A 72,089-nucleotide genomic window follows, 5' to 3' on the forward strand; every position below is an offset into this window, starting at 1 on the left:
ATAGCAACACGGGCATGTAACCCAAATCCATGCATTTTGTGAAATGGACCCGAGCGGACATGTAACATGCTTCAATCACAGAGCACACTCTAGAGAGCTGTATTTACTCTGTATGTTGGGAGGTGCGTGTCCATTTGTATGCGGGAATCACTTTTTGTATTTATTTTTCCAACAGACGGGAGAGGCTCCGGAAGAGACGACGGGAAGACCTGGATGCCTGCGGCCGTGATATGTGGCAGAACTTGAGGGATCGGGAGGTGTGGAGGCCTACTTATGAGTTGGCAGTTCCGGATAAAAAAAAAACCTAAAATTGTATAAGTAGGTGACTCGATTTCAGCTTCTTCTTATCGATTGAGCTAGATTTAGTTGCATATTCCAACGAAGCTGAGGAGACGCCGGCTTTACAAACCCTTCCATTATTGTCTTCTTCCAGACTGTAATATTACCTGGAAGTGTAATATTTCCTTCTTCCAGACTGCGGGCGGCTTAGTAAAAGTTTCTACAATCCCCAAAAGCAAGTTGACCTTACTCACGAATCGAGCCCGGGAAACATTGCAATACAAAGCAAGCATTACTGCCGGCGTTATGCGATATTGCATTAGTTTATGGAGCTCCACAGATAACGCATCGAATACACGAGTTTAGTTGAAAAAATGCTGCCTTATCCATATATAAAACCGAATAATTACTCTTAAACATTTCCTGCCGTATACAACGAAAACGCACCACTTCCCGTGCAGTGCCGAGTCAACATAATGGATGAGCATTGCATTTGGCGAACGCCCAAATTTACTGCTAGATACAGTATGTAGGTACTACTATATGTACCTGTCTAATGTTCCGAACTGTTCTCTCTATGTTTTGATATCAATACCTCGCATTATATACCCGAGAAGCAAATTAGGAGTATCATTTGAAAGCACATAGTCTTAGTGAAATGAGATAATTAGAAGCCAACTGTATTACGTAATATGATCAACCCTATTTTGTGTCAAGGGTTTGGCAGAGGTTTAATCAATTAGATATTCGGATTGGGCCTACGTTTAAATAGAATATAGCTTAGTGAGTCAAGAGGAGTACTAATAAAACTAAATTCTCAAGAGTTTTATTTGCTATCATTTGATAATTATCATCATCCTCTTGCCAAGGGCAAGAGGATGATGATGATCCTAATTTTATTTGCATATTTGCTTGTCTGACGTCACCTCACAAGTGACATTCTTTCTAGCCATATCGTCTTTCACACAGTCCTGCCATCAGTCCCTTGGTCGCCCTCTTACTATTTAATCAATTATCAGTTTCATGATGAAGTCATGATTCTCATTCCTTGCACATTTTATTATTTCCATCTGGTTTCGGCCTGCAATACATTCATCTTACCTATTTACTTAAGGCACATAGACAAACTCTTGCAATAAAAGTACTGAAACCCCCAAAGCCAGAACACCCCATAACTACAAAAACCAAGCCAGCGCATCCCAGAGCACAGATTAATTAGAACAGTATGTCCATGCATCATTATTAATATACGGTTGCGTTATGCCAAACCGATAATGTTGGATAAACTACTTAATTATTGTGCATGTTGCAATTCAAGCGGTTTGCACACTGAATGTTTTGTAGCCTATGTAGGATACTGATTTTGTGATATCGGCTTAAATGTTTTAGGAGACTTTCAACATGCATTTCGGGGTGTATGTTTGTGTGACTTTCGTGTTTCGTAGAAGTTTTTTTAATCAGTGGTCCTGTCATAATTTTGTGTGCAAAGGCCATAGACATAATATTAGTAAACAGGACTGCGTATATAAACCCAAAAAACGAGCCGAGTGAAACAGTTAGTACGGAGGCTGTCTGTCCCTTTCTAATAGGGTGACTATGAGATTAAGCTATGTGAGACAAATCCGAATTTGCTAAGATTATTAAACACAGATTAGTATTGAAGTTTTAACTTACGCAGTTTGTGACCTTAAGATACTAATAAAGACTTTTAATAATTAGCGGAAATAAGCAGTATAAAAGCAGGAAGATTCGAAGTGAAGACTGTTTTTTTTTGTATTTCTACTTCATATATAGACTGCTGAGCCATTTATGTCGCCTTTCTTCATTTTTTGGGAAGCTATAACAATAGTACAACAGTTTTAAAATCCATCACCCATATTTTGACTCGTTACAAGAATTCATGGGCACCCTAGTTGTTTGGTTTACGAAAATGTTATTATTAGCTAACCTGTGGAACGATATATTGCAACCACCATAGGATTCACTTTTGCAAGTAGAAACGCAACACTTTTTCACCATTTTAATAGTTTAAATTGATTTAATACAAAAAAATATAAACAAAATTTTAAATGCTGATTACGCGCCAAGAATGTTCAGGGTTACCGCTAGAAAATAAAAAAAAGCAAAATAAAAATTTATGTTGTTTATGTTTTAATAATAAATACGAATAAATTAATGCTATTGTTATTAATTTGTTGACTTACAATTGTTAAAATAAGATAAAAATATAAGTGATTCAATTGTTTTTGGGAAGACAAAACTTTTGATCACAACATTTTTTTATGCTGGCAAGGTGTTAGAAAGAGACAAACAGCCTCCGTTCGAACTATCCCTCTCGGCTCGGATTTGCGTCTGTGTATTATGCAACCAATTTAGTACCTTATTGCGTTAGAATTGAGTTCATTTTCGTAAATATATATTTTGAGCGTGCGCAATCTTGTTTAGTAATATTATATCTATGGCAAAGGCCCAAAAATGGTTTAACTGACATAATGTGTCAAAAATCGTCGTCATCATTATCAGTCATCATAGAAAATGTTCTTTAAGTAATGTAAAGTTACTTCACCAAAAATCGTATCACCTATTAAAATTAACTCAAGGAAAAACAAAGCAATAACAGCCAAAATAATCCCCGTGAGGCAATTAGACACAATAATCCTGACTCAAAACAAACAAAACGTTTATTTTGAGTTCATACTGTTGTGAATCCCCTTATCACTGGGTATGGCCTTATTTGACCTCACAATTACTACAAATATTACGTTGAACTTTTAAGTTAAATATTATGTCTATTTCAGCATGCAAAATATTTTTCTTATCAATGTTACTAATATTGGTTTAGCTTATAACTATGTAAGTTAAAGAATCTTGCTTTGGTTTGATTCCAATGTGATCCTTAAAAGTATTAATGAGAAAGCAGCTCCTTAGCCCAATGGTCATAACGCTGGACTGCTGAACCCTGGTCCCAGTTTCTTCTCCCGGTATGGTCAACATTTGAGTGATAAGCATGTTTGTGTCTAGGTGTTCATAGCATGTAACTATTTTAAAATATAAAATATGTCACTAGGTATATACATGTAGTTTTAGCACCCATAACACAAGCTAATAAGCTTTCCTTGGGGCTAACCGAACGTGTATAAAAGGTGTCATGGTATTATTGAAAAAAAAAAGAATACGTCTGTTTTATTACCCCAAATATACTGAACCAAACTAGATACTACTAGAGCTCCAATAGCTTTCATTAGTAGATAGCCGGTGTGATAACGAACTTAGGCTAATGTTTCATGCGGGTGCGAGACATAGTTCTATCACTCTAAGGACGTGGAAGAAACCGCCGAATAGGCTAGTTTAAACTAATTGTAGTCACATGGTTTGCGCTTTAGATTCATAGCAGCAGGTTTAAAATCTCAGTACCAATAAACGGTTATAGACATACTTTCTTACTAACTGGTAACTCGTTTGTAGGGTTCTGTCTAACAAAGAATAAAAGCATCTCGACGAACATTAAACTTACTAACTCGAAATATCAATAAATGATATTTTTTTTATCACGTTAGACAGTAAATACCTACATCAAAGATTATTTGTACATCGACTCACTAATCTTTCTTTGAAATAACATCACTTTCATCCTGTTACAGAATTTTAATAGCTTCGTTAAGAAAAAGTATCACCTCTGAGTCACCGCCTATTTTTCAAATGAATCCCCTAAGCCTTCGGTGTAGGGAGTTTCCCGGAGACACAGAAGTGGGTATATATGATCGCTCCGGGACTGAGATGCTACAGAATCTTACAAATCCTTGTGGAGTTGAGAAGTAAACTTGCAAGAGGTATGTGCATAGCATAAGTTAAAGGATCACATTTTATTTTTAGAATACTAATTAAATACCTTTATTTCGAAGTTCAGTTATTTTTTACCTACACGCCTAAAGGATCACAAAAACGGCACTCAAAATCTCGACTCAAAATGACGATAACGTTCTTTTTTTAAGAATATTTTGCGCACAGCGTCTGTCAATCCCTAAACTAAACAAAAATTAAAGCGATTAAAAAGTCCTTACTGAAAAAAGCGATATAACTAAAAACACGTTGCAAAGGACACGATATTCTTTAACATTACTAAGGGATTTCCTCTTTACTATTGCATCTCAAGGACTGTCATTTTTAATCTACTTGTAACTAACTAATGTATGTAAGAAAATCTTGGAATCTTAATTTGACCCACTTCCCGGTCTTCGATTAGGATGAAATTTTGCACACGCTCAGTTCTGATTACAATACTTGACTAGCTAAAAACGTCATTATAAAATGAGTGTTTTTAAGTTTAAACTATTTGATTTTTTACATTTACTTAATACTAATTCTTTTGTTTCAGATCAACATGCAGTCTACCTTTATGTTATGTTTCGCTGTTCTACTTGCATGCGTGTGTGCTCGAATGACCACTCCCGATGCGTATAAAGGAAGGTAAGATCATCTTCGTTATTAGAAACTTTTTCTAATACTTAGTTACAGACTTTTTTATCGTTCCACTGCTGGGCACAAGCCTCCTCTCACAAGGAGAAAAATTGAGGGTTAATTTCTAATACCTGTTTGAGAAATATAAAAGATACAATTAAAAGTATCATTGGATTATTGTCTATAAATCACTGCTTTCTTTATTATGGTCCCGATTACGCATGTTACTCCGTTAGCAATTATTAAGCAATTATTGACTGCCAAATACCATTACATACAATACAATACAAATACATTTTTTTTATGGTGATTTCGATCTTTTATTTGTCCTATATAGATCCTAAATTATATTGTTTCTTTTCCAGGCCTCTTCGCGAGCAGTTATCACGCTCTGTTAAACGTCACGCTCGAGATGTGAGTTGGTCGACTAACGCTGGCAGAGGACAGGTCTTCGGAACTCTGGGCAGCACTGATGACTCATTATTCGTAAGTATCTAAGAATATTTTGTTGCATTTAACAGACTGAAGATACAAGAACTGATAACCAACTTGCAGGTAACGGTCAATCCATATATGTTGAGTAAGATGAGCAAGCATCACAGAATTGTTAAGTAGGTTTGGGTTAAAAAATATGCATACATATGTGACATTATATACAAAGAAGCATAAAACAAGGAGACATTCTGATATTATGTAATTGTCATTATATCTATAAATCCTTCCATACTGACTAACCTCTGACTAATCTCTTCCATACTGACTGGAAGCCGACCCCTACATAGTTGGGAAAAAGGCTCGGAGGATGACTGACTAACCTCTTTTTCAGGGTCGTGGAGGCTACAAGCAAGACATCTTTAACGACCACCGTGGCCACCTACAAGGTCAGGCATATGGCTCCAGGGTGCTCGGGGCTTATGGCGACAGCACTTCCTTGGGGGGCAAGCTGGACTGGTCCAATGACAACGCGAAGGCTAGTCTTGATGTCTACAAGGATATTGGACGTGGTAGTGGCGTAAGTGTCGTTGAAAACATACATCACCAGCCTTTTGAGTGTATCACTGGAGAGCACAGTCTCCTCTCATGCAGAAAAGGAATGAGCGTCGACCCTCACGGTGGTTGTTTAAGGCGGAATAACGGTTTCAGACTTTAAAGTCCAGGTTTCCTCAAGATTTTTTCCTTTACTCAGTCATTGGTGTCCAAGTAATCCCTAGTCAAACACAGTTAACGTTACGAAAAGATTGGTACTTGCCTGACCTACAATTGAACCCTAACATTCGTATTTGAGAGGCCGGTGCTTTAACCACTAGCTTCTAGTTAATACCTACAAAATGTACCCACATTGATTTCATAACATTCATCATCAGAAGCCATACTATTGCTAAAGTCCTAATAAAATATTTCTCCATTATTTCAGATGAAGCTATCAGGTGATGGTGTATGGAAACTGGACCATAACACCAGATTGTCAGCCGGTGGTAATCTGCAGAAGAACTTCGGCCATGACAGACCAGAGATCGGCATCCAAGGAAAGATTGAACACGATTTTTAAACAGACATTGCAAAAGTCTTCATGCACATGACATTGTAAATATGTATTCATTTTCATAATAATGACATTTTTTTAAGTCTGTTAAAGTCAAATTGTATTGTGTTTTGATATTGAGACTTCTTTGTAAATATATATTTTTTTGTAAATAAATTCTTTGAAATGAATTACTACTCTCCTTATTTTTGCCACCCATTACCCATTATGTACACTCCTTATGTATTCCCTTTACCTATGTACTTCCTTATGTACTCCTATATTGTAATCCCTTATCTTCTCTAAGCTATGAACTTCCTTATGTACTCCCGTTATGTACTTCGTTATATACTTTCTTATATACTCACTTTATTTACTTCCTTTTATCTTCCTCATGTACTATCCTTATGTGCTCCCCTTATAAACTTTATTATGTTAAGTGTTCCCTTTATGTGCTTCCTTTTATACTTTATTATGTACTCCTATATTGTAATCCCTTATCTTCTCTAATATACAAACTTCCATAAGATGATACAACTAAGTACAAAGACTTAGATTCTTATTCACATTTCCATAAAATTTTACACCATCAAATAAACCACTTATTTATCCTGTTACATTATTTAATAGCCTCGCCAATAGTTGACCTCTCGATGAGTCAGAGCATCTCAAATGAATCCCCTTTTCTATCGGCACAGGGAGTTACCCTGAGATATAGTATACAGTAAGTATATATGATCGCTCCGGGAGAAATCTGGTACAGTTTCTACCGGTTCCTTGTGGAGTTCAGAAGTTGTTTTAAAAGGTATGTGTTAAGAAATAGGCTAAAATTTAAGGTTGAAAAAGTCAGGTTCAACAAAATGAATAAACTGTGCTGTGAGACTGTGGAATTCCCTTCCACACTCAATACGCGAAAGCCCATCGTTGGGTGCATTCAAGAGACGAGTAAAGGATTACTATTTATCATCATGAATGACATTTATATTTGTATGTATATATATATATTTTTTTTTTTATGTGTATTATGTTTATGTATTGTGTAGTTTTACTACATATATATGTTTAGTATATTGTTATTTTATATATATATATATATATATATATTTCTTTAATTATTAATGTTTGTTGTGCACTTTTTTGAATCTACCCTACCACTATCGAATCTCTCTATGGCTTTAAGGTTGGCTGTAAGAGAACCCAATTCTGGGTTAAGCTCGCCATTGTACATAAACTGTCTGTATTATTTTTATATATTTGTTGTTAAGTGTGCAATAAAGAATAAATTAAATTAAATTAAATTAAATTAAACCGCTACTTATGATTAGTCCTAATTCTCACTCACTTCTATTGATTTGATTGATTTTTTTCCTACGATTTAACGGTTTCAAAAAATATTCAGAACACAGTCCGAAACATTACTTACCGAAGACAAGATTACTAATATTTCTTTATTTAATTTTACAGATCAGAAAGCTTACAGACACAATTACAAAATATTTGTAAACAGTAGATACAAATTGCTAATTACAAGCTTCCATATTAATACGCCCACTTGAAACGATGAGTATGGGACTAACGGCCATTCCCAATAACTTATCTATCTGTTGTTTTGCTAACTAGAGATAGGAATTTCACATCTACGGGGTGTAATATGGGGCTAATGTCAAAATTCCTATCTCTAGTAATCAAACCCACAGATAGATAACTTATTGAAATCCACACGTTTTCATTAATTTCAGTTCATCATGCAGCCTACCTTCATTTGTTTGTTTGCGTTGATTGCCTACGTAAGCGCCCAAGTATATTTATTACCAGGATACGAGAAGAAAGATGAGGAATTCTACCGAAGGATGAATATGGCACTAGCTAGAGGATCTATGGGGCGTACTTGGGAAACTAATGCGGGAAGAGGGAAAGTGTTTGGAACTTTGGGGAGCACTGATACTTCGGTATTTGTAAGTACTTTTTTTTTCTTTATTAATTATTTCTTGCGGACCCCGGAAGAGATGGCGTGACGAACTAGACTCCTATCGTCCGGACTGGTGGACACGGTCGAAAGATCGGGAAGGGTGGACGCGAGATGGGGAGGCCTTTGCCCAGCAGTGGGACACTACAGGCTAGACATAGATATAATAATATATATTTCTTGAATATTTATAAATGTACCGTTGGTTATCTCCGTCTTCATCAAAATGCATATTATTATCAATAATCAAAGCACTTTACAGCTATCACTTACGTAGTAACTATTATATAATCTGTGCTATCACTTTCATCTGCCGATCTTAGTCCAATGATGAATATAATCCTTGCCTATACAGAGTGTGTCGTTCACAATCACATTAAATTCTATCGCATATACTTTAAGATATTCTATGGCGAATTGTAAAAAAAATAACCTAATCCATTCAGTGGTTTAGCCACAGGAGTCATTTTTCGTTTTTATAATTTACAACATCATGTGTAAAGCAGAGATAAAATTAGGAGTATCGAATGTTTTGATCGGTTGACAGCTGTCAGTTTTCAAGGGAGAATTTCAGTTGTTTGTAATGACTGACTTTTATATGGTGTTCTAATTTTCGCACATTTTTATTCTATTTACTTTGTTTGAAAAAAACATTTTTTTATTTTTACGTATTTTTCTTTTTTCGACAAATATTAACCAGTAAATTAACACATTTCATTTAATGTGATTGTGAACGACACACCCGATATAATACTAGAAAGTTTTCAGTTTCATCAATGAAACTTCTACCTGCATCGTTCTACAAAAATAATAGGTTTCATCTATAGGTCAAAATCTATATCGATAGCTCGGAATCTTTTCCATAAACCGTCAATAAAATCATAGTCATTTCTACAGGGTCGTGCCGGCTACAAGCAAGATATCTTCAACGACCACAGAGGTCATCTCGAAGGTCAGGGTTACGGGTCCAGGGTGTTAGGAGCTACTGGTGACAGCAGTGTGTTTGGTGGCAAACTGAACTGGTCCAATGATAATGCTAGAGCAACTGTTGATGTTCATAAAGAAGTTCGGGGTACCAGTGGTGTAAGTATTGGAAGGTTCATTGTTGAGTTCAGGCTATTGTTTCCGCCTTATTTTAAGAAGTCTCTTTTGGAGGTTTTTGCTCGGACACCCATATGTATGTTAAACTTAAACATTGCACTAAGGGGTCGTCTTTAAATGTAATATAAAAGGTAAAGAGTCAGAATATAATGCTTATTAAGAAAAAAACAACGCAGCTATGTATATGGAGGGTGAAAAAAATATTCAATTTTAGGCTTAGATCAGGCCTGCAAAAACATGACCTTTTATTGGCTATTTTACATAAGTAGGAACAGTTACTCAATAGAAATGCAGTTGCTTTGTTATCTTGGTCCTCCAGCCCACTTATAGACTTACACGGACACTGACTATAAAATCCCTATATTTCAGATGACTGTCACTGGTGACGGAGTATGGAAACTTGACAAGAACACCAGGCTGGTTGCTGGAGGCAACTTGGAAAAGAACTTTGGTCATGATAAGCCTGTGGTTGGATTAGAAGCTAAAATTGAACACGACTTTTAAAGACTATTTTGTTGTATTGATTGATAAATAGTCATTAAGATTGCTAAATAGTCATTCAGTTTAAGTTTTTTTTTTGTTACTTATGTAACTTTTACCACTTCTGGGTCTTACTAAAAGTACACAAGTTTTTGATAACTGATTTTAGTTGTATAATTTACCTAAAATCAATTTGGAAAATAAGAAAAACGTTCTACATACTATTTATCAAGTCGTATTACAAGATGACTTTTCAGGTTGGTTTGCACCACTTCTCATTAAATATGATTGGGTACAGATAAAAATATTAAAATCTTTATTACATTTCTTTCAATTTCAAATTGACAGATATAGTAAAGTATTTTGAATATTTTTAACAGTACTTAATTGTATTTAGTGAGCAGTGGTAGAAAACATTCTTAGAATGAAATGTCTTTTAATTAAATTAAAGTGTGGTTAGGTACCTACCTATTTTATTTAGTTCAGTACCTACCATTGTAGCGTAAGCTTTCATTGTTACCTGTAGTTTACATATTGTTTGTAAATATTTGTACATAAGTAAGTATATACAATTCTTTGTAAAAAAAAATCTTGACCTTTAGGGCCTATGTTTTTTTATCTATGTTTAAGGCCGGCAGCACACATCCGGTTTCCGGATACGGTTTCCTGATCAGGAATTAAGATTCGGGATTCCGTGTCACTAGCGCACACATTCGGTTTTTTTCATTCGGAATTTACATGGCCAGTACGTAAAGAGGAACCATATTGAAGGCACGACATCATGGATATAACGAATTGATTGCTGTTGCACTTTTACTGGCGCTAAACAAGAAAAAGAGGAAACGACGTTACTGGGTACACCCGTCGAATGCTCAAAGATTATCCGAAAATCAATTCTATGTTAAAACAGCTAAATTACGAGCATACCCAGAAGAATTATTTATTAAGTATTATAGAAAGTCCATTAAATCCTTTGATGAACTTCATAAATGTCTTTACTAACTATAATGGATTGTATTATCTGAATAAAAACTGATTATTATTATTATAAAGGCATAGATATGAGAGAAATAAAAAAAAAACTCATTATTTTTGGGTGTTTATTTATGTAAATATGTGTACGTTTGTTAATTGTTCAATAAACAGGATTTTTTTATAATATTTAATACAAAAATAAAAACATATATAAAAAGCCAGTCACAGGCGGGCTCTGAATGCTCTGATACACGTCCATTCGGAACAGGGCTACCTTGATTCAGAATGAAAATTTCCGTATGTGTGCGGCGGTCGAACCAAATTGTTCGCGAGCACTGCGTTCGGAATGACGTCATCAGGTTTTATTCCGTTCTGAGTACCCGAACGCACGGAGAAAATTTTAAACCGAATGTCAGGTTTTTTTCCGTCCGGAAAAAGTAAGAACGTGTGCGCTCTTGTGAACATTTTGTATGAAAAAAGAGCATTACGGTTTCCGAATCAGGATTCCTGATCAGGAAACCGGATCAGGAAACCGGATGTGTGCTGCCGGCCTAAGAACGGGTTTTTTTCTTTAAGAAAACGACATCCCGATTATTGAATACAACAATTTTGTTTAACATCTTAAAAACTGCATCGTTAAGAGTTTTTCGAAGTACGGACTTACACCATAAATACCATATCCTAGTAACTAAACCAATTCCTCTAATCTTGATTTCTAAAGCTTTAATCCCTTGAGCGTCCCACTTATCAACACATGCCCACACTTCTTAACTTATTTAATAATTCAACGGCCATCGCTCGGCCACGTTCGGGAGCGCTCGGCGATGCTCGGCAAACGGCAAAACTTTGATATAATAATTACTGGCATTCCTGTACTAGAGAATTGCTTGTTTTTGTTGCAACACTGTTTGCAAGTATGCCGGTTATAACCTTAAGCTATTAAAAGGAATGTGAATTATTTTGTTTGGGTTTTGTTTCCTGGTCAGTTTGGTTCCTCTCAAATACTTAGGTAATAGAAAAGTTTAACTTAATGAGAATGACAGTACCTAACACTGAGAAGAGGCAGAAAAATTGTGAGACCAACACAATAATAATAATTGCAGATTAAGCAATAATAATAAAGTAATTAGCTAGTTACCTTCAGTTCCCGCCCGCCACATAACTTTGGAATTCTGAGGAGGTATTATCTAGGTCAGCGGTTCCCGAATTCTTTTGGCTTCGGAACCCTTTTCGTTTCACCATTTTTCGGCGGAACCTTAGCTTAAGTAAGTAAGAAGTAAACTAAAAACGTAAATACACTTAGGTACGGCTCGTGGCGTGTGGTAGCGCACCAAATGGTTATATGGTTAGAGACATATTCATTATACTCAGGCGTAGCATGGCTACCTATCTGCCACAAGGGCCAGAAAACAATTTAGCCGCCCTTGACTTTGTGTATTATGTGAATAGTTTTCAGTTTGAAGACTGACAAAGTAAACGCAAAAAGAAATAGATTGGGTTTGTACAGGTGCGAGGCGAGCGAGCGCGATTTTTATTAACTAAAAGAAGAAGTTCCAAGCACCCGCTAGCATTGAAAGACAGTCAGTGGTAGCCGGTATCGCGAGCGAAGCGAGCGCGAATTTTTTTTAGTTTAAGTACCTACACAAAATAAACAAAACCACTGTAAATTAATAAGGTCTCAAAAATACAATCCACAAAAAAAGCAAATGCAAATGAATAAGCAGCTAGCGAAGAAAGCGCTATTGCTTTTTCTGAACCAGAGGAATAATAAATAAACATCAACGGAAAACTCGACGCAAGAACGCGAAATTTTTTCGGTGTTCGATACTTGAGAAATGAAACGAACCTAAAAGTATCACACGTAACATGGAGTCGCGAGCGAAGCGAGCGCGAAATTTTCGGATTCGCGGAGGTGCAAAAATTGGAAATAATGTCACACTTTGATTCATGGTAAAAATAGCCACTGGAAATACTCGTATGCCGTTTCATTTCACGTCCTGTCAAATGTATGAAAACGTATAATCCTGGCGATGAAATAAGCCTCGCTACCTACTTTTGCCGATTGCCGAAGACCTGGAGGTATTAAGTTAATCTACAATTTGTAAAAAACGGAATTTAATTATCTGCTGCCGTGGCCTTCCCCCGCTACTTGTCGCGAAAGTACGAGACACTCCCGAGTGGTACCAACCTACATGGTGCCAAAATGGAATTTTGGAATGCAATATTTAAAACAATTTAATTAAAAAGAATAATAATATAATATTGTCAAAAGTGAAACGATTTACCATATGGAAATCTTGAATTTTCCACGGAACCCCTGAGGGCCTGTCACGGAACCTCAGGGTTCCGCGGAACCCCATTTGGGAACGGCTGATCTAGGTACCTACTTGTGATTAGATACTCGCATAACTATAATTTTTATATGAGCAGGTATAAAGCAAGCAATGACCTAAAGATAAAGACCAAATTTAGGGACTTAACTTACCTATGCGGTTTTTATACAATTGGTTATAATTAAAAAAAAAAAACAAACAAGAAAAACTTGTTTTTTCAACTACGAACGCCATCTAGGTATTGCGATTTGAAGCGCTAAGAACAGCAGTGGTTGTAGAAGTAGGTACTTTGTATTATATGAGGCCCTCATGATAGTTTATTCATTTAAAAATGAGTACAGCAAAAGCAGTAACAAAAAAGGATGGATGGAATAAAGGAATGAATTTGTTCATTAAATTTTCAATTTACTAAGATTTTTCCGATGGGGAAGTTTCTGATGTTAAAGTTTTCTTATTTCATACTACAGCGCCATCTATGATAAATAGTGATAACTTCATGCGTGAGTAAGCCCGCTACGCGGTACGTGGTGAATTAATGTTATATGATTTTACTAGATGGCGCTGCGTTAAAAAATATAATAAATATTTTGTAAAGCATTGTCATTGTCAGTTATTTTTATTTATTTGTTTTTTCTTTTTTATTCTTCGCCATTAACGAATGGCGAAGAATAAAAAACGACGACGGTTATTTTTATCTATAAAATAATATATGTCGGAGAAGCCATCAGGATGGCTGGCACTATCGTCCGACATCAGTTAGGGTAATCAAGCAAAGAGATAAATTTGGATCTACAACGCTAGGCAATAACACTAGGTACACTAGACGTGACGTAGGGTAGTAACGCCACGAACACTCAATGAAGACTCGACCAAGACTGAACTAAGACTGAGCTCCGCGGACGCCGCGCTGACCGCCACGACTCCGCCAAGCGCGCCAAATTGTTGTTTCACCGAAAACGCCACCAGAGGGCGCGCTTGCGGCTCGTTCAGTGACCGTACTATTGACTATCTCCGACATGGCCATAACTGACATACACACGTCCTCGTGTGGCTACACATGGTACCTGGTGACAGAAGAAAACAAAACTGGAGTAACTTTTCAGCTCGGCCTACCTGACTACACAATTAGGAATGACAAAATAATTTTAAACAAAACAGAAACGAAATGTTTAGAAAGAATGCCACAATCTTAAAATAATCGAAATCAGATCATACAATCTCGAATTAATGCACCATGTAAATGATCCAGACAGACCTAAGTCAATCAGGAATCGATAGGCTCCAGTCCTTCTCACTGGGCGTGTCAAAGATGAAAAATGATCAGTCCTTCTCACTGATATGATTTAGAATGATCAGTCCTTCTGACTGATATGATTTAGAATGATCAGTCCTTCTGACTGATATGATTTAGAATGATCAGTCCTTCTGACTGATAAGTTGTCACAATGACGATATCTTTGACACAAGCATTCCAGTCCTTCTCACTGGAACACTCCTAGGGTCTACCCAAGGGATATCAGTCCTTCTCACTGATATGGTAAGGTAGGAATTGCATCTGAACAATGAACTTTGCAATGGAATTAGTAGCATTAACTTGAAATAAAATCAGCGAAATCAATTCGCACAAAATCAGTCACAATTATCAGTCAGATACAATTATCATGCGTGCACTAATTAGAGTTCGATGAAGTACCTTCGCATGGGTCATCGACCTCCAAATCAACAGCAACTAAATCTAATTCAGTTGGAATCTCAGCTTGGGGCATCCTTCTAATGCGATCATGGGCATACTCGTAGGTTCTATTAAGAGTTAAAGATTTCAAAACATAGCGATCGCCTTCAAGTCACTGAAGAACTTTAAATGGCCCTTTAAACTTAGGGTCAAATTTAACTGGATTGCGCTCTTAATTTTTTTTTTAAATTAGGTCACCAACTTATCAACGAGACAGATTGCCTCTCAAGGTTATTAGTGTCTTACGACAATTAATCACGAAAATAAACCAAAAATGGATCGGTCTCACCGGGTTTCCACTCAACGTGCGTGACGATGCACACATCGCTATAGCGCGCAGTACAGCGACTTTCGCGAACGTGAAGCCACGGAGATGCACGAGCACCAACACTCCGAACTCAAGATAACACACGACACGTTGGGCTCCTGGTAGGCAGCTGGGATGCTCCATTCAACGTCGTAATTTTCTCGCCATATTGCTCAATAACCACCGTCATTGTTGAAACATGAAAAAAAAGACAAATTCGGTTAATTTTCTAACATACCTTCAATAACTAGCTTGACATTTAACAATGGAAACCGATACCATTACCATAACCGTGGTTACCATACTTGTACCTTCGCTGAAATTCTTAATTCAAATTATCGACGTTCCATTTTTTTTTGTTAGTGGGTCGAAATTTATTTTCACGTGGCGAATTCTTAACACATGTGGGCATTCGGATTGCAATCCCACTTCTGATGTCGGAGAAGCCATCAGGATGGCTGGCACTATCGTCCGACATCATTTAGGGTAATAAAGCAAAGAGATAAATTTGGATCTACAACGCTAGGCAATAACACTAGGTACACTAGACGTGACGTAGGGTAGTAACGCCACGAACACTCAATGAAGACTCGACCAAGACTGAACTAAGACTGAGCTCCGCGGACGCCGCGCTGACCGCCACGACTCCGCCAAGCGCGCCAAATTGTTGTTTCACCGAAAACGCCACCAGAGGGCGCGCTTGCGGCTCGTTCAGTGACCGTACTATTGACTATCTCCGACATATATTATAATCTACTGCTAATGATACTTCGTACAAACAAAAAGCATAATACATGCCACATTAATTTAATTATCGAAGAAATCTTAGAGAAATCATCGTACCTATCTCACTAGGTATAAAAAGTAGATAACAAAAAATCCGACATACATACCTAACTTCCACTTTTTTATCGTCTCGATAAAAAATCGGTAATACCTAATCGATTAATCGGTGTCAGCATGACTTATCGTTACACTAATAACGAAATCGATTATCCACGTTTTTTTTTGTTTACATTTTGTTTGGGACTTGAAGATGGCCGCCCATTGTGGTCATTTTAGGTAGGTTAAATTAACTATTCTTTATTAAAGAAACAATGGATGTATGTAGGTATGTATTGTGTGAAACTCAAGAGATGACGGCAGACAGAAGAGTAGGTATGGAAGAAGAATAGGATAGGGGCAGGAGGATGATGATTTAAGAAAGTTACCTAAGTAAATTGCTTTGCATTATTTAATAGCCGTTGAAGAATATTGGTAGGTATATAGATGACACTACTTTGCATAATCCGATGTAATAAAGCTTATACTAATCTGGGACAATGTAACATCCTTCTTGTAAAATAATTAAATTGGTTATCAATTTGATTAAAATTGGTTCAGTGGATTTTCATTTTATTCGTGACATACGTGTACATTAAAATATTTTTGTATAATTTATTTAATCCAGGAAATACGTGCACTGCCGGTGAAATACCAAAGAAGATAAGTAGGTATACTTACCTAAAACTCGTCAAATTATATTCAAAATATTCAAAAATTCAGACGTCCGCCAGACGTCCACTGATTTTGACCGATAAACGCCATCTAATATAATCAATGCATAATCATTTTTACAGTTGAAAGTCACACCAGTCACCTTTTAATATGAATAACGACTTGCATCAAAAATATTTTATGTATGAATTAATATTTATTAAGAACCAGTTGCTGTTATGTAAGTGAATGTAAGGAATTAAGGGGGCATTGACATCAATATAATTATTTTTTGCCAATGCATTTTTGATGGTTGAAAATGTTCCTAAGAATTAAAAACGCATACTTATTTGAGTTTGTGTGTAATGTGCCAACGTAATTATCTGGAACGACTGAACCTTCTCATCATCTCCCGAGCCTTTCCAACTATGTTGGGGTTGGCTTCCAGTCTAACCGGATTCAGCTGAGTACGTACCAGTGCTTTACAAGGAGCGACCTCGTCAACCCAGTTACCCGGGCAACCCGATACCCTTTGGTTGGACTGGCGTCAGACTTTCTAGCTTCTGACTACCTGTAACGACTGCCAAGGATGTTCAATAGCAGCCGGGACCTATAGTTTAACGTGCCATCCGGAACACAGTCATTGGTGTCTAAGATATAGGTACTTAGAACGAACTATCGACTGAACCTACTGATTTCGGAAAATTTCATGACCATCATAGATCATCTTCCTTCAGAAAAGTATTTTGCAAGAAATGGTTCATTATTTCTAAAGAGTGTTAAAATAGACACAATCCCGGGGGTAGGTATAAGCTGGTCATAGTAGTAAATATGAAGAGAGTCACCAACTTTTCAATTGGAGAAGGTTAATATTTTTATGCATTCGTTTCTGTCTGATGAATCAACGTACGAATTCATTATAGAAACAAGCTGCGAAACTAGTTTGAATCTATCTATTGTTGCAACTAAGAAATGTAGACTGACAAACAGGTTTAGTCTTTGGAATCTACTTCCTATAGTATTTTTTTAGATTTACGTGCTAAACTGCTCCAAGCAGTTATATTTCATTTCCAAAAGTATTCGCTTGTTAACTTGCTCCTTACTTAACATTTCATCATCATCATCATCTCACCATAGGACGTCCACTGCTGAACATAGGCCTCCCCCTTAGATCTCCACAGATACCGGTTGGAAGCGACCTGCATCCAGCGTCTTCCGGCAACCTTTATAAGGTCGTCTGTCCACCTTGTTGGTCCACTTAACATTTAAAGTACATAATTAATTTTAACAATTCATACTTACATAATATTAATTTACATGGTGCAATCAACATTCACAAAATACAGAAAAAAAAACATCAAAAGCATTGCCGCTCAGCCATTCGTTGAATTCAAATTAAATATTCAGATTAGATGAGGTAGTTACTGCTAACGGTAACTGGGCCAGTTAGTGTAGTAGCTAGCATTAGTTAAAATTGAACCATGATTTTAACATTTATGCATATATGCGAAAGACGTTCTGTCTAGGGGCTGCGGGATTGTTCGAAAGAGTTACCGCGGCCCTGGTACGTACATGAAAGGCCTAAGATGGAACACGACGGTTTTTAGTTAGTAAAAGTCTGACACTCCCTCACCGCTGCCAACCCACAGCGGGAAGGGTCATTTGATGATTTTTGACGTTGGTAAAAAATAGGTTCTTACGGCAACACTACCGAACTGATTTAAATTAAATTTGGTTTACAGGTACTAGAAGCTCACAAAGGACATAAGCTACTGTTTATCCGGGCGCAGGAAAATGTCCTCCCGGGACACGTATAGCACTGTTTCTTTCGATTACTGAACTATCTAACACTGAAAGATTTTTCTAATTGGACTAGTAGCTCCTGAGATAAGCGCGCTCAAGCAAATAAACAACAGCTGTGTACACTAAATGTCTAGAAAAATCTGATAGTAATCAAGCATGAATACCATCAAAATCTGAGTAAAAGCAATTCAGCCAAATTGTCGGGTTTTTTCACAGATAACATAAGTGTATCTAATTCGCAAGCCTCGTTATACGTAATCGCTTGTAAACAAAAGGAGAATGTTTAAATATATAGACACACTATTAAGCGATCGATACATCATTTATATACTTCTATATTATACTTAATGTAATAAAAAGGATTTTTTTTATTTGTCTGTTTGTTTGTACCCAAAAGGCTTGGAAACTACTGAACTGATTTGAAAAATACTTTCACTGTTGGAAAGCTACAGTCGGGTAGTCAGAAGCCAGCAAGTCTGACACCAGTCTAACCAAGGGTATCGGGTTGCCCGGGTAACGGGGTTGAGGGGGTCAGATAGGGCAGTCGCTCCTTGTAAAGCACTGGTACTCAGCTGAATCCGGTTAGACTGGAAGCCGACCCCAACATAGTTGGGAAAAAGGCTCGGAGGATGATGATGTTGGAAAGCTACACTCTTCCCGAGTTTTATTCAACAAATGGTAGTAGTTTTCACGGGTTACGGGTGAAACCGCGGGAAATCGGCCAGTTTGAAATATGCGATTATATCGTGATTGATGTGCAAAATCGATTGTGTCCGATTATGTAGATACAGCTGGTAAAAGATGGAGTATTAGCGTATTAGCATATCGACTTAGTCATAAAATTCCAGTGTGAGTTGTGCTTGTTCAGTATTTACTACAACGGCTGAACCAAGTTAGATTATAATGCCGATTCAGGTGTGACGTTTTTAAATCGAATATTTTAAACCTTTAGAAGTCGTGGTGGCCTAGTGGGTAAAAGACCAACCTCTCAAGTATGAGGGCGCGGGTTCGATCCCAGGTCAGGCAAGTACCAATGCAACGTTTCTAAGTTTGTATGTACTTTCTAAGTATATCTTAGACACCATTGACTGTGTTTCGGATGGCACGTTAAACTGTAGTTCCCGGCTGTCATTAAACATCCTTGGCGACTTTCGACCTTCCTTAACGACTTACGGGTAGTCAGAAGCCAGTAAGTCTGAGACCAGTCTAACCAAGGGGTATCGGGTTGCCCGGTTAACTGGGTTGAGGAGGTCAGATAGGCAGTCGCTTCTTGTAAAGCACTGGTACTCAGCTGAATCCGGTTAGACTGGAAGCCGACCCCAACATGATTGGGAAAAGGCTCGGAGGATGGATGGATTTTAAACCTTTAGAAAGACTGTCACTTTCGAAACATACATGTAGCTAGCTGTTTGCCACAATTTTCTCCGTGTCCCGTGGAAAATTTTTCTCGTAACAAGTTTGTAGTATTAATTGCAAAGAAATGCCAATAGTTACTTCTACATGTTATGTACATACAGGCATGATTACATTTTAACCTTCGTTAAAACAGAAAATCAACAGTTCTCAGTCATCCGATATTTGGACAGGCTCTCGATAAGTACAAAGAGAATGTTGAGATTAATCTTTTGTCCAACATCCATTTATGTCAAGCGAGAGGCAAAACCGCAACGGAAGAACAGATTGACAACTTGTTATTATTATAGGTATACTAGCTTCCGCCCGCAGCTTCGCCCGCGTAGAGTTCGGCGTTTCCAAGAGAATTCTTCAAAAGTCCGGGATAAAAACTATCCTATGTTCTTTCTCAAGGTTGACTCTATCTCTGTACCAAATTTTACTAAAATCAGTTCAGTGGTTTAGACGTGAAAGCGTAACAGACAGACAGACAAACAGAGTTACTTTCGCATTTATAGTATAAGTAGGGAAGTAGGGATATACCTAGTTATTTTTTGCTCGGATATATATTAAACTTTGGAACTTGATTTGAAGCTTGTTACGCAATGTTATTCAGTGAATGGGGTTTTACGATAGAAAATGATAGTATGGAATTTGAAGCAGATGTGTTCTTACTTAATTTATTTTTATTTGTTTCGGATGGCCACGTAAAGGACAATGGGCAGATTGGTATACCCCACCAATAGCAATGTCATATATATCATTGGATAGGCATTTTTATGTAGAACAACATTTACTATGACAGCTTTGCTGAAATGTTTGTCCGTTCTGAGATATGGATCAAAAACTGTGCAAAAGTTAGAACTAAGTAATCTATCGATAACTCAAGTTTTTAAAGGAAAATCTAAGTAATACTAAATAAAAATAATATATTGTTAGCTGCCAGTAGTTACAAAGAGGGCAGCAGAGACAAGCGACCATAGACACCTCGCCATTCAGCCGTGCATCTATGCTTGGAGGATTCTTTTTTCGAACGTCATTATGACAAGACATGTTATAGTTTGACAGGATGCGATTTTGCCGCGTTCTTGACCAATTATTCTTAGTTGATTTTTCATGTTAAAACTAATTTCCTCGTTAAACAAACCTGCTTCTGGTTTTTAAGAATATGAAAATAATATTTCCTTTAAATATTGTTCACTTGGATTCTAGATACCTATAACTTATTCATATGGAAAACTTACTTAATAACTGTGCTATGTGCAGACGAGGCCTCTATCGCGGGAGGTACCAAGCACACATTTTGACTGACCATATTCCAAGAGCGCAACCAGAGCTTGCTGCATATATACAAGAAAATGCAGTATTGGAGGTATAAGTATGACTATTTAATAGATTTGAAACTTATTCATACTGTCCCCGCAGATACTCAAAACATGTACTAGAATTGATCATGTAGTTTAAACAACGTTCGGTTTCGTAAGCGATAAAGCGATAAAACGATTTCCCAATAATTGGTTATTTAGATCTTCTTTTGTTTTAAGTGACCAACGATATTTGATTTTCTTGTCTGCCATTATTAGGTGGTGTTCGACACTACAAGACGTGTATGCCATCGATGTTGGCAGAGAGCGAATAATGCCGTTAGGCCACCGGCTGTCCCAGAAGGTCAAGGTAATGACCCTAGTAGGCCAAATCCAAATGAAATTCATGTTCCGGAATATAAGAGAGCGTCTAACACTCCATCTCATTGCATTTTCAACATCTGTGGTAATGACACCCGACATCGAATACCAGAGGCAATTAAGGTCCACATCCTCTGTGAATATAAGATATATATCCCCGATGGTGCCCGAGTTTGCCACGAACATCTTACAGGGAACAATTGGGACGAGCTGCCGGATTATTGTAACACCAGTAATTATTTTACTGCAGCCCACTTTACGGATGTTTGTGACATACTACGAGTAGCTGTTCAACGCGGATCAAGGTTGAATTTTAGAGAACGCGGTTCCATGAGTCAGGAGGAAATGCATTTTTGGGTTGGATTAAATGACGATCAATTCGATGCCATTTTGGAGCAAACACCTTCACTCAGCCAGAGATGTAACAATCCCAGAACGGTTTTAGGAATGTACTTATGTAAACTGCGTACAGGTGATTCCGATGAGAGGCTTGCAACGTTGTTTAATATATCAAGGAGAACACTCGAACGCCGTTTTGGTATTGCTCGTGAATGTCTCACAAATGAATACGTGCCACTCCACTTGGGACTGGATCATATCGATCGGAGAAATGTTTTGGAGAGAAATCAATTTATTCCAAAAAAACTTTTCGGCACTTCGGAAAACACCAAAGCGTTAATAATATGTGACGGAACCTACATCTACATCAACAAAAGCAGTAACTTTTTATTTCAGCGGCAATCTTATAGCCTGCACAAGTTTTGTAACCTCCTGAAGCCATTTTTGATAGTATCATCAGATGGTTACATCATTGATGTCTTTGGGCCGTACGCTGCCACAAAGACTGATGCACAAATAATGCTTGACATCATGGGCACTGAAGAACATCCGATGCATGTTTTTCTACAGCAAAATGATGCATTTATATTGGACCGTGGATTTAGAGACAGCTTGGACGCAATCGAAGCCTGTGGCTACGAGTGCTATGTACCTCCAACCAAAGATCGTGGAGATTCACAGCTCTCTACTGAGCAAGCAAATGAATCCCGAGCTGTTACACTATGCAGATGGGTAGTGGAAGTGGTGAACGGGAGATTCAAGAGGGATTATAAACTGCTGCGTCAAAATTATTTTAATAGGGCTGTACCACACATGATCGTCGACTTCCGAATTGCTGCATCACTAATAAATACGTTTCACACACCAATAGTAGACAGTATACATGCAGAGCAGTTCTGGAATCGCATTAGAGCAACAGCTGATTTACAGAATATTTTATATACCTATGTCGAAAGGAAGCGTTTGAATAGTCGGAGGGCTGATTTTCAAAGGTTAGAAGCTAATAACATGGAAAACTTCCCGAGGCTCACTGAAAGTGAAATAATTGTCCTGGCTTTGGGTACATACCAGTTGAAACTGGCTAGATCATACTGTGGCGAACATTTTCGAAACGGTTTGTATCTAATAGAAACCTACCGAGAAAATCTATTGGATGATTTACCGGATTATGGAATCCAGGAAGACGTGTGGCTGTTACGTGGACGCATACAGTCCCGACACGTCAGAGCACGGCTATATTACTGCTACATCTTAATAAACAATTCAAATAATCTCATCGAAGGCAGAAATAACATAGTACAACACTATTGTACGTGTTTGTCAGGACGACGCACTATGGGTACATGTGCGCATATAATATCAATTATATGGTATTTAGCATTTGCGGTTCACGAAGGATTCTCCGCACCGGCCACATTTTTAAATGACATTATTTTAGATGTGCATTAAAATAATATAGTATGAGCCTAGCCTTTTCCGAGCTATCATGCGGTCGGCTTCTAGTCTTACCGGATGTAGCTGCCTTTCAGAAACAACAACACATCAACTACATTGGTGTTATTTTTTCAAAGGAAATTCGATTGTAATACTTAGTGATTAGAAATAAAATTGTTTAAAATTGTTTTTGGTCTATATCTCAGAACGGACAAAGATAAGAACAATGCTGTCATAGTAAATATTATTCCATTTAAGAAGACCTATCCAACGATATACATGACTCTGCTATTGGTGGGATTTATCATTACGCCCAATATCCAGTAGGTACAGTATTAGGTTGAAATGCTTAATAATAGTAACAATTATGGTCCCTAACGGGTACAGTAGGTAGTACTTAGAACACTTACACTTAGTAGTACTTAGATTTTCCTTTAAAAACTTGAGTTATCGATAGATTACTTAGTTCTAACTTTTGCACAGTTTTTGATTTTTATCTCAAAACGGACAAACATTTCAGCAAAGCTGTCATAGTAAATGTTGTTCTACATAAAAATGCCTATCCAATGATATATATGACATTGCTATTGGTGGGGTATACCAGGTCCCATATATTTTTGCCCATTGTCCTTTGGTGGGTCCTGGGAGGCATGTTAAATTGTCGCGTCTTGGCTGTCATTTGAGATCTTTGGCAGTTAGGCCAGAAATCCTGTAAACAAGCTGTTTAACCATGGGGTGTCGGATTGTTCGGGTAATTGGGTTGAGGAGATCATAGTATTAGGCATCCATGTAAAACACTGGTACTCAGCTGCATCAGGTAAGACTGGATGCTGACCTTAACATGATTGGGAAAAGGCCGAGGTACCTAGATGATGATGATGATGTGTGTTTCGCTTATTATAAGGCGAATACGATATACTTGTTGGCACGTTGATACGGAATGCCGTATTTACTCTGATAATGGATTATTATAGGTTTCAGATAGGCAGGCTCTAATTGATGCAATTTCACCTTTCATGAACTAAGAAACAAGTAATCAGTATATCAAACTCTGAAACATAAAAATAGCTTGTTCTCCTTCTAAATAAATTAACATCAGTATTTTAATAAAATAAACGTAAATAAAACCAAATCTAAAAAACACGACTTACACTCACTTTTTACGTAAAAATTCGGTAGAAAGTAATAGATACGTCCTTTTGTATGTAACGTAATAATTTGAACACAAAAACAACTAATGTAGATATAATGTTACCCATTGTTTTATGCTGTCAGTGTTAGAGAGGTCGATGAACTTTGCTTGGTAAAATAATGTGTTTTGTTTTCTACTAGCTGTTTGATTGTGGAACTCTTTCCCGTATCCGGACAAAATATATGTTACTCGGGGATAGACTTTAGCTACCCAAAATTGAAAAAACCTTTTTTCAAATTCCAAATAGGGTCAGTAATTTCAGTAATTTAGGGTACAAAATATTTCCTCTTTTTTATTTAGCTTAGATTTAAGATACAGTAATTAATGAAGTTTTTCGAATTTGTTTATAGAAAGTTAGAGCACGTCCGTATTAGCTTTGAAATTGGGATTGAAACTTGATAAGTAAGAACTTAATGATGATTCAAATTCGAAGCACCTAGCATATTCAGATAGACTCTGAATGAACTTGGGCCTAAGGGTTTGTCCGAAAGAGTTGTAAACCAGAGGGAACAGAGATGAGTTTAATCTCCCGCTGCTTTAACAGCGAGAGATATGAGGATATACTAAATTAATAATATAATGTTTAGGAAAATAATGTTTAGTCAGCTAATTTAACTTAAGCTCATTGTTTTCACAAATACATGTCTGTCAATTTGTGAAGTATGCACTTAGACGAACTCATGCAAGAAAATATCTGTAACCTGGATATAAAATGAATACCTAACTCATTTCAAAAAGCTCAAAATAAGTCTTAACTTCTAAGCAATAAAGTTGACTTTCTTTCAAACCTTATCAAAACAGACACAATGTATTAATTTATGTTCGTTGATTATTTTGTCCGTGTAACATTAATTATGTCAATATACATTTGGCAGACAAAATTCACTTTCGTTTGCATAACGTAATGTACTTACTTTCAATAATCTCATTAGTCTACTAAATACGTGTAGGTACTTAAATTGTTTTGTTGGTCCAGTTGATGAAATGACGTTTTTTCAGCATTCAGCAAGTCTTGGGTCCGATAACTGGGTTTGATAAGGTAGGGATGCTGTTTCTTGGAGAGTGCTCGTTCGATATCAGGCTGAAAAATAATGTACTTGTAACAAGAATTTATTGATTGTGATCCACTGTCATATTCTTATTGGACAATCGGAGAAAAAACCGGCCAAGTGCGAGTCGGATTCTCGCACGAAGGGTTCCGTACCATTATGTTCAGTATTTGTTGTTATAGCGGCAACAAAAATACATCATCTGTGAAAATTTCAGTTCTCTAACTATCACGGTTCATGATATACAGCCTGGTGACAGACGGACGGACAGAAGAGCGAAAACAATAGGGTCCCGTTGAACCCTTTGGGTACGGAACCAGAAACCAGATGCAGGACTGACATTTACATGTGCTGCGAGACACCCAGATGCCGCGCTGCCTGGTCTGAGTTTTTGGAACTTACAAAACAAATTCGGCCCAAACCACTAATCGAATCCGAGACTCCGTGAACAGCAGTTGGTACGGGGGCAGATGAAATAGCTACACAGAGAAACTTAAGATCATCAATCTCCTCATAGTTAAACTATCAATGATATATTAACTATGAGGAGTAAAAATTCATTATGAGACAAAGCTCCTCAGATGTTCTGGATCTTGTTTAAACATCAACCTAAACATAAGTCGCATACCACTAAACATACCGTACCTAGCATTACATAAACTAGTCCAAAGTCCAAGTTTATTTTCCTCATGCTTTCCAGGTCGACATTACTGTATTAAGTTTTTTAATTTCATATTGACACTTTAATTTGATTAGAAAGTTAAAGTTAAAGCATCAAAAAAGTTTTAGAGAAATGATCTTACATATTACAGATACACAGTTGATATCGCACATCTTGAAAATTAATAAACTTTTACATTAGTTTATTTAAAAAACATATTTACATACTGATTTTTAAATACGAAAAATCAAGTACAAAAATTAACTCTCTATTTTATTATAGAACACAAGCTTTACATTAACCAGTTCAGTACGGCACCCCAACTATAATTTTACACTCCCGATCATTTAAAATCACATTAACTTTTTAATCACGTATTTAATAACATCAGTACTGATGATTCACAAAGCGATTGATCCTGAACCCCTTCGAATGAAAGCTGTAAGATGGCAGAACTAGTTGCTGAACACCACATAACACAAAGTGAGCCAAAAATGAAAAAAAAAATGGTAATTGGTACCAAAGAAGGTATGGGCCGCAGTATGGATATAGAGTTGGTAATACCGCATTTTAAAACTGTTTCTGTTTTAATTGGGTGGATTTATTTGCAACATCTATGTAAATTGTAATAATCTGTCTATGTAAATAAATAGTTGATAGTTTTTTTTTATTAATTTAAATATGTATAAGTGTACATATTTACAATAATAAAAAAACTATCCTAGTACAAAAAATAAAAAGCGTTAAAAAACTCGTCCCCATCACTGTCGACTTTAATTATATGAATGATTTTCGAAATAAATACTCTTGAACATCTGAAATAATAACTCTATAAAACGTACTTGGATAAGTTATCAATGTGTAAAAAATAAGGCTTGGGTTTTTCCCTGTGGAATTTCCAATGGGCTTCTGTAGTTTGGTTTTTTATAGTTCATAGTCATTATGAGTTGTCTTTGGTATGAGATAACTAATAACGATATCTTTAATGAACATGATGTAAGATAAGTGTATCAGATAGACGGATTTACTTACTATCCGAGTCAAACCAAAATGTAATAATATAAAAATCCTTGCTGGAACTACCACGCGCACCCGGTTAAAAAGCAAACATAAAAAGCAACATTGAAATATTTTTTCAAATCTGTCTGGTATCAGGCATATTTTATGAGATTGACAGGTTCAAACAAAAAACAAATTTCAGCTAATTTATTTACAAGTATAGATAACACTTCAATATTCAAGTATGAATGACCAAACAGCAAATCTAAAATTTTGGGAAATCCAATAATTTGTTAAGGGACAAGGATTGAAACTTGAAAATGATCCGAATTGTAAATTTATTTGACCGGAGTGAAATTATCAAGGCCCCTTTGTATTTGACCATCTTATTTATATTCATTAGTTTGTATAGATAATGAAACTTTGATTACTAGGGCCCGAGGTTATTTTGGTTTATGTATTTCTGTGGAACTTAATTAAGTTCCACAGAAATACATATCATCCAGCTAAGTAATTACTTAGCTGGATTTTCCATTTTCACAGAATTTATGCTTAGATTCATGATTGATTTTGTTTTAATAGGTTTGTACATTTTGAGTTTTAGCTTGTTTTGTGTTTGTAGTTATTGGAATTTTGGCTTTTGGTTGGTTAATTATCTGTTGTCGTTTTCAATTTGTATTTAAAGATAGATAAGATTTTACTTAGTCATTACAGTCGAAAAATACCATTATTTGAACACCTAATAAGTATGGGAAGAAATGGTAAGAATAAGTGACCTCTTTCAAAAGTTAGTTTTTTTTTTATACGTATGATTTTGTTATCCGTTACATAATCCGAGTGGACAACCTGCTTGTGTAAAAGTATTGGTAAGTAAAGACTGCACAAAATTGGGTAACCAAAAAAAAACAATTTCATCCCGATTTGTCCAAATTTGTGGCCAATAAAATTTGTATAACAAGTAACCCAGTTTGCTATATGTGATCTAAGCTGACATTTTTATTACGTAGCAAAATATATTGCTGTAACAAGAATATGGACACAAAAGACTAATGAGAGCTTAGCGACGATGTTTTTTGGAAATAATTGAGAAAATTGCCGTCTGGTCGATAGAATCAACAAGATAAAGTAAATAACTATGTATATTTGTATTTATTTTGTTTTGTTAGTAGTTACTGAATATACGTTAAGAATAAGTTCTTTGACATCTGTGATTTAAAATTTAATATAAGAACAAAATTTTCTAAATATAAAATTTATATAATATTCGACAAAAATAAAAATTAGCGTAAGGCTCATCGTCTCAATCGCTTTAAAAAATATTAGAAACGAGAAAAAAATAACGATTACGATAAAGCCCGAGGTTTCTTGAACTTGTTTGAAAAGTATCTATAATCTTAAAGTTATAATATTCAACTAAGCAATTTAATGAAAGATGAGTCTCAATACTATATTAACTTAAACATATCATTACTTCTAATCATACTTTCATCTCATTGAGATACATCAATAATCAATATCACCGATACCAAAACCAATCTGCATACCATCCAAAAAAACACAACATATCAACCCGAAAACTTAATCAGACATTCAAAAAAAGAACAACATAGTAAAAAAAGGAACTTTAAAAAATCTACATCGGTGTCACCAACTCTATACAATTCCCACCACCTTTCTACCGCGCTCCTCTCAACAACACTCTCTTCCGGTCTCTATAAAAATGTTTGTGCATTTGTGGGTAGCTATCACTGCAAGCAACGACGGCAGGCACGCCATACCAAGCTTGAAGCCATGAAGACTTTTGTAAGTGATCGATATTTTTTATCCTTTGAGTGCAAGTGTGTGATGTGCTCGATAGATGGCGTTAGTGAGTTTTGGATTTTCAGTGATTTTTTTTTTGGTAATTTGTGATTTAATTTTGGTAAAAATTATACTTAAATTGAAGATTAAAATTACTTGTCCAAAATGCATTGAAGCCATCTAACGATCTTAATTGAATTATTATATCAAGTGACATAATAAACAGTGCCAATGACGAAAAATCGTGACGAAAAAACAGCCGATAAATAAGGATGTGTACGAACAAAATGGTGACAAACCACAAAACGTTTAAAATAATACTATTAAAGTATAAACTACCGTTAAATAAATTCCTTTGTCTAAAGACATAGTATTACAGACTTTTGATTATAATCAAAATTGCAGTTTACTAGATAACTTTTTGTTAGCAAATGTTTCTGTTATGTATAATAAAGGAAATTGTTAGACTCATCGTGATAAAAATGATCTAAGTGTTGCTGTAATTAAAACAGAAACAGCAATTATATTACATGTTCATAATAACTTGGAATCTGACGTAATTACATAAAAGCTTGATACTAATATTGGGCACGATATACATGATGATAATATTGCTTTTAGGTATCAATTTAAAAATAACTAAAATTAAAAATGAAACTGGCGAATTAAAAGAAAAATTATAAGAAAGAAATGCAACTTCTACCTAAACTACTAAGGAGCTTTAAGTGATGCTTAAAAATGAAGTACCAATTAGTAAGTTTCACGAAAAAGTCATGACAAATTCAAAGTTGATAAAACTAAAAGCCTTAATTTTACAATTATCCGGAAAATTGCTATCGTCATAAATAGAGAGACGTCAGAAATCAATAAAGTATATAACGAGTACTAGTATTGGATTAGTCCAATCATAATCATCAATCAATTTCTTACTTTGTTGACGACAGCTTAAAATGTTATTTTATTGGCTACTGAAAAACTTTGTTTTACCATCAGCTTACCACCTTCTACAACCTTATGTAACTAACAATAGAGTCTAAATTCCAATAGCTACCTCATCTTTGAACAGCACAAATAATTATGTTTCATGGTTATAAATGTCAGACTATTTCTTGACTGCCCTTTACAAATTAAAAAAAGCTTTTTGTAGGCACTAATTTGTAAGAAATTGGGACTCCTAAACTTGTATTGAGTACTAAAGTTTTGAGTTCATTAGTGTTTTCTTAATGGTTACTATTTATAGTTATTGTATCAAAAGAAATAAAACATACATTGTCAGTATCGTTAATTCCGTGTATGTTGACAATAATTTCTGGACACACTATTTCTTTATATTATTTGGTGCGACGATCATCATTTCTTTAATTCTTGCCTATAGATGAGAGAACAATTTGAAAGAAAGAAAGAAAGAACAACTGTAGTCTACAATAGAATCATAACCTTTCATAAAAGGCACCTTTTTGCGCTCAGTTTTTTCATGTCTTATAATAGAATTAACAATAACACAACTTATACAACAAACTCCGTGACTTCAAAGCTTTCTCTTAAAATTTCGACCAAAAATTGCCAGCTACCGATTGTACTGATAACTTAATCTTATTTACTAATCCGGCCATCGAACTTAAACCGGTTCTGTAAGGAACAGAAGTAAAAGGGATAACACCTTTACTATCTAAGACCTGTTTTAAAGACATAAAGCTACCTTTCTCTTTCATTAAATACGTATTACTCTCCATATTTACCTTTAAGAGATTTGCTGATACGAAAAACAATTTACTTTTAAGAAATCCATTCACAGTTGCTATCTTGTCGAAGTAATAGATTCTGCCAGACGAAACACTGAAAAAAGAACAAACTAGTTTTTGCTGCGATGAGTCATAAAAATGGTCAAGACTCGACGCTGTTTTTGATCTCATGCATATTAAAAACAGTCTGACACTCTACGATAGTGTAAGCGCTTGATAGAAGTTTCAAAAGAGGTTTAACAATACAAGACAAAAGAATATTCTCTTCAACTTCACTTGTTTTTCATCAATAAATCTCTAATCTTCATTAGCCCTTTCCACTCTCGGTCCAAAACTTGCACTTACTACGTCAGATAAAAGGGATCTATTGCATCGTAAACCTGGAATTTCCTTAAGATAATTTGCGACACCCATTACTCTGGCTATTCTGTCCCACATAGGCATAGTTGGGGGTATATCCTTGGCATTCTTCCCTTACATTTTCCGCCTAGTTACCGTTGCTTTACACAGGAATATATCGCCCATAAACTTAGTCACTTTCTTAGTGTATGATGGGTATAATCTGATTTATTTTGCCTTGTGTATCTTGAGCTAGATTTTTTCTAAGACTAATAGCGGTTGGTAGATTATTTGGGAGGATTTTTGCTGTTGGAAGAAATTATGTGTATCTAGAGCATTTTTATTTATTCTTTTAGTTACATCGAGAAGGTGATGAACTATAGTCGTTTTTGTTTGGTTACCGTTTTTAACGAATATTAACAGTTCACTAAGAAAGTTTTTATTGTTTTGAATATTCAGCGAATATATAACTAATGAATTCGGTTCATTATTTTTTTACAATTTTTGCACCAATATGATAATCAGTGCTGTGCTTGCATGCACAGCGTATACTGAGCTGAGTCTCCTGCTACATATCATTTTTCTCCTTCTGTTTGTTGTCCTATAAATGTAAAGTGTATGTGTAGCAAATAAATGGTTTAAATGGTTTAAATAATGTGATTTATTCAAAGCACTCATTTAAAATTCTGTATATGTCCTCAAAAATAGTTTAACTTCAATAAGATGCCACTCATAATTTACGAAACAAACTTAACAGTTCTAAAGTTTAAAATCTTTTCCACCGTTGCATTTCTATCAAAGCGTTTACCAGCCAAGTCTTCTGAATCCATTTCTTTATCCTTAAAGTCATACATTCACGTTGGTATTGTTCCAAAGTTTTGTTGCTCCATTTGAACGATTTCAACACCTCATTTGGCCCACCTTATTCTGCCACTGGCGTTGTGCCGAAAACTATTTCGCGGGTTCATTAAAGAGATTCTTTATTGAGATTGGGTAAAGACGTGTATGAGGAAGTTTAGTCATTAGATCTTAGGGTTATTGAGATGATGAGGAGTTATTTTTAAAAGCTATTGTGTTTTTTTTTAAGTCAAGTAAAAGCCTAATATAAATATTTAGAAACCGGGGAACTATGTTCGGAGAGCAACAAGAAAACATGTAGCAAAAAACAGTGACACTATCCGCAGCGAGAATGAAATCCAGAATCTCACGCTCAAAATTAAAGCTAACGAAAACAAGACCAACAGCAATGCATTATAATATTTCATACCTCAAACTAGAACAAGGGAATCCATTTAATAAACCAACTTCCCAGCATACTAAGCAACAGTAAAATTGAGAAATTCCTCTCTCGACCAACTCGGATACGATTCTACTCATTTTTTGCTACCGATGAAGGAAATTGCAAAAGCGCTTGTGACACAATTTCCTTGAGCATAATTCGTTATTTATTACATTGTATTACATAAATATGACATTGTTGGATCCGAAAGTTCAATGGCACAATGGAGGGACCAACAAACCGTGAACGAATGGTTTTTGTATGTGCTCTTTTTGTTTCCATTCCAATGATTGCGAAGTGAGGTGTGATTTAAAAGAATGTTATGCAAATTCTTCCATGTATATCGTTTTATGTTGTAATATCGTCTGAATTGTTCCTTTGAAGTTCATTGGGATTTCGTATTTTGGATTTTTTTCTCGGTTTTATCATATTTCGGGATGTAATTGCTCGATCAAGCGTGGATGCGAGATGTATATTGCTTCCTTTTATCGCAATATCTTTGGCATATTTTCTTCGAATTGTATCAGCATTGAAATGGGTATTTGATGTTTAATATTTTTTTCTTCGAATTTGTTTGATTAAAATATTAAAAACATGTTTTGTGCTCTACAAAAGGCTGTTCTCTACATAAAATAGCCGCTCACCCATCCACAACCAACCTCACTCACTCCATCTCAACATATCTCTCAGAACTATAGATAACTTCACAAAAACCCTTCACGTCTAACGTAACAAGCAATACGGATACGGAAACACGTAATATAAGGCAACAATCAACCAAGGTGACCATTAGAAGATCATTAAATAGTTCACCGTTACATCAATGTTTGCGAAAACACTGATTACTCAAAGAAATGTGAACACGTAACTCTGAGATAGAGTGTTTGTATAATCTAGATTATTATGTAGTACACCCAAGTGAATTGGTGCTTGATTGATTTAAAAACTACAATTTTTTTTTTGGATATTAGAGACGGGGTCTTTTGTAAAAATATGTTTTTTTTTTCATGCTTCACGGTTAAAATTAAGGAGTTTTATGAAGGTTTAATTTGATAGGTTTTTTCTTCCACCCCTTCACTTCTGCTTTTATTATTGTAAAAGTAGTTGCTCCCCACGGTTTCACTCGCGTTCCTTGGGAACTACTGTACTTATCGGGGTGAAATATAGCCTATGTGGAGAAGTTAGAAGGAGTGTAGTTTTCCAACAGTGATATAATTTTTCGAATCAGTTCATCAGTTTTGGAGCCTTTAAGGTGCGAATAAATAAACAAAACATATTTTCTCTTTATAAGATTTTGTACAGATTGATTCTATATTCTTTCAACAATTTATCTATTATTTTTCTACTCTCTTTGTAGTTATTACAAGTGTAATTTTATAACAATAAATAAAGGAAATAAAAGATATTTTCTTGCTTAAACTAATGATTGCTGACGGGAAGTCTATTCGTACTAAAGACATCCGGACACACAGTAATAATAATGTTTTTATTTTCTTTTCTTTCTTACAACATTACAATGTTGCTTACAGATCTTATAATTTGTCATGATTTGTCACAAATGTCATCTACAAAAAGATTGAATGGATATTGTAACTGCTATCGAAGAATTAAGTAATAAGGACGCCGAATTCTAGCTATTGAATTGATAGCTCAATACTTTGAATAGACTAGCCGTTCCCTAAGGCACTACTGCTCGTACCAGGATAAAATATAGCTTACGTTACTCGGAAAGAGTGTAGCTTAAAAGCGAAAAAAATTGTCAGATCGGTTCAGTAATTTCGAGGGCTTTAGGGTCCTTTATTATACATATTAGCATGATTAAATTACCTTCAAATATTGTTATGATAACATCAAGTTGGAGTCTTAATCTAGAATGCATCTTATTTTGACAGGCCAGCAAAAATGAAAGGAACAGCAATTGACATGAAAGGCGATGTTACGTAATTAGACTGTTGGATACTAGTTCTTGAGTATATAAGTTGAAGTTGAAATTAATTCGACAATGAAGTAGGTAGAAAGGCGTTTATTTTGCAGTGAAAGGAGATTGTGTGGTCGACGCGTCCTTTTTTTTTGCAGCATAGTGTAGAATTAATCAGAAAGGCAACTTAAGAGCTGGTGATTTATTATTTTTTTTATCATCACCGCTATTGTATATACCTATTGGATGGGCCTCGCTGGAGAAATTGCTGGCGTTACTGCAAACTCCGTTGAAGTCCCCGTTGAAACCCCGTGACCCTCAATGTAGGTGAAAAAGGCAAACTTACCTGGGAAACAGGGAAGTGGACAGGAAGGCAGTCTGCCGACGACGGGACACTCGAAATGCCGGCCGGCCAGCGGGACACTTTCTCTGCACTTGCTTCGTATTGTCTTTTCACGAGTCCGGGTGATCGAGGCACTAACAGACAGCACTTCTAGCGAGGCTTTTATGGGTTTTTCTTATTTTTATCGCGCGACGAGCCGCGGGCGATACCAATTTTTTGACTTTCCCAAAGAGAAGTGAAAACAAAAACGAAACCCGTCATGGCAGGAAGAAAAATAAAGATAAAGAAATGAGGAAACGACCAAGAAGTCTGAACATTTCCCCCCACTTGAAAGCCACATGGGTTTCACGGATAAGCCGAACGCAACGGAAGCTATGCTCGAAAGATATATGTATGTTAAACTAAAACTTAACTTCTAAGAATGAGCAATACGATATAAATTACTGAGATCGATATTGCTCGAATTATATCTAACATAAATTAATGAATTGGTAAAAGGCAGACCCTGACGATAGGTCGTCGAAGCGTCTTGCCATTAGCAGCTCGGAGAGTAACAACTCTAACAATATTATCGGCACCTGGGTGCACTTGTTTTATATGAGCCGATCTCCAGAGCAAAGGTGGAAGATTTGGTTCGTTGACGATGACTAAATCGTTATCTTTTAAATTAGGCGCGATTTGAAACCATTTGTTCTTTTGTTGAAGTGTGTGAAGATAATCACGTTGCCAAGCTCGCCAAAAGACGATTTGAAGACAAGCTAAGCCATTGTATACTATAGCAGATTTATTTTTATAAAGTTCATTAACGAACTCTTTGAGACATTTATTCGCGCCTAAGAAATTTTTACGACAAGCGGTTAGAACATAATAACACATATCGCGACGAGAAGCAAATCCGATTATCCAGAAGTTATGTTGAATCAACGATCGCGATGTTCTAGGACCGCAGTGAAGATACTTTAAATGAAAATGTTTAACTATCATTGGAGACAGTGGACTTAGTTTAGGTAAAAGCAGAGAGTGTAACGTAGATGTGAGTAAGTAAACCTCACCAATGCGTCCCCCCACTCGCAACAAACCGTCCTCATTTATAAACGGTGAAAGGTTTTGAATAGATTTGTAACCTTGTTGCTTATCAAGCACTGGATTAAATTCCGTTGTCATATATTGACTTTGAGTATACTGAACCAGAGTTCTCAATAACTTATTAAGTTCAGCGCTAGAACGAGGAGAAGTGTCCCAATTTTGTTTGGGACGTTTAAAATTAGAAATAATGCGAAAACACCAGGCTAAAGTTCCTTGATGTTTCATAAAATTGGAATGTCTAGAAATTAAAGTTGTATTTACATCTTGAACTTGACGAGAATGTAAATGTTCTGTGATAACGATTTCACGATTAGCTACATGCATTTTTAGTGAATGAGGATTAGTATTAATCCAAGAGAGCGTACTACTGCTATAAGAATGAGCACGATTACTTTGAATAGGAGTTTTATCCTTTAACAGATTATACATGTGAGATAGCACACGCGCTAGAAGCAAAGCATTGCTTAGCTCGAGCCTATTCACTGTAGGAGCCACTCTAGACTTTCCTATAAATAGATGCGTTACAGTAGAATTCGTACATGTAACAGCGCATAAATACACGTAGCATTCATATTCTTTTAACGAACCGTCGCAAAATCCTACTAAGTAGATATCAATAAGATCCGGAGGTATGACTAGCCGCGGTAAGATTATACTTTTCAAACTTAATAAATTCGCGGCAGGCGAATGCCATTGTTTGGCTAAATATTGAGAAATAGCATCATCCCAAGATAAATAAGGCAAACTCGTTACTTCATAAGCAACTATGTTGAGCTCATATTCTACGAGAACTTCGGTAGGACTGTCTCGCCATAAAGTATACTGATAGCACTTTTGTGCAGGCCTGAACTGAATCTGCCTGTAAATGTTACAAACAGGAGAAACTTCAGCAAGAAGAACAATTTTATAAAAGCCAAACTTTGTAACTAAATCGACTATATCGATTTCAAGTTTAGGTCCTGTATGAACAATATTGTTCAACGTGTAATTATTCGTAGTCCGACTACTGACGTCGAAGACTACACGCAGTCGTGTCGTAGTACTTTCTGGACGCACGGCGCAGTGATGCGGAATAAGATACTGAGCAGTAGACAAAGAATCAATAGGCTGCATATGTCCCAAGTCTTTGTACTGCTCCATGGAATCCTGATATTCCGTTTTAAACTCAGGTCGAGTACATAAACGTTTCTCTAGGTTGAGAAATCGCTTTAAAGCGTGGCGAGAAGAATCGCCAAGGGAAGGGGCATTATCCTTTAACATCAAAGGAACTAAATACCTATCCTCCGGAGTACGATAGGTACCGGATTTCTGTTCACAAACTTCGTGAACTTCGTCTTTAGGGCCGGAAATTTTACATTTCGACGGCTCCTCAGACTCCCAGAACCGTTGAACGGTATCGTCGAGCGCACTGGATAACGCGACGAGTGACGTAACGGATTGATCTGGTGTACGAGTTGACGTGTCATGAAGAAACTGACCTGTTATCACCCAGCCGAATACACTCGATAACGCGCAGGGTAACCCGGGACCGGGAGTGTAACGAGAGCCAGTATATATCTGGTCAAAACACTCAACTCCTAATAAAAGATCGATCGGACCCGATTTATAGAAATCGCAGTCGGCGAGATCTAAGTATGCGAAATGATCCTTGACGTACATCGGCAGCGATGACGAAGGCATCATTCCCGCAATCTTTGGTAAAACTACCAAAGAGATGTCAAACTGTGGTGACTCACTCAACCGAGGTATTATCGAACCAACAGTGTGACCCTTGATATTAACGAAATTTTGACCAAGCCCAGACACGGTTAAGTTGCATTTTCTAATCCGCAAACCTAATCTGCGTGCGCACTCATTTGTGATCAACGAATCCATCGATCCGCTGTCGATGAGCGCACGAGCATACTGCATAGAATCATCTGAATGACGCAATTGCACTACAGCAGTACCTAATATCTTCGTACCCTTAGGGTCAGCTGACTTAGAGGCGCAGGTAAGCGTAGTGCTTGAACCCGCTTCGTCAGTCACGTTGGAATCACCCGAATGTGTTACGGAATTTTGACGTTCGATATGCAACAGCGTATTATGGTTTTTGTTACAAATGTAGCAAGACGACCTCGATTTGCAGTTATCATTATCGTGACCAGGACGCAAACAGTTGGTACACAAATGCAAACCTTTAACTAATGTTCTGCGTTGATCAAGCGACATCGAATGCATCTTTCCGCATCGGTAAACAGAATGATTTTCATTACAACAAATGCATATTATTTTGTCTGACTTGGTATGATTTGAGGTAGGTTTCTTACTATTCGACGAAATCAATGACGTTCGCTGGCGACCATGATTTTCGGCTTTGTTAGTCCGAACGTTAGATTTATTAATGTTGGAAGAGCAAGCTAACGCGGGTGACTGACTTACTTCCAGAACTTTTATATAATTTTGTAAATAAGCCAGAAAGTTGTTGAACGTGGGAATTTCGTCTTTATTCTCTAACTCAAACCTTCGCCTAGTGTCAAAGTCAAGAGGTCGAGACGCAATGTAAAATAAAATAAATTCACTTAAATCATTAATATTTAGAGCACGAAGTGCATTGACACTTTCATACAGTGTATTGGTTAACTCGGATAGATTCGATAACGATGGTTTTTGAATTGGGGATAGTTTAAATAATTTCTCTAAATAAGTTGTCGCGAGAATGCGCTTGCTGTCGAACCTATCGATGAGCGCGTTATATACGACAGCGTAATTCGCTGATGTAATCGGAACGCCTTTCGTGAGCGACAACGCACTGCCGGACAAGCATGGAATTAGATAATGAAATTTTTCTATATCGGATAACGAGGCGTTATTATGCACTAATGGCTCGTAACTATCTTTAAACGTCTGCCAGTTTTCAATCTGGCCATCGAATTTTGGAATTTTCAACTTAGGTAGCTTTACAGCGGCAATCGATGATTGTGTACCAGATGCTACTGCCAGTGGCGCACACGAACTAGAGTCAAGCGAATCGGCAAACTCAACGGCCGCGTAATATAACTCGTCAAACGACAACAAAACGAGATCATCAATTACGAACTTCGGATTAATTTTTAATTGTATTTTATTAATTTCTTTACAGACTTCAACATAAGTATCGCGAATTTTTTCTATTGACTTATATCTGGCCTTGAAGGTAGATATTTTTGCTTTACTTTCTTGGCAACTTTTAACTAAGTCGTAAATAATTTGCATGTTTTTGAACGCATACTCGCGTTCTTTAATCAACGATTTCAATTCTACTTCCATCTTGCTCAGAGACTACTGAATGAAGAAAGAAAAAGTTAACTGATTGGTTTATAGTTAAAATAAAATCCTTCGAGCACAACTGTCACTACGAACTACTTATAAGAGATCAACGGCGAATGCAGCAACAATACTCTTAGGTATAAGAAGTTTTGCGAGTGGAACAGATCGAAGACTCGATAGGAAATATTATTTTGAGGAAATATTACTAAGAAATATTAGTATTTACGAGATTTTGTGAGGAAATTCGATCCTCACAGGAGGCACCAAAAGAAGAATGGATGGGCCTCGCTGGAGAAATTGCTGGCGTTACTGCAAACTCCGTTGAAGTCCCCGTTGAAACCCCGTGACCCTCAATGTAGGTGAAAAAGGCAAACTTACCTGGGAAACAGGGAAGTGGACAGGAAGGCAGTCTGCCGACGACGGGACACTCGAAATGCCGGCCGGCCAGCGGGACACTTTCTCTGCACTTGCTTCGTATTGTCTTTTCACGAGTCCGGGTGATCGAGGCACTAACAGACAGCACTTCTAGCGAGGCTTTTATGGGTTTTTCTTATTTTTATCGCGCGACGAGCCGCGGGCGATACCAATTTTTTGACTTTCCCAAAGAGAAGTGAAAACAAAAACGAAACCCGTCATGGCAGGAAGAAAAATAAAGATAAAGAAATGAGGAAACGACCAAGAAGTCTGAACACCTATGAAGAATGTTCTTATTATTGAACAGTGTTCATGTTAAGAAATATATGTCCTCTTTAGAAAGAAAGTACTTGGAAAAAATCATGATAAATATGAAGTAAATACAATTTTTATTTTTATTAAAAGGAAGTGAAGATTCATGATTTCTAAGAATAGGAAAAGATACTGTTGCATTGGTAGAAAAATTTCTTTGATAAATAATCTGATACAGAACCTATTTTACTTTGTTTATTTTTTCAGTATTATCGAGATTTTTTTTTTTTCAGTTGTTCTATAAAAAAGCATACCGATTTTGATACAACCAGGAATTTATTAAAACCAAATTCCACAAAACAGCTTTATATTTTTTTCCGGAATTTCAAAATGCAAACATTTACAAAAAGTTACACTTGAAATCGCCGATTCAAGTCGATTCGCAAAACATTAACGCCAAAAAGGTTACCTACTTTAAAAGAGATTGGCAAAAGTTGTTTTTTTTTTTCAGTATTTTTTTACCATTCCAAGTTGGTAATTAAGGCGGTCTTTCAGCTCAAATTGCCTATTAAGACACCGGTTGTTAAGCTGATTTGTTTCTTTTGTTTTTAATTATATTCTTCCTATTACGAAATCTGGTAGCTGATTGTTCTAAATGAGTAGAACGGTCCTATTTAGGTATTCGAAACCTTTTTTTAAAACAATTGTAAAACAGTGTTTTCACGAGTAATTTTTAATGGTTGTGTCTGTTTGGAATATTAAGTTGAGTAAATTGGGATTACGACGATATTCAAATGCCTTACACCCTATATATTTACCCCGTTTCTTGGAAGCAACAAGTCCAATATTTTTTATTAGAAGTATTCTTGATGTTTATGAAATGTTTTCTTCTTTGCAGGTGTGTTTGTTGCTGGCAGTTGCCTCTTGCAAGGCCGGGTTCGAAGGAGGCTACTCCAATGACGTGGGAGGAGATGGTGGTGGTCACGGAGGCTACGATTACTCCGCACCCATTGGCGGGGGAGCTGACTTCTCAGGCGGACAAGGACACAACCTAGGAGGACTTGGGGGACAAAGCTTTGGGGGACACGACTTCTCTGGCGGACAAAGCCACACTCTCGCCCTTGCCCAAGGACATGATCTCGGCGGTCAAGACTTCGGAGGTCAGTTCCACGGAGGATTCGGAGGATCTGGAGGTGGCGCTCAGTACGCAGTCCATGAAGGTAACCAGGGCGGCCAGGATTTTAGTGGAGACTCTTACTTGCTAGCCGCTCAGGAATCTGGCCATCAACTCCATGACGATGCTGGATCTCAAGGTGGACATGATTTAGGTGGCCAAGGAAACGGTGGACACGATTTCGGTGGTCAGATCAGTGGTGGACATGATTTCGGCGGTCAGGGTAACGGTGGTCACGATTTTGGAGGCCAGGGTAACGGAGGTCACGATTTCGGAGGCCAGGGCGGTAACGGTGGTCATGATTTCGGAGGACAGGGCGACGGTGGTCACGGATTCGGACCTCACGCTTTCCCTCTGCAAGACGCTGGCAATGAGTACGGACATGGTGACGGCCACGACTTCCAAGCTCACGCTATCCCTGTTGGCACCCACGTCGATGAAGAGCACCCCGTCGAAGTACCCAACTACAAACATGTTACCTTCAAAATCCCTAAGACTGTCCACGTTAACGTGCCCAAACCTATTCTCATTGGCGTACCTCATCCTTACCCTGTCAAGGTGCCAGTTAACAAGCCCGTAGCTGTGCCCGTTGAGACTGAGATCTCTATCCCTATTGAGAAGGTTGTGCCTTACCCCGTAGTTAAGCACGTTCCTTACCCCGTTGAGAAGCACGTGCCAATTAAGGTCGAGAAGACTGTGACAGTGCATGTGCCTCAACCCTACCCTGTTAAGATCCCCGTGTACAAAACCATCCACCATCATAAGGAGCATTAAGGAGTAGGAGAACTAAGGAGTTCTGTGGAAGAATTTAACGATACCGTACTTGGAACTGTGAAGAAAATATTTTCTTTTGTTTTACCTCCAATATTTTTCTTGTTCACATTGTAAGGCTGATTTATAAATTCAAGGAGAGGTTGTGAAGAAAGAATAGTTGCTACGAATGATTGTGTAAAATTGTTGGTATATGGATAGTTAATTTTTTCACGAACAGAGTTCAATTGAGTGCCTTGTAAATATTATTTTGTTGTTTAATTTTAAGTCATTTTCAACTGTTCATGTTGTAGTTGATTTATTTATTGTATGTTGTTGTTGTTACTGTTGTTATTGTTGATGTTGTATGTTGAATAAACGTATACGATTGTTAAAGATTTACTTACTTTGTTGTTTGGATTTATATTGGTCCCAAGGAAATACCTAATTTCCGCTTCTATTTCAAAACTTACAGCCTAGTTCCTTATGATCTAAAACGGACATTAAAGCTGTATCTTGTCTAAGAAAGTGTGATATTGCGAAATCAGAATTTAAAAACTTGCAGATCTCTGGTTAGGGAAAGACGTGGCCATACCGGCTTTTGTACTAAAACTAGCAACCCGCCCCGGCCTCTAACGGGTGCTCGATGTTTTTTATAATATAAACCTTCCTCTTCAATCACTATCCATTAAAAAACTGCATCTAAATCTTAATTATTTAAGCATGCATAGGGATATAAGGACAGAAAAAAAACTTTTTTACAAAAAAATTAAACCGACTTCCAAAAACACTAAAAAGCAAAAAAAAAAAATTTTAGGTGCATCGGCCTAGAAGTCGGTGGCAAAATTAACTTAGTAACATCCATTAGACACCGTCGGTTTGATTTTCGTTGGAAGTCGGTTTAATTTTTTTGTAAAAAAGTTTTTTATTTACAGCTTTTTAGTGATACGAATAGTTGTCACTAGCCATATAAGTGGAAAGTTCTTATCAATACAAAGAATATAAGCCCAAATACGAGGTATTTTCCGCTAAGTCGTGTCAGAAGTATAGAAGGTATAGTTTTGTCAGATTTGGATGCCAACAAGTTACTTACGGCCAGTTTCTTCATCAAAAATTAAAGTTAAAGTAATCTCTAAAGTAAAAGTAACGGTCAAATACGTTTTTTCAAGGCTAAAGTGACAGCAAAACTAATAGAAAAATTGAATTTGACCGTTACTTTTACTTTAGACATTACTTTGACTTAAACTTTGGCTTTAACTTTTGATGAAGAAACTGGCTGTTAATCTACCACACGACGGCAGGGCGTTGGCAGAAATAACGAGGTTAAGAAATCTTCCTTCCAATACTTAAACGTCGGTAAACATTTCCATTTAGAATATCCTTAAACTGTTTTCGTCTTCACTGTCGAATCTGCAATATTACCCATCTCAGCTTAAAGTGTACATCAATACGAATAAAATACGCCCAAACACTATGTAGCTGCTATCAACTATTAAGGAGTTCCCTAAACTGTACTGCACCTGCATCTCGGACCTTGCAGTGGCAGTCATTACTCATTTCGGTGTAAAGATCTTGTCAACACTAATAAAATAAGCCCAAACACTAGGTAGTTAAGATGTGCCGTTTAGGAGTTCCCTCGATCCTCTGTCGTCTCCATCATCAGATCTGCCCTAAACTTCCATAGTATTGTAGTCTCATCAGATAAACACATAAATATAAAGTTTGTACCCCATGCTCGCCTACAATTTTCAAGAGATGCCCTCGATTTCTCAGGGTTTCTACCATCAGATCCTGATCTGATGACAATGGGACCAAATGACAGGCATACCCTTTCAAATAAAAAAAGAATTTTTGAAATCGGTCCAGGCGTCTTTGAGAAATCGAGTAACAAACATAAAAAAAAAAAAATACAGACGAATTGAGAACCTCCTCCTTTTTTTGAAGTCGGTTGAAAAGCGACTTTGTTTGATACTATGTAGTGATAACTACCTAGTCCTTTTTAAATGGCATCAAAATAGGAGGTTCTCAATTCGACCATGTGTATTTTTTTTTATATAGACCAACATCACCAAAAACACACCTAGCAATTTTATCATGATCTAACAAAATACTTGGGGGATTCATTCAACGGCTCATTAATTTCATTTCTTTCTATTTCCCCTCCACCTTCCTTCCTTACATTACTTAACATAAACATGTTTTGCAATTCCATTCACAAACATCAAAACATTTTTACGTTCATTTTATAGCAATTACCCCGAACTTCTGACATTCTCTTAGAATATTGAACCAACTGGAGACGTCATTGAATTGTCTTCCACTCTGCCAAAGGTAAGATACCAGTAGATGGATAAGTTAAGTACATGTTTGAGTTTGTCAATTTTGTCGTATGTATGAGGTTTTCGAAAATGCACGAGTGTCGTATTGATATTGATGTCACAACCAGGAGGAAAATCTCCTAAGTAAGTGGTGTTGCCAACATGCAGGTGTTCACGGGATGTAGAATGTTACTTTCTGCGCTCTTGTCTTTTTTGTCAGCCTATATTTCGTAAAATCGAAAATCTTTGACAGATGTCTCAATCTCGCGGAGCTATCAGTCATTTGTTGCGTTGACTCGCATCAAGTGCCTAAATTGTACACACTTTGTCGTATAGAGCTTTGTGCTCGTAGCGACTCCGGTTGGTTCAATGCTCTAAGTGTATTCTTTATACCGTTCAAACAGCTGAAACGCGAGCATATGTGCAAAATAAACAATTTTATTCCATCATTGTTGATCGGACACAAAAGGTAATACCAATATTATGTTGCAATAGTCGGAAGTGAACTAACCATAGAGTTTTTATATGCTGCAATATTCTCCTTTTGTTGTGTTTCGTTTATTTGGTCTGAAATGCAATTGTTTTCTTTATTGAATCACGTTTAAGTTCTATTTTCTTTTCAAATCTTATTTCGTGCCTGAATCGATTTCTAGTTTTTTTTTTTTGCGATTCTTTTTAAGTTTTCTTCTGAGTGATTGTGACTTTTCTTAAAGAGTAAGAATTTAGGGGGAACTAGTTATATGGGTAACTTGGTCGAGGAATTCAGATAAGCAGTGGCTCTATGTAGAAAATTGGTACTCAGCTGCATCTGGTTAGATTGGAAGATGATCCATGTAAACAAATTATTTTTTTTCTTTTTAATATTACTTGTGATAGGAGTGAAAATGTGAGCTTTCCACAATAAGGTCCATTTCCACCGATAACATAAACGCCAATTTTTCTTAAACAACTATTCTCTTTAAAAATAATAAATAACACTTGATTAAATAAAACTGAAGTTTATATTTGTTTATTTATATTTATTTATACAGCATTGAAGACTTACAGCAAGATAAAACACAATGTAATTTTGAATTGTAATCGGACAGCCAATAACAAGTCCTCACGTTTAACAGTAGAGTATAAAAAAATATAACCATGAACTACAATTTAGAAAAAAGAAGAATAAAAAATACTAAGGAACAATACTTACTACTTAGTAATATAATAAAAGCATAAAATATATTGTCAGTGAACTCGGGCCTTCTCGAATATTCCCAACGCCCCTGCTAAAGCCAAATACCTCTCAATTTCACCTCTAAAACCGATGATTACCTTAAACTTGGAAACTGCACTTTGTACCAATAAACACATACTAAGCTAAGCGATAGCTACTGAAAGCTAATAACATGTATCAAGCTGCCAAGTTTGTGCCAGATACAGCCAAGTGCGGACAAGAACATGCCAAGGATTGTATAGTGGTAATATTATGGTGTGTGTTTGGGAAATTAATTTTGTGAGCGTGATAACGTGATTTATTAGTAAAGGGGGTAGAGATTTAGTTTGGATAGATATATTTTTTCGAGATATATAATTTATTAAGTTTGTAAGTATAGTCACAGATTACTATATAGTTACTAATAGTTCGTATTTTCTTATTCTTCCGCCTGCTCTATTCCCAATTTTATTTGGGGTCGGCGCAATATGTCATCCTCTTCCATTTTTCCCAGTCACTCGTCATACTGACACACACAGTTCGTATTTAAGTTTATGTAAATAAAAAATTGTACCAGGAAGTATATAGATAAAGAAATAAATTATTTACTTTTTTCAGATTTTCATTTTTTTACATTTTTGATCTAAGTAATAGCTACTGAAAGCTAATAACATGTATCAAGCTGCCAAGTTTGTGCCAGATACAGCCAAGTGCGGCCAAGAACATGCCAAGCAATGTATAGTGATAAATGATGGTGTGTATGTATGGGAAATTAATTTTGTGAGTGGGGTAAGGTAAGGCAGCTTGAATAGATAGATAAGTTTTATTAGACCTTGTATTTTTCTTTTTCATTTTTAATGTCATTAATTAAAGTAAGTCATGAGTGACGCGCATTTTGAAATAGGCACATTTACACGTTTCAGAGTTGCGTTGTAAAATTTCAAAAAAAAAACTTGTTTTTTTTTTTTATATATATATATAAATGCTAATGAGAATAATTTAATGTCAGTAAATTAACTGACTCCTTAAAGTAGCATTTTTCTGTAGAAATAAAGAGCTTGTTATTTATTAACTACGAAAATTCAAATTATGTAGGTACATGAAATCATATTATGTGTGTATGAAAACCAGTAATAGAATAATATTCAACTCTTCATCATTTGACAAACATCATATATTTAACAACACCATTTAAACTTATTACGTAACCCTAAGAGAACAGAGCATAGAACATTATTTTATAAGTTTTTTATTCAAAAGTGTTGCTTGAACGCAGACATTTCACATTTGCATGTGTCGAGTTCAGAGAACCTTGGTTTGTCTCTAGAGATTTACACTTGAGGACAGAAATAAAGGGTCACCTTTATTAAAAATATATATATTTTACTTGAAATTATATTACTGGTAACATACTGCAACCAGTTGGTTCGAATAAAATAAATGAACTGATATAATTAATCGCATTTTAGTTATAATGTAAATATCTCGTATCGTTTTCGTAATATTTTTTTTTATAAACTTGTAATAACTCTCTACAAAAAATTAAAAACATTGTTAAATAAAAAACAAAACAAAAATAAATTAACTTTTACTCGTTACCGTACCAACAGAATACCTGTTCAGTAAAGTATTATATTTCTATTGTATTCTAAAAATATATAATGCCTACAATTCTAGTTCCTAGAATATAAATTATCGAATAACCAAACATGAATAGGAGTTTACGTTACTCGTTCAGAGAAATCAGAAATACCTGTAAAGCTAATTTCAAATATTAATTTTCACAAAATTAATCTGTAGTTTTGTTTGGTTTTTTATTCATTTATATAGTACTAGCTTCCACCCGCGGCTTCGCCTGCCTGGTGTGTTGATAAAAAGTAGCTTATGTGTCAATCCAGGGTATCACTTATCTACATATCAAATTCCAAATAAATCGGTCCAGTCGTTTAGGCGTGAAAGAATAACAAACATACATCCATACATTCTCACAAATTTTCACATTTATAATATTAGTAGGAAGTAGGATATACTTAAACTAGCCAGTTATTTTTTTGCGTCCGAGACCTGAAAAAACTTCTTTTAATTTATCAGAACATTTTATATTTTCTAAGATTTATCTACTACCACCCACAAACGAACTCACCTATTATAACAAAAAAAAAATAACTTTTTCATTTACAATATTAGCACAAGGAAATAATAAGAATTTTCTTCGCAGACCACAACAGTGAGTTATTTACGTTCCTTTCAGCGTTAAGTAGTTTAATGTATAAACTGGGTCGTTAAATTGTCCTGCAGTGTACGTCTGGTACAGCTGAGAACAGATGTAATGGAGTAAATGGTATACGTTTGTTTTATTTTATTTCTCTTTTAGTTCGCGTAATAAAAATCATATTTTCTTTTTAGCGTTGGTTTAGCTTTTTAATATTTTCATTGGTGTAGTAGTTGTTTAGGGGCCAAAGTATTAGATTTCTGATTGTATAAAAGTTTTAAAATCTGTGTATTTTGCAAAAATACTTGCTAAAGTATTTGTTTTACATAATCGATGTCATTAACCATTCACCTTTTTATGAGACACTATCAAATGACTACTCCCTCTATGGGAGCAGTGTGAGGGAGTGTCAGACTCTTACTGACTATAACCCACCATGTTCCTTCTGGAGCCCTTTATGCACCAAGGGCGCAGTTAAAAATAATCAATCACCTGCCTGATTTTATAAACATCTTAACAAATATACAAAAAAAAGAGTCAAGTATTGAAATTTTCTCAGTACTTATAATCACGAATTTGGATCCTAAAATGTCCCAATAGTTCTGTCCGCAAATGTAAAATAATTGCATATGACCACGTGCACGCTAAGTTGCATCCAGATTGCAGAAACCGGGGAGATATTATGCAGCACCACTGCAAAATTACTAATGAACATTTGTTATTCAACATCTCACGTACCAGTTGTTATTACCTGCTTGTTATTCAAAAGTCCTGTTATAAGGAATGTGTGAAAAGTTTTTTGATCACAATCAAAGGTTAGGGTGCTTACATAAAGAAACAGGTTACCGGTAAGAAACAGGTAAGTTACAACCTGTTTCTTTATAAGTGAGTCAATAGGATTGTATTGAAATATTATACCTGCACTGATCGGTATCTACCCGTACAGGTTTGTCTGTACCGGTAACCTGTTTCTTTATGTAAGCACCCTTAGGCTGGACAATGCTTGAAGGATTCGTAGTTGATTCTATATTAGGGCCTAGTTTTAGACAGTGACTACGTAAAAATCTGAAAAAAAAGTCAGCCAGACTGAAAACTAATCTCAACTTGGATGAAGAAAGGAAAAGTTTGGCCCCCGGATTTTAATGAATAAGTTAAATCATATTAATTGTTTTTCAAAACGTAGATATGTATTACAACTAATACCCGAAGTGCGGCTTCACCTTATTTTAGCCAGCTTACCTATATACAGTAAACCCTTATTAAATACATTACAGAACTTCAAATTGACACACCATCCCTCTTGGGTTCTATAAATATGACATAATTTGCTTAAAAGTCAGTCTTATTCACAGTAACAATACCGCAATATGATGATGATGTCCTCCTAGCCGATTATCGGCTACGGCGGCTGTTCTCATGTAAGGAGATTAGCCAACTACGCAGGACATATTATAGTGCACGAGCATTTGCGCAGACACAGGTGCACTCACTATTCCTTAACTCTCATAGCCCGATGGGACGGTAATCCGACACGACCGGAGAGAGATCAGGCGCAGGACCGACATTTACGTGCTCTCCGATGCACGGGTGTATCAATCACCAGCTTCCAGGCTCCGGGCTGCTTTGTGAAAGTCTTCTAAAACCCACAAAGCGATTTTGGCCCGACTCGGGAATCGAACCCGAGACCTCGTGCTCAGCAGCCGCACTTGCGACAGCTAGACCAACGAGGCAGTTACCGCAATATATCAATGAACTGTCAAAATGAATGATATCGTACATTACATTGAAAACTAAATTGAGAGCCTTTGTATATTAGTCTATGCTTTCAACGGAGCCAGTCGATACCAATTACCTATTTCTAAACATAAGCCTCTCGGTAATACAACACTAGTCAATCGAATCAAATATTCTCCAATAAGCCTACTCGCACACTGTAGACCAAACAGTCGGCCGCCGATTTGACCCGATGACTGAAAGGAAATCTTGAATAGAATCAAAGTTTTCAGTCGATCTGATACCGGTCAAATACCTCTTCGCTGTTATGTGCAAACTTCCATTCATCTTCGTACTTATCAAGTGCCCCTTTAAACTGTCGGCCGACTAAAAAGTTTCCAGTGTGTTCGTACTTACTCTAAAGATATTATTAATATCTCCCAAAAATACCTTTCGAATGATCGACTAAAATAAAAAAAAACAACAGGAAAATATCGGTATCTGCGAACACTCGTAATCGAATAAGAAAAAATCACTCAAATTTCGAACGGTTTCGTTATTAGATTTTTGCGAATGACAATTGCAATCGTTCGGGAATCGATTTCAATGGGAATCGAATTTGGAATGCTCTGGTTGAAGTGAATTTGTTCACTACAAAATGTTGAAGTGTTCATTGTGTGATTATTTTTTCTTGTAATTCTTTTAGTACTGGTTGTATTATATGATTGATATCAATTATAGAATACTAGCTTCCACCCCGCGGTTTTACTCACGTCTCAAGATAGCTACCTCCTTTCTAATTTTCAGTATAAACGGTTCAGCCATTCTTGAGTTATAAGTAGTGTAACTAACACGACTTTATTTTATGTAAGTAGATTAAAGTCTTATAATTACACATGTGTATCGAATAATTATAGTTCGGCCATTCAGAGAATGCGTTCCTGACACGTCGCGATTGAACTGACGACGTAACTTTGCAATGGCGTTGCAGTTACGATAAAAATATTTTTGCTGGTTGTTTACCGTTTTAACAATTGAGGAGCATTAAAACAACATTATTATATCAATAATCAATGAATGTTATAATTTTGTGCCAAACTGAGTGTCAAATAACTTGGTAAACAATATTTTTCTAAATCTATACTGCGCTATTACAAGGTTATGTCAGCGGTTTATATTTTGTAGTGCTGTGCTAAAAATAACAGGCAAGTATCGTAATCTGTTCTTATACAGTTATAATATAAAATAATACGTTTTGATTTTCTTTTTAAGAATTGGAAAATAATGGACTATAAGACTTAATTATAACTTTTATGAAATATAAAAATAAAACTATGACCAAACCGCATTTTTATACTTAGATTAAAAATGGTAACCCCAAATGGCGTTATGGGCCGCCATTTTGTGACGCTAAAACAGTCGTCCGTTGTCGTTTCGTGCGCATAGACCACGTTTTTCAAGTGTTTTCGATCTGTTTTTATTTGATTACCCGGCTTTTGTTAGACCGAGATATCAGGATTGATTCTGTTATTGATAATAATATAATTATACATGTAGGCGAAGATGATGATGAAGACACCACCTCCTCAAGCAAATCGGAGTCTGATTAATATTCTGTTCGCACATTCAATTCAATGTACTTGTAACAAAGAATAAATAAAACAATTTTATTATATGAATATTACCTTTTTTTGGTTTCCACTTAAATAACTAAAATATAAAACAAATGATTCCGCCAATTTAAAACGAAAATAATCTTAAAATAATGCGGCGGTTCATTTTGAAGGAACGGTAACGAACTCAGTGTTATGTTGTGCCCATCACTAGTCGTGACTAACTGATAGGTGTCAGGAACGCATTCTCTGAACGGCCGAAGTATAGCTACCATACATGGTCAAACAATCGAAACATATACACTCATTGTGAAGTTCCTGTTATTGGTAAGGTGATAAAGAATTCGATTAAATATTTTGTTACAAAGCGAACTTACAACGGCAAGTTAGTTCCAATATAACAATGCACGTTGCTCCGAATATGTAACCGATTGCCAAAGTATTCCATCCATTTTACCTCCAGGAACAAAAAAACAAATGAAGCGGCAACAAAAATAAGTCAAAATTTAACGCTTCGTAACAACAATAGCCCTTAACAATAAATTCTCGCGACCAATCAACCCGATCTAAATCGATGCACTATTCGATTACGTAAACAAACAAAAAAAGTATCGAATAACTCGAACACAGTGTCGTTACATCACTATTGCATTGACGTAATTCTGCGGTCAAAACGTAATATTTTATTAAGGTAATTAGGGCAGAATTGTTTTGGTATATTTGGTAAAGTGAGTGTCTGGTTTCGAATAAATAAATAATGATATAATTTGATGAACTTTACTTTTATTTATAAAGCAATGTTTTATTGGTCAAATTGAAATTGATGACTTCTAGTGTACACTGGCTTTAGGGTTCCGTACCCAAAAAGTAAAACGGGATCCTATTACCACACAGCAAGCTGACATATCCATGGTCGATTTATTATTCGATAAATCTTTTTTAATCGACTACAAAAAAGGAGGTTCTCATTTCGAACTGTATTTGTATGTTTGTGATCTGTCTCTCTTTGTTTACCTGAATCATCATCCATCATCCTCCGAGCCTTTTCCCAATCATGTTGGGGTCGGCTTCCAGTCTAACCGGATTCAGCTGAGTACCAGTGCTTTACAAGAAGCGACTGCCTATCTGACCTCCTCAACCCAGTATGCCGGGCAACCCGATACCCCTTGGTTAGACTGGTGTCAGACTTACTGGCTTGTTTACCTGAATCAAGTTTGTATAAATTTCAGCATTTTATTTGTCAGACTTAGGAGAAGGTTTGAGGTCAGTTCTTTTTTTTTATCGTACATCAAATCATTACTAAACTTATAATAATTAACTACTAATCACCATCACACTGCTAATTAATTTCTTTGACTTGGTTAGGTATAACTAGGTTACTATTATGGTAGGTCTCTGTGACACCTAATTACTACGTCCGTTTGATATGCACAAAGGACTACATATGTTCAATTACAATTTTCACCGAATAAAACGTACCTAGGTACGCTGTTTTGATTTAATTTCCGGTAAGTCTGCTAATTATTTCTATGAACTATGTAATATATATTTAATACAATATCCTTTAAAATTAATTAATGTGGGTCAATATTTTTGCCATCAACTGTAGTTAATATACATTCAATTCTTGCTTAGAATAAGATCTAGAGAGTGAAGGAAAAAGGAGTGCACCTTTGTCTGCGCAAATGCTTGTGTACTATAATGTGTCCTGCGGAGCTGACTGACCTCTTTACATGAGAACAGCCGCGTCGTGGCAGATAATCGGCTAGGCCCTATTTTGTTTGTCTCTTCCAGACCACGGGACCACAGAGTCCCGGATTTTTGGGAGGCGAACGTGAGGCCGAAGCCAACACGCTGAAGCCCTTTTGAGACGACTTAAATGAAATGGTGACACAAAACAATGGACGCCATTATAAAACTTGACCAGTAAATAGGTAAATATGAAACCAATCCCTAGAGCCTTCAGTACACCAATTCTTATTTAACACTGCTGTCCACAACATATATAGTACATAGGTCAGTCTGCAACAAACGGACAGACAGACGGACGTATTGCCTTGATTTCAGTGCGCTACTAATTCACAAAGGCTAGATTTCGACCTAAATATTTACTAGGTAGGCTAGGTCCTCGGAGGAAGGAAAGGTAGCGGAGTTGCTATAAGGTAGGCCGGGTGCTTTCTTGTAGGTCACATTAACATACGGTATTAAAACTAATGAGACGTTCGGGTTCCTTATCAAATCAAAACGAATCTATCAAAGATTGGTCTTGATTGATTGATTTATCTATTTGAAAAAAGTCAGCGGGTTCCATAGAGGGCTTGTAAGGCTGCTAGTAACGTTCCTCGTTCCGCGAACACCAGCATTTCAGCGCGCTACTTTCTTAGGAGATTTTGCGTTATGACACCTCCAATGGTCATTTAGTTTTCCACGTCTAGCTGTCTCTTTGTAACGTACAACTTTGATTGCATTGGAAAATGTCATTTGTTAACTTCTGACCTTATTGAAAATAGATTGGTACTGCATAATTTAATATTTGGCTTGTCTTCCTAGAAAGCGGTGAACCCATGTCGGACATAATATTGACATGTCAATAGAAATATGGGTGAGGACTCACGAACAAGGGTTAAACTATATAATAGCTGTCGGATTATACACCCGTTATGTAGGAACTACTCTGTGCATCTGGATAAATAGCCTGAAACCTCAAAATAATGTCTTTTTCAAAGCGGTTATCACAATTTTATTTGGTTTCAAATAAACAGAAATAAATACTCTCACATTATTAATATTGATAACTACATCATCATCAGCCTTTTTATCGTCCCACTGACTGGGCACAGGTCTCCTCTCACGCAGAGAAGGACACCTACAGTCACATTCAAGTCTAAACTTACCGTAGCAAATAAAAATGTTCCAGGGAATAAAAACATAGCTATCCATTGTGACACACAAACAGACCGCATTACAATCCCTAGAGAAGTGACACACGTTTGAAAATCACTGACCTAGCACAAGTTTTTTATTGACGAATAGAAAAAAACCAGTTTACATTGTTCGTGAATTCTTTTACACGAGTTTTTTGGAGATTCGTCTGTTTTGCTGAGAAAATACTTTTTTTTTCTAATCTGCACTTTATAGAAATCTGATACCTATTGCTGAAAAAGGACCTATCTTTGGTCTAGTAATCTTGATCCAATTTCTCAATATAATAAAGCTTGTTAAGCTCAAGCTTTTTTAGTATACCTACTCAACTATTTGATATATTTTTATATACTCACACTTTTAAAGCTCATACTGTTTCATTTAATTCAAATGATTAAATGATAGGGTCAACACTCTTTGTTTAAGTGAAGTGGCTGAGAAAGGATATAAACTAGCCTATGCGGGAAGTAGTTCTCCCGAGACGTGTAGGTTACCGCAGGGAACAGCTAGTTACAAGCTGTATAATAAAAAAATATTCTACCAAAAGAACAGCACAACATTGTTTTAACCTTAAAAATATGCGCAGAGTAATTTACAAATAAGTTCGGAAGCCTTTTATGAAAAAAAAAACCCCTGTAACACATACTTTGTTCAGCGGAATTAACATAATTCTTTCATTTGTCAAAGGGTGGGACGATGAAAAATGCCACATTAAACGAAGGCGCGAAGTTATTTTTTTTGTGTGTTTTTTATTAGGGTTCAGTACTAAAGGGGTGTCAACGAGACGGTTATTAGATTGTCTGGATGTCTGGATGTCTTTCTGTCTTATCTTTGTAAGCCTTTTGCTTTGAATTGGCTGAATTCGTGTTTTTTTGTCTACGACGACATCAAATTAGCGTGTTTTAGAAAGAAATCTTTGACAGACGTTTCGTATTTTATACTTTACAAGATGAAGTCAATAGTTTCTTTGTATGCGAGGCTTTGTATGCTATAAGATAGCAAGAGCGTTAATTGCGGTATGCATTAAATAAACAAAATTCCTGCAGTGGTTCACCTGCATCACACGGGGATTACTTCAAGCTCTCTGATTAAAAGTAGCTTATAGCCTTCTATGGGCTATAAAGCACCGTTTTTTTTTATCGAAACCAGTCCAGTAGTTTCCCGGTTGTCATTTGAACATCTTTCGGCAGTCATGCGGGGAGTCAGAAACCAGAAAATCTGACAACCAGACTTACCAAAGGGTATTGCATTGCTCTGGTTGCCGGGTTGAGGAGGTCAGATAGGCAGTCGCTCCTTATAAAATACTAATATTCAGCTACATCTGGTTGGACTGGAAGTCGACCTTAACACCAGTTGGGAAAAGGCTAGGCAGATGATGAGTTCCTTAGAGCTTTCAAACAAACAAACAAAATCTTCAGCTGTATAATATTAGTTGTCTCAGAACCCTTACTTCAGGCGTCCAACTCGTTACATATTTAGGTTATTTTTATTTCGCCCTTTATATTATTACGTGTGACTGTAATTCCTTCCGCTCACCCACATATTTTATTTTGGTTTTTATTTGGTAAATATTCCTAACCTTGTTTTGGTACCTTAATAATGTTTTATTTTCTGTATGAACGCGACTTTTACGTTGACTAGCTTTGGTGGAGATATGTTTTTTTTTAAATAACATTATTTTTGAATATGGTAATCGGGTATAGCTCGCCGTCTTACAAACAACATTTTTTTACTTCTATTTAAATATTTTTATTCACAACACACGTAAAGTTTTAAAATTCATAATTAATATCTAGACTGCTAATTATGTACTTAGTTCTTGAAGTAAAAAACTCTAAAAAAGATAACAAAATGGCTGATGTAAATAACGCAAAACTTTAAAGGTTTTTTTTTTATGTAGGTAAGAAAATTCAATAATTAGAAGATTTAAATAAAAATTATAATTTAATTCACCAAATAATTTAAATGTGGGTGTCTTAGTCACAACACATCAGTTTTTACCATCTTAACAAAAGCGCCTACAGTTTATCTTCAAGCAATGCTGCATATCCACTTATTGCATAACATTTTGTCTCAGCTTGATTTAGAACCAGCCGCTGTCATACTGACCCTACTCCAATATTCTTAATGTAGGAAACGAAAACATTTACTTATGTTTCATATTTATTTGTGTTTCTTTTCCTTATAAGTTTTGCTAATTAAATTCTGTGATTGATATAGATTTATGATAAACCAAAATTCTATAAAATATGTAGGTACTCTACTAAAATCTATTGATAATATATGTACTAGCTTTTGCTTAAGGCCATCCACATAAAGAGTATATTTTGAGAAGAGTATTATTAAATTGTTAATATATAACATAGTACCTAGATGCTTCAAAGTGAGTTCATCATTATCTCAGGCTCAAAAAGTTTATTGCTGGTAATTTCGAAAAAATACTGGTCGGCATGTGGCTACTACCATTTATTTATCCTACTATTGAATTTTTATCTGTTACAGACGTAAGTAGGTACTCATATACATATATATCGACTATCGAAAGCATCACTAAAAAGAATTGCAGTATCCGAAAGCTTAAAAAGATTGAAATTAAGTATCTACGTACAAAGTATCCAATAGCGCAAACAGCAATAACACTCAGCATACACTTATTTCAATCAAAAAGGAAATATCAAAAACTATTCAAAACTTTCCACTTCAGCTTTCAAAAACAGTTTAATATTTCCCGGTCAATTTTCATATTCCGCGAATGTTTGTATCCATTCCGACTATAAACAAGTTAAATAAAAACTTGTCTAGTTGGAAAACTCGATAATAATTTCCCGGAATTTTTCTAGATGTTTCCACGGGCTGTTGAAAGTTCTAGAACGTTTTTCGTGTTGAAACTCGCATTTGTGTTAGGTCTTTTAAGTCTGAAATAACAGCAAAAGGGCCGTGGTTAAAGTAATATTTGTCCATGATATAAAAATAGTCACTTTTGTGAAAACAGTTTCTAATTGCAACTTTTGTATCTTACCAACTTCAGCCAGCGGTTTCACCCGCGTCCTCTGGGTGAGTACTACTCCGCGCGCCTGAGTAAATAGTAAAAAAACCTACCAAAGTCTTTCTCGATACTTTATACTTATTTTATTTCTACTTTATTTTGGGATCTGCCCTTGAGAGCCAACCAACAAACTCTTAAACTTTCCAATATTAAATGTATAGAAAACAGTTTGATATATCTAAATAACTACAACCTTTAACTACTTTTGCATAAAATTCAATACTCATTTTATAACATGTACTATACAATTTTTCACAAAAAAAAAAATTACCATCTCATCCAAAATTACCAAAACAGCATCACTGACCTTTCCACAATTATCATTCGTCAGCAAGCAATCCTTTAATTTGATGCAAACAACATTAGTAGAACCCGGTAGGCACTTCAGGGACAGAGCGACACGCAAAGGGACCTATCAGGTCTGTTCTCCGTGTAAACAATTTGTGAAACAATTTAGATCCCACCTTGGCCCCGTTGCTAAGTAAAATGAGGCGGATTTACAATTTATGTCTGAGATGTTGGCTCGGAAATCCGCGATTTGGGGGAATGTTTTTACAGGTAAATCGGTTTGTTTAATTATTCTCTAATTATTCCTAACTAATTTTATACGTTAATGCGTAAGAAAGTCTGTCTGTCAATACCTATTTTACGTCAAATTGTCAGAACTTACTATAATTATTTACATAATTCTTCAGCATGCAGATGTCCAATAAAAGTCCAAAAGAAAGGCACATATTTTTCTCACTAGCAACAGTCAACGCTTCAGTTAAATCAGCTCTAAGTATTGCTTTTATCTGTGACAGTGACTTCTTAAACGCTTTTCCTCGTGCTTTCCTCCTTAACTCACCACGTCTCTAATTCAATTATTATTTTTGGCGGGATTTTCAATCTGTAATATGTGTACCGTTTCAATGTGTTTTATACTATATCTTACCTTAAACTTCATTCCCAATTTACTCACAAAATAATCACAAACCCATGTTATTTCCTTCACCGCTTTTCTACCAGCCCCACACAATGTTTAACATTCCCAAGCAGCGTTGACAGAAATTGGCCCCTGCAAAATGAGAGTGATAATTCCAGGCAGCCGTGACTGGAGTGTCAACGCAGCAGATTTAATATCACGGATGCCCTCTACACATTTACTAAATTAGCTTCGTGTAAATTAAGGAGATTTCGACATTAATATTAGTTGTTTGTGATGCTGGACTGTAATACACACATGGTCTAAAATCATGACATGACGAATCTATTATGTGGAATCGTATGAGGGAAATTAATACAGGAACGTTAGGAGACAATATCGAGGGATGTTTTAGGCACTGTTTGTATTTGAATAATTTAATCATATAAAAAGATCACAAAAAATCTTGTGAGATAATGTAACTCCTCCTTCTCGTTTTGTTTGGTCAAAACATCCCTCAAAAATATATAAAGACATTTTTTAATATAGGATAATTCTGGCTTGGATTTTTTTATAAAAGTTGTAGGAAATAGTAGATACTTATCTCTTCATAATTGATGTTAATTAGTGTAAATGTTCGGCGGTGTAAATAAAATCGAGAACAAACAAACCACTCTCACAATCCATAAAAGCGAGCATATGAACTTACTTTTTTTCATTTTATTTACATAGATAGTTACATACTTACAAAACATATAAAAATTATCATAAAAATATCCTAGCAAAACAAAAAAAAAACCGAATACTAAAAAGCTTCAACTTTTTCATACAAAACTTGTCACTTTTACATAAACTTATTTCAAACCTCTGGCTTGGGCCAATGGCAAATGTACCCGGTTCAAAAATACACCGTGACAACGTGACAACTCAAACTTGCAATGCACACAGAAATCTCTGGTGTTTAACAACGATACAAAAACACGGGTACGGATAATCCTCTAGAGAATCATTTAACTTCACCAAAAATAAACTGAAAATTGCCAGTGACGTCACACGCGGCATTGTCAACGCTTGTAACAACGTTAAAATTCATAAAACGTCACTATCCTGGTATGACGTAGTATTGTGTTGAATTTTACAGAACACAATGATTGAATTGTGCTTTGTAATGTAAGTTGATTTGGTGATGAGGATGAGGACGATTCATCAACATTTCAGGTACATTAATTTCAACATCTCTGAAAGTCGTTACAGAAAGTCTCATCATTAGCTTTTTAGGAATGAACACCTTTGAAAGTCGTTACGGTTAGTCAGAATCCAGACTGACAACCAAGTCCTATCAAAGGGTACGAATCGAGTTGTTGATGTAGCTGGGTTGAGGAGATCAAATAGGCAGCCGGTCCTTGAAAAGCACTGCCTAAGCTATAGATATTCAGTTAGACTTTAAAAACCCAATTGACTTTAAAATATGTAATGACTTATTGAAGCCTTATCTAGGATCGAGATAGGGTGCAATCTTAATCGATATGCAGGTGCTATAAACACTAGGCAAGTATGACATAATCATTTCTAGAATCTACCTGTGACTTCTACAAGAAAAACACCAGTAAGATACCTAGTTCCACACACTTAAAGATAAAACTAAGAAAACTTGACCAATAAAACGATATCTTACTCCAAGAAGTCCTAAGTCTTATCAAGATCCTATATAAAACTTGCATTAAGGATTCTCCAAGTTTTTCCTTTTGTGCAGCGGATAGTCCCAAGTTTGAAACCTGGTTGCATACATAACGAGAACATTTGTGCAGTCGGCACTACGTGACAAGAATTTAGACTGTAAGATACGACTGTGCAAATGTGCTGTTATATAATACTGTATTACATTCCTTGTAGTTTTTTTTTCTTGTTGAAATAGACACCTGTGTAGTTTTTAGGGTTCCGTACCCAAAGGGTAAAACGGGACCCTATTGTTTTCGCTCCTCTGTCCGTCTGTCACCAGGCTGTATCTCATGAACCGTGATAGTAAGACAGTTGAAATTTTCACAGATGATGTATTTCTATTGCCGCTACAACAAAAGATACTGAAAACTAGAATTAAATATATATTTTGGGGGGCTCCCATACAACAAACGTGATTTTTTTGCTCATTTTCTAAACAATGGTACGGAACCCTCCGTGCGCGATTCCAACTCGCACTTGGCCGGTTTTTTCTAATTTGTTTCGATCAACTTATTTTGGTTGCCCAGGTTCAGTTGAATACCTTTATAACGTGTCAATTTTCAAATAACATCAAACCTCGTATGTACTGCAAGTTAATTCACATTAAGTTTACTTGTAGGTAATCTTTGCCTGCTTAGTATTGGTACTCCAATCTTACTTTCTACTACTTCGTGTCATATATTATGTTGCCTAAGTCACTGGGTTGAGCCATCCGATAGGACTTATTTACAGTGTATGCTCAGGGACTACTTAATACACTCTTTAGAGGGTTTAGATTCAATCTACGGTCCTATTCTCTCTTTCAAATTGATCCAGTTAACCACGTAAGCGTAAAAAAACTCGAAGGCCCTACTTCTACTTGAAACACACAATTTCTTTGTCATTAAGCTTTCTAGAATTCTAGCTTCTATAAAGTACTGCTTGAAAATCTAACAAGTGAACTCAAATATCACTTAGGTACATCAAACAGTCTAGACAAAAAGTCCTGAAGCCTAAAAACTCGATAAACGCCTGTCGATTCGTCCACATTCTGGCCGAACCAGTGTTGAACTACGTACTATGGAAGATTTGACACGTGAAGTAGACTAAGAGCCGGGATAAAACACATCAAAGTTTACAAGAAGCCTAACACCCGTTTTTTTTTTTTTTTAATTGCATCCTAATTGCATCCATTGATGTCATATAAAACTGTTCTGTATTTTCGTAATCTTAAGGGTCCGTTCAGATAGACCGGGTCGGAGAGCATCGGCGCGCATTTTTCTTTTCACACAGATCGGAGCCGATCAGCTGCGCGAGCATTAAAGAGCATGCAAACGGAGTCAAACGTCAAGAAAAAATACACGATCGGAGCCGGTCGGCTCCTCTTATTATTTCACACCGAACGCATTCGAGCATTCTCAATGACAAAAGCAGTGCGCATGCAAAAATAAACCTTGCTTCAAATACTAAGTACTCAATTTTCAACGTGTTAAGAATTTGCTCTACTCTCCGAGCTGGTCTGTCTGAACGGACCCTAAATTGAAAAATAAAGTTAAGTTGTTTTTATATTTAATCAAAGCCAAACTTAATAGAGTGAATTGCTGTAGAATGGATGCAAAAACAATATTCAATCTATACTAGCTCCACCTGCGGTTTCAACTGCGTCCCGAGAGAACTATTTCCAGCACGAGGATTGTAGTCTTTATGTAATTCTTATGCATAAGCTATTTTAATAAAATTCCGTTCGTTGAAGAAATAACAAACATAACCCAGTTAAACTTTCCCCTTTATAATATTAGTGTAAATATCAAGTCTGACACTCCCCAACTCCTGACCTAAAAACGACGCAGTACTAGAAAATTTCGGCGCGAAAAATACATTTTCCAATCAGAATTCTGGGCACGTCGCTTGAGAATGTCAACTGGCTGACTGAGGAATTTCATTTCTACTTGCTTTTGAACATCTGTGACTCGACGAAACAAAAGATACGCTTTAATATTGCTACAGTCTAAATAAAATAGGTTTGTGATCATGTTTGTAAGAAGGCCTTAAATGTAGGTTTATATTACAGCTATATTTTATGAATTGATTTATTTGTTTTAAGTGGTAAAATACTTGTTTCAACTGTCGGTTAACTAAAAGCTTACAGTTTGCGGGTGCTCTAAAGATTATGTGTAACAGTCAAAGTATTACTTATCGTTACAAATTCATATCAGTTCTTATCCCTACTAATATTATAAAATTATATGCGAAAGTAACTCTGTCTGTCTGTTTGTCTGTCTGTTACGCTTTCACGTCTAAACCACTGAACTGATTTTAATAAATACATATATAATAGTATACCAGAAGAAGAATTCAAATCACTTCTGTTATTTAAGTAATTTTACGTCTTTATTTAAGTTTAACAACCATGTAATTTCTAGATATTTTTCAAATTCAAACTGAACTTTATACCGATCATTATCCCACTTTCAAACAAAACGACAAAACATCAGACTGTCGAATGCATTCAAAATCAAAATGGATGACACGTGACAATCACGAAGTTCGCGCGATTGGGAAAACGGACCAGTTGACTGACTGCGATTTGTTGATAGACTGTGACAGCGATTTGTAAACAAGGAGCTTAATTGTGGTACATATATGTATGGTTATATGATAAAAAGGAAATATTATGTTTTTGTAATGAACACAACTTTCCCTGTACACACTTAAGAGATTTTTAAATCGGTTCAATAGTTTAAAACAAACAATAAATGCTTCATTATTTTAGGTCAGATAAATTGATGAATAGAAATATAGACAATATTGGTTTTCATAAGTTCAATCACATTTTCAGTCCAAATCCAGTCTAACCAAGGGGCATTAGGTTCCCGGGTAACCGGGTTGAGGCGGTCAGACAGGTAGTTGCTTCTTGTAAAGAGCTCAGCTACATCCGGTTAGGCTGGAAGCCGACCCCAACATAGTTGGAAAAAGGCTGGAGATGATGATGATCATGTTTTATGTCGATCAAACCTCGTCCTCAACTCAAACTTTAACAAACTTTCAATGAAGGAGGTCTGAAAAAGCTTTAATTTTGACGCCACTGAAAGAACTTGGCAAGGAATTAATAAAACTGCAAAACAATTTAAAGCAACAAAGTAACCAATAACGATACCTTCATTGCAAATACTATCTTAACAAACCGTCAATAGAGTTCATTTTCATATTTCAGCAAATGTTAGTTTTAATTCAAACAGCGACGAACTAATTATGGCCGAAATGTAAATAGCGTAATTTGTGTCATTTCAGTTTGTTTGTTTGTATTCTTTGTTATTTATTTATTTTTGTTACGGGATAATGGAACCACGCTGTTGAATTGTAATTATAACATTTTATTTTAGTCTATAATAAAAGCTGAGAATAGACCAAAGCAAACCAAACCAAACCAAAGAAACTACTGATGGATTATGTAAAAGATGATATGGTTAGAAAGAATTACTTTTGTGAGACAGAAAAGTAGATATAAAAAAATGTTTCGAAGTAGACACCTTGTTATCCGTAGTTCCACGCGAGTGAATCCTTTTTTTCTGAGAAATCATCAAAAGACCCCCTCGCTGCAGCGTGAGGGAGTGTCAGACTCCTACTGACTAAAACCCACCATGTTCCTTCTTAAGCCCTTTAGGCACCAGGTTTGCGGTAACTCTTTCGAACAATCCCGCAGCCCCAGCAGTATTTGGCCCTGTTGGCCCCACGGGAGCAACTAGTAATTAACATTTAATGCTAGATACGTATTTATTTTCTTTAACTAACACAACGAAATATTGGAATTCAAAAGAGGATTTTGTGCTTACGTTAATGGCATACTCGTGTCAGACATAAGTGTTGTAACCGCAAATACTCACGATTCATGATATATTATTGTGAAACTTTCATAATATAAACATTCACTAGTTAATGTTTTGTGGATTCTCTCGAATACTCCATGTTTGGGTGGGACGTTAAATTGGTAGGCCTCGGCTATCATTTGGACATCCTTAGTCGTCGCAGGTAGCCAAGAATTTTGTAGTGGGGGTGGCTATACTTTTAGTGGGTACTCAGCAGTCAGAAAGTTTTACAACCAGTCTTACCAAGGAGTATTGAGTTGTCCAGGTAACTGAATTGCGGTGATCAGATGACGTACTTTAGCTTGATGATTGGCAAAATGCTTTCACCAAAGGACAAATTAGTCGGTTACAACCGTAGCAAAATATTATTGCGGAGATAAAAAATCGTTATAATAATCTTATCACTGATAACAAAAAGCTTAATGATATAGATCGGTACTACTAATGTACATATATTATATAAATCCTAACTTTGGTAAAATCCAGTTCTATTTATACCCTTTACAGTTGATTGTGATAGTTAGTGATTTGTGGTTTGTGATCATTCAAACGTTAAAGTTATATTAGTTGACAATATAAACGCTTTTGAAGATAAAATCATTCAAGAAAGTGAAGCAATCTTCGAGGAATATGCGTTTCAAGCCTCTATTGATAGTCAAGCTGGATTGATGAATTTCTGTGTAATGAACGTTGAAAACACGTTGAAAACGAACCAGGCTTATAACTTAAGACTTTAACCACTGATTAAAGTCAGCAATCATGCATCAAAGACTACTCAGGCTTATAGGAGCAAACCATCGCGAGACTGTGTCAGTAGTAGAAGAAAACACAGAGAACATTATTAATGGAGGAAATATAACAGAAACTGCAACTGAACAAGATATACTGCAAATAACAGATTTTGAAGGTATCATGGATCCACGAGAAGATCATTCGGTGTCAGAGAAAAGAGGTGGTTTTCAAACAATTCTATTAGTTGTACTAATATTAGTCTTCTTTAAAGTCTGCATCTGTCTTTGTTATGGAATGTATAAATTGATAAAAAAGATCAGAAATTGTTGTAGGAAGAAAGAAGATCCTGGACCTAATAATCGTACAGTGATTCATACGACTGTTGAATCATATTGATACTGAGTTTGCTTGTAAGTAACACAGCATAGAATATGTGAGATAGAAAATATGCTAGGACTTGCTTATGATAAAAAGCCAAAGTTAAAAGTAGAAGTAGTTGAAGATAAACTAAAGAAGAGTCACCGATTCCAGAAAATTGTAATGTAATAATGTGTGAGCTTGATTTGCAAGGAAACTAAATGTGTACTGCAGCGGACGATTACGTTGATAAGCTGAATTTTACAGACATTGTAAAAACAATCAAATAAACTTGAGTATTATTTCAACCTTTATTTTTTATTTTATTACATTTTAATCATCTATTTATGGCATTTTCTTCTATTCTTAATTAATATAATAAATAGCTTGGAAGCCGCGTATATCACCATGTTTAAACTGGTATTATTATGACGTAAGCATAGCATGTAATGTATAATACATATTTATTTACGGTATTTTGTAAGAAAATATCTTGTAAAGGAACAAAGGTATCGTATTCGTCAGAGGCGCAAGATATTTCCATACTCAAAAACTTTTTCCAGGATCCTCTTCCTAATTTTATTACATTTACTATATTTTATGTAATAACAGATGCAATATTAATGAAGCCACTAACTGACGGTATGTCGACAGTTCTAACATTATAATGGATCATAATTGCGCTTGTGTGACATTTATGATTTGCATCCGCAGTAATAGAATAAATTATGTTAATCGTTTTAACTGTACATACTGTTAATATGCCAATCATTGGGGATTTATTAAGTGCTTCTTGTTCTAGTTTTAATGTTGTTCATAGAAATAAAATAAAGCATACTTTATACAAAAATGTAATGAAATCACATGAAGTTTTTTTAAGAAGGAATTCCTATTGTTTAAAACTAGATTTCAGTTTGTATTGTATAAGATTTTTTGAGCCCAATAAGTTGTTTGAATAGCTTCTGAACGTGAAGGGGCATGTGCCATGCAGTAGGTCAATAAAAAAGGCTGATGATGAAAGTCAAGTGTGGATACCCATTTGAAAATTTATCGTAACGAGAACTTAAATTCGTAGATTGAATGACAATTCCCAAATCACAGATTAAACTTAATTGCTTAACGATCAGAATATCTTCATTCAAGCAATCCTTTGATACCGCGGTTCTAATAATCAATTAGCAACGATTTGGCTCGCTCCGACATTTAGGTTATTACGTGCTGTATAATGTACATTAATGTCTATAGGGATTAAGGAATTACTTGAGAGATTATCGTTTCAAATTGCTTTGGTTAGTGCTTTTAATGTTGAGGAATATTTGCCTACATTTCATTGGAACGTTAAGTTAAGAGATAAAACTCTACAATAATATAACATGAATACTCGAAGATAAGTAAAATGCACTACTAGATGGACGGACGATATTATGTCCAAGGTAGCCGGGAAGCAGTGGATGCGGTTTGCTGAAGATCAAGCAAAAAGGCGAACTTTTCGGCAACAGTGGATGTCTTTCGACTGACACGACGACGACGTAAAATGATCATTAAAAATGTACTTGATGAATTTACAAAAAACCTTAGTACCTGTGTACCTTAGTGATATGTCAGAAAGCAATCAAAAGAGTATTCATGCAAAATCAAAGAGTAGAAAAAGATGAATCAAAAAGTCAGATTACGACTAAGATGTCAAATATGACATAAATAAACTTGCATATTAGAAAAAGCGATAAGAAATTAAAAGCAATGAAATAAAAACTTCGTCTGGAATGAGAAATGCTAATTCTTTACGCCTTGACAATCCTTTTGGAATGTTTGAATTTCGTATGTAAGTAAATCTTTGATTCTTATTTCTGTATTGTTGGTTCTGGGGTTTTTGTCTCATCATCAACATCAGCCTATTTTAAGCACTAGTATGGGGCAGGGAGGATTATGCATATCGTTTGTTAGAAGTAGTAAGATTGTCATAGTCACACAAACTAAATTGCTACATCATTTTTATAAATGAAATGTTTTATTCATAACGCGAAAAGCCTTCCTCTATAATACTGATGCTAGAAATAATAGCAACTAATCATCTTCTTCCACTTAGTGGGAGCAATAGTGCATAAAATTTACAAGTGATCTCTTAGACATCTGTACTTTTATTGTACCTCTATGCGAATAATTTTTTTTCCATTTCAGCTTGCACCGCCAAACAGAACCTTAAAAGGCAACAGAATAAAGACCAATATAACGTTGCAGATTTATACGAGGACGATGACCAATCAAATAGGCCCCGAAGTCAAACGGGCGAAGACATAGAATTTGAACCAGTAAATCCTTTGACTAAAGACAAAGAGAAACTAGTCGTTGTAAAGAACATTAATTGTGATGATTTCTCGAAATATGCAATGAATTGTACGGTTGAAGCTGCATTGATGTATAACTCTAGTAGGAAGTCGCCTCCGATGCCTGCTAAAGTTGGTGACTGGTGCAAGTAATTTGTTTTTTTCACCTTTGAACCTGTGTCTTTATTTATTTTCTCTTAACTCTCTTTAACCCGTATAGGGTTTACATAGTGCTAGTAGCTTGCGCATGTTGAGGCACATGCGCAGATAACATGCATATTATAAACGTGCAGCGACTCGCGCGTGGAACAAAGCAAAATACCCACCCGCGTGCTCTTGTCACTTACCACTTGCGCATGTTAACTTGCTTCAGCTACATGCACCGTGTAGACGCCCCCTAAGTGTTCAAATTATTTTGTCAGCAACTGGCAGTATCATACCTGTGTCGTTGTTAGTCTCACGGATTCACCAATCTCAACCCCTTAACATCGATTTGTTTAAGAATATGTGTTTTTTAAATCTATTGGAGCATTGTTAAGGTCTATTCCAGAATCGCTGTGATGGATTACCGCTTACGTCAGTATCTAGTCTCCAGTATTTATTTAGTACTAGCTTCTGCCCGCGACTTCGTACGCGGATCCTGTCCCTTATGCCAGCGACTACGGGGTCAGCAAAATCAAAGATCTGAATAGTCGCAATAGACGTGAACATAGGGATAAAAGTAGTGATTCTAATTAGTCCGCATTTAAGTTGTGTGTGGCAAAAATATTACGTAAAAAAACATTAAATAGATGATAAAGTCTTGGTGACTTAGTGGAATTCGTGGTGGTTTAGTGGGTAGAGAACCAATCTCTTAAGTATGAGCGTGCGTCTTTGATTCCAGGTCTGGCAAGTGCCTGCCAATGCAACTTTTCTAAGTTCGTATGTACTTTCTACGTATATTTTGGATACCAATGACCGTTATTTGGAGGGGATGTTAAACTGTAGGTTCCGACTGTCATTGAACATTCCATTCTTGGCAGTCGTTATGGGTAGTCAGAAGCCAGTAAGTCTTACCAAGGGGTGTTGGGTTGAGCGGGTAACCGGGTTGTGGAGGTCAGATAGGCAGTCGCTCCTTGTAAAACACTGGTACTCAGTTGCATCGTGACTGGAAGTCGACCCTAACATAATTGGGACAAAGGCTCTTGAGATAATAACGACAATAATAATGAGATATAGGCACCGCAGGACATCTGAGGCTGATGACGGGGAGTAGCGACCCCGCGGGGCTATATATACTGAGTTCTCCAGGGAGTGTATACTGTCCCCCATCTCCGGCCGGTCGGAGTGAACCATGACGGGGGTAGGTCTCACGCCTCTGGCTTGGCTTGGCCGTCCAGAGTGGAGCCGTCGCTAGAGCAGGATTAGTAGCCTTGCTCGGAGGGTAGGTGCCTCATGGTAAGCACAGAGAGCGCGTAATCTGCGTTTAAAGTCCGCCGAGTTATTCTCACCCTTCAGCCGCTCATGTCCCTGTTGCCCTCTTGTTGCTATTCAGTGACTGGTTCCCGGGGGCCCAGTAAGTGAGGTGGCGAGTCTCCACCTGCCGTTTTTACATGTACCTAAAACATTGTCATCCACTAACATCCCATCACAATAGCCCAAGTAGTTTTCCTCCATAGTTAGCTATAGTTTAGCACAGAACCGGGGATTGTCTTTTTTTTTAACGACCTCCACCGGGGATTGTCCTTGGATTCATTTCTATAGTGTATAAAGGGATAATCGTCGGTTTTGTGTCGCCATTTCATTAAAGTTGTCTCAAAAGGACTTCAGCGTGTTGGCTTCGGCCCCCCGTTTGCCTCCCAAAAATTCGGAACTCTGTAGTCCCGAGGTATGGAAGAGACATACAAAATAATAATGAGATATAACGCAACAAAGTTAGAGAGCGGGGGCTCGTGACGCCACGTCTAGGTATGTAAAATTTGTACTAAGCAGTGACTTAACACGAAATTCAAGCGTTGTTGTATCTTCGTTATTATTTGTTTGTGTGAGAGAGAAAAGAAAAATGCGTCAATAGAGAGTGCTTATCAGATTGAACCACTTTTGCTAAAACGTCATATCTTCATATGCTTCATATAGTCTAGCAGGGCTCCTGGAGTTCCACATCAGGTGTTTTACATCTTCAATTTTTATAAGTCAACAGAGAGTGCTTATCAGATTGAACAACTTTTGCTAAAACGTCATACCTCTATATGCTGTAGTCTAGCTGGGCCCCTGGAGTTCCACATCAGATGTTTTAGATCTTCAATTTGTATAAGTCAATAGAAAGTGCTTATCAAATTGAACAACTTTTGCTAAAACGTCATACCTGTATAAGGTACAGAGAAGCTGGGCTCTTGGGGTTCCACATCAGGTGTTCCAGATCTTAAAATTTATTATCTCAGCTGAAAATGCTCATCAAATGAAACAATTTTTGCCACGGCACCATATTTGTATCTCTTATAGTTTTATTGGTCTGTTGGAGTTCTGCATCAGGTCTTCAAGTTTCGAAGATAAATTATAGCCTATATGTTGACCAGGCTTAATACTGATACAACAAAGAAAAAATCATTGAAATCCGTTCAGTAGTTCGGAAGATTAGCGTGTACAAACAAACAGACATACAGACATACAGACAGAATTTTTTTTTGGATTTGTGCTCCATTACTGTTTCTAAACCCCACCCAATTATTATTTTTTTAATATATTCGATGTACAGACACAGTTTTTTTACAGATTTATTATATGTATAGATATTTGGGCCAATTACTTTTTTTATTTATTCTCAAATTTCGATTTTGGTTGTTTCTTCGATGATGTTGACAACTACATATTTTGTTTTCAGAGCAATACGCCATCTCACAAACTGTGCTGTAGACTGGAATTCAGACTGCAAAGATGTGACGGAGAGCCATTTCAATGAGGAGAGCATCCGTGGCCATATGCATGTTGTCAACAACGTTTGTGACGATGAATGGTTTCTGAGCAGTAAGTATTGAAACTTTTAAAATTGGGTTTGTTTACCGTACTTACTATGTGAGCGATCTGGATGCGAACGGGAGACGTTGCGGAATGACGCGAAAACAACATTCAGTAGATTTCTTCTGAAGTGGCATGGCAAGGGGCGGGTGGCGCAGTAAACATCCTTCAAATCGCTTCACATCGCTCCGCATTCACGTTCGCGTTAGTTCGCCCACAGAGGACGTATAGTAGTTGAAATAATAAATCGGATTTTCAATAAGGAGGTCTCCTACATGGGAGTGTAAATTCTCTCACTAAGCATTACAAGCCTATTCTGTCAAGTCTATCACAATGTTATTTGAGTTCAGGACTTCATGTATTCTCCATCTGACGTCATCATCTTCAAAGCCCTTATTTATTTTTTATATCTATTTTCTTAAATATTTCAGGATACGACGTCCTGCCGATGTGTATCGACGGAGCCTCCGACGCTTGGGAGACTTGTTACACGAGCTTTAAGACTACTGTCGATGAACAGAAGAACACAACACACGAATGGACACACTATGAAACGCATTTCTTTATGTGTTGGTAAGTACAGCAGTTTAGTCAAACGAATTTGAGTTCTATTACAATGGTGTTAAAGTAAAACATAGCTGCATTATATCTTCTAAAAAGTCGTGGTGGCCTAGTAGGTAAAGGACCGACCTCTCAAGTATGAGGGCGAGGGTTCGATCCCAGGTCAGGCAAGTACCAATGCAACTTTTCTAAGTTTGTATGTACTTTCTAAGTATATCTTAGACACCATTGGCTGTGTTTCGGATGGCACGTTAAACTGTAGGTCCCGGCTGTCATTGAACATCCTTGGCAGTCGTTACGGGTAGTCAGAAGCCAGTAAGTCTGACACCAGTCTAACCAAGGGGTATCGGGTTGCCCGGGTAACTGGGTTGAGGAGGTCAGATAGGCAGTCGCTTCTTGTAAAGCACTGGTACTCAGCTGAATCCGGTTAGACTGGAAGCCGACCCCAACATGATTGGGAAAAGGCTCGGAGGATGATTATTTCTTCTGAAAAACTTTAAGATGACAATTGATCGAGTCATGCGGCTGTTATATAGACACAAGCTCTTCTCGACTAACAAAAAAAAAATACATAGATGAGACACATTCCAATGAATTCTAAAAATAACAAACAATTTTCAATACAATCATTTTCATTTTTTTCAATGGATATTCTCTACTTAGGAAATTCTAGCTGTACCTATAAAAATACATTTTATTTCAAACTCCTAAAATACTGCGTATTTGTTATAACTGGTAAAACATATTACTATTGTAGTTTTATGACAATGCGTGAGGCTAATGTGTATGTAATGTGGGTAGTGTATTCTCACAGCTTAAATTGAGTACTCCTGGTCTCTCTCGGGTCACCGGCCATGATGCGTTATGGGTGCGCCATGTCTGGAGGCCTGAAAGTAACAAATACCCGTCACAATATTGAAAATTGCAGCACATGTGCTTTATGCGTATAGCAGCGATACGTACCTTGTGGGTATGGCCTTCTGGAAATAGGTGCACCCTACGGCGTGTACGTGGTGCACGGTGATCATTTCTGTACAGGGAAGTAGACTTTGCACTTGCAAACATCTTATGTACCTTCGCCTGAATGCTATTATTACCAAATATACTTTTTTTTTCTCTCAAGAACGTAGGGTAGGTACCTAAAATGTAAAATCAATATTTAATAAAACAAATTGTATGCAAGTATTAGGAAAAAAACATAACTAAAATATACTCACCCAATGTGGACTGCTGGCAACTAACAAAAAAAAACTGTTTTATGATTTTGCACAATTTCACAATTTATAATTGCTTGTCTGTGTTCTTCATTAATATATGTCGGCAATGATCGGTGGCACGCTGAGCAATAATAACAGAGGTCGCAACCAGTTACGGCTCTTTGAATGTGTGCACACTGTAACATTTCATCTGTGTGAAATAAAATCGTCACTGAGCGATGCTTCCTCAGGATTGCGATTAGTCACGGTATGAATTTATTTACGTTTACCTCCACTTTTTATTTTTATTTATTTTTTGTGACTAATCCTTCTGATTATGATTTACGTTTCTTTTTTTTTCTTTTTTAAATAGTACATAGTTTAGTAGTTTTATTATTTTTTTCTATAGAGCATAAATCAGTTCATACCGATGGACATCCGTAACTCCGCATAGGTCCAGTTGAAAACCAGCGTCAGACACTAGCTGTCTGGCATAATGCTGAACTAGACCTATTTGACGCAACCTTTTGTTCTTTTATTTTGTTTTTTTTTGTTGTTTCTATGTGTATGTATGGTTTGTGTCAATAAATAAGTTTTCTTTCTTCATATTCAAAGCCTTGCACAAATTCCCAGAATAATATTTTTCTATCGGGTTTAAAATATTTCAAATCGAAAAGTTATTTTCACTTTATTGCTCTACGACTGGACTATTATTGGAAATAGATTCACAATGTAGGAAATCTATGTGAACTACCTAATATTAAAAAGCTGAAGAGTTTGTTTGTATAAGCAGCTCGCATGCACCTAGTAATAACTTGTCCCACTTGCAAAAACGTTGGAAAAAGGGTAGGCAGATGATGAATTCCGAAG

General features: G+C 36.3%; 4 protein-coding genes and 1 long non-coding RNA gene across 5 annotated transcripts in view; 4 read left to right on the forward strand and 1 right to left on the reverse strand.

Annotated features, from left to right (window-relative positions):
* Positions 1–4,000: 4,000 nt before the first annotated feature.
* LOC124642297 (gloverin-like) lies at positions 4,001–6,450 on the forward strand. Its single transcript, XM_047180660.1, has 5 exons — positions 4,001–4,109; positions 4,655–4,746; positions 5,103–5,223; positions 5,564–5,749; positions 6,152–6,450. The coding sequence occupies exons 2-5, from the start codon at positions 4,661–4,663 to the stop codon at positions 6,284–6,286; spliced, it is 528 nt and encodes a 175-aa protein (XP_047036616.1). The 5' UTR covers positions 4,001–4,109; positions 4,655–4,660; the 3' UTR covers positions 6,287–6,450.
* Positions 6,451–6,960: 510 nt separating this feature from the next.
* Positions 6,961–9,969, forward strand: LOC124642291 (gloverin-like). The gene is made up of 4 exons (XM_047180653.1): positions 6,961–7,064; positions 7,999–8,214; positions 9,123–9,308; positions 9,696–9,969. Exons 2-4 carry the CDS (start codon positions 8,005–8,007, stop codon positions 9,828–9,830), a joined length of 531 nt encoding a protein of 176 aa, XP_047036609.1. The 5' UTR covers positions 6,961–7,064; positions 7,999–8,004; the 3' UTR covers positions 9,831–9,969.
* Positions 9,970–21,462: 11,493 nt separating this feature from the next.
* Positions 21,463–41,962, forward strand: LOC124642178. Its single transcript, XM_047180491.1, has 3 exons — positions 21,463–21,498; positions 22,245–23,069; positions 40,543–41,962. The coding sequence occupies exons 1-3, from the start codon at positions 21,463–21,465 to the stop codon at positions 41,590–41,592; spliced, it is 1,911 nt and encodes a 636-aa protein (XP_047036447.1). The 3' UTR covers positions 41,593–41,962.
* Positions 41,963–63,814: 21,852 nt separating this feature from the next.
* LOC124642179 overlaps positions 63,815–72,089 on the forward strand; it is a 14,571-nt gene continuing 6,296 nt past the window's right edge. The window contains exons 1-4 of the mRNA XM_047180492.1: positions 63,815–64,007; positions 66,323–66,617; positions 69,329–69,471; positions 69,894–70,035. Of these exons, the coding sequence (XP_047036448.1) occupies positions 63,815–64,007; positions 66,323–66,617; positions 69,329–69,471; positions 69,894–70,035 (773 nt within the window). The remainder of the gene's footprint in view (positions 64,008–66,322; positions 66,618–69,328; positions 69,472–69,893; positions 70,036–72,089) is intronic.
* On the reverse strand, positions 70,600–72,034 carry LOC124642469. Its single transcript, XR_006985770.1, has 3 exons — positions 71,241–72,034; positions 70,987–71,162; positions 70,600–70,910 (listed from the first exon to the last, which is right to left on the reverse strand). It is a non-coding gene; the product is annotated as an uncharacterized LOC124642469 (long non-coding RNA).

This window comes from Helicoverpa zea, chromosome 24 (genome assembly GCF_022581195.2).
Source record: "Helicoverpa zea isolate HzStark_Cry1AcR chromosome 24, ilHelZeax1.1, whole genome shotgun sequence".
Lineage (NCBI taxonomy): Eukaryota > Metazoa > Arthropoda > Insecta > Lepidoptera > Noctuidae > Helicoverpa > Helicoverpa zea.

What these genes read in the sequence shown, in the direction of transcription:
- LOC124642297 (XM_047180660.1), top strand. Translation starts at nt 4,661, where the DNA reads ATGCAGTCTACCTTTATGTTATGTTTCGCTGTTCTACTTGCATGCGTG. An exon ending in CCCGATGCGTATAAAGGAAG is followed by an intron (nt 4,747 to 5,102) that starts GTAAGATCATCT and finishes TTTCTTTTCCAG; the next exon opens with GCCTCTTCGCGAGCAGTTAT. An exon ending in GCACTGATGACTCATTATTC is followed by an intron (nt 5,224 to 5,563) that starts GTAAGTATCTAA and finishes CCTCTTTTTCAG; the next exon opens with GGTCGTGGAGGCTACAAGCA.
- LOC124642291 (XM_047180653.1), top strand. Translation starts at nt 8,005, where the DNA reads ATGCAGCCTACCTTCATTTGTTTGTTTGCGTTGATTGCCTACGTAAGC. An exon ending in GCACTGATACTTCGGTATTT is followed by an intron (nt 8,215 to 9,122) that starts GTAAGTACTTTT and finishes TCATTTCTACAG; the next exon opens with GGTCGTGCCGGCTACAAGCA. An exon ending in AAGTTCGGGGTACCAGTGGT is followed by an intron (nt 9,309 to 9,695) that starts GTAAGTATTGGA and finishes CCTATATTTCAG; the next exon opens with ATGACTGTCACTGGTGACGG.
- LOC124642178 (XM_047180491.1), top strand. Translation starts at nt 21,463, where the DNA reads ATGCCGTTAGGCCACCGGCTGTCCCAGAAGGTCAAG. An exon ending in GGCTGTCCCAGAAGGTCAAG is followed by an intron (nt 21,499 to 22,244) that starts GTAATGACCCTA and finishes TTTTTATTTCAG; the next exon opens with CGGCAATCTTATAGCCTGCA. An exon ending in GACGCATACAGTCCCGACAC is followed by an intron (nt 23,070 to 40,542) that starts GTCAGAGCACGG and finishes TCTTCTTTGCAG; the next exon opens with GTGTGTTTGTTGCTGGCAGT.